Source organism: Emys orbicularis, chromosome 11, assembly GCF_028017835.1.
Source record: "Emys orbicularis isolate rEmyOrb1 chromosome 11, rEmyOrb1.hap1, whole genome shotgun sequence".
Lineage (NCBI taxonomy): Eukaryota > Metazoa > Chordata > Testudines > Emydidae > Emys > Emys orbicularis.
This window is the reverse complement of record NC_088693.1, coordinates 11,556,403-11,628,491: the sequence shown is the minus strand read 5'-3', so window position 1 is coordinate 11,628,491 and position 72,089 is coordinate 11,556,403. Positions and strand designations below refer to the sequence as shown.

Here is a 72,089-nt window from a genome sequence, read left to right as displayed (position 1 = left end):
GACTTCAGGTGAGCAACAAACAGTTGGAGTCAATGAAGTCCTAGACAATAAAGCTCCTGTTTTTATGCAAATGGCCCTACTAGTGAGAAACATTCACATCAGCAGAATTGTCTCCAAGTAAAAAGTTTCCCATGAGGTGCCAGTGATACTTCCATGAATCCGGTTAACAAAATACATGTGCATTAGTTTATTTCAAAGAAATAATGAGGGACCCTTTGTCAGTCTTAGAATAAGCATAGGGCTGGTCATTATACAATCAGTTGGCTCCATCTTGTGGGATTCAAGAGTATTGCAACCTTCTGTGCAATGTATAATATTAATCCACTACCTTGGGGGGGTGGGGGAAACTATATTGCTAAAACTGTCAGCAGTGCATAAAGTTCAAAACATTGTGGCCCTTAATGATGCTGTCCTACAAATTAGATAATTCTATAAGATTAATGATCCCTAAACTGCTCATATAGTCCTAGTGAACACTCCTGTTAGCATCAGTGGGAACTAAAGGTGGCATTTTATTGACTTTAATGAGATCAGAATTAGGCCACACTTTTAGAAAAAAAACTCTAGTTGCATATTAGAATATCAGGATCAACCATTTGTATGCTTCCATATTCAACAAAAGGCTTTAACTGATAATCCTTCTTTATAGGATAATGATTGCACCCATTTACTGCCTCCTGAGCACCCCCTCATGACTAGGGTTGCCTCTTTGGCCAGTCCACCTCTATTTTCCCCTTCATCTGGACCCTGTAAGAACTCAGTCTCCAGTAACCGTCTAAGCTCAAACTCTAATTCACTCTCCTGCAGTTCTCCTCAGGTTGGCACTAGAGTTTGTCAAATACAGAACTCAAAAGTCCAAAACCAAACAACATGTGTCAGTTCAACTTCCCTTCTTAAATGCCCACTCACAGGCTTTATCTGGCTAGTGCTCTACAGGAACTAAACTTGTTCTTCATAGCTGCTCTTTCCACCTTCTCCACATAAACTCCTCTTTTCGGAATGCTGCCAGACCTCCTAGCCAGGGCCAGCTCCAGGCACCAGACGAGGAAGCACGTGCTTGGGGTGGCACATTCTAAGGGGCGGCATTCCGGCCATTCTTTGGGCAGCACAATCTGGCTGCCCCCCCCTTTTTTGGGGGGGGGGCGCACTTAGGGCAGCAAAAAAGCTAGAGCCAGCCCTGCTCCTGGCTCTAGCAATCTCAGCTACTCTCTCTCTTAGCCACACCCCTCCCTACAGCTTCCTGTTGCCCTTTATATTTGAATCACCAGATTCCTCACAGGTGGGGCTCATCTTGTAACCAGGCTAGCTTAGCCCCAAGCACTCCAGACCATGGGCAAGCCATCCTGTTACAATAATATATCAGGGCCCTAAACATTTAAGGTTCACAACCATCCCAGCGTCACCAGAGCTCTCTTGATCTCAAGGAGGTTTCACATCCCTTCATGATTACAGTTAATATTTTTACAGCATTCAAAAAGTGAGTTAGGTGCTTTTCAGAAATACTTATTAAAAGTCAAGATTCCTGGCCAGGAGAGCTTGAAATATAGTTTTATATATATCAGACCTTTACATTCAAGGTGAGTTTTTACAAATGATGAATTCTAGAAGGTTATGGTTAGTGTCTGGCACACAATGGAAAACACTGGTGCATCAAATTAAGTCCATCATCCATTATACAACTGAACCTCTCTTCATCAGAAGTTTAGGTGCACACAGAATGCAGGGTGGGGCTCCCCAATGTGCAAGGCAGTCACTGTAAAAACAGTACCAACCAACCAGGCATGCTTTACACTGTATGAATGGCGTGATCTAATATCTATTGTGAGAGAGAATCCACTACAATCCTCAGTAAGTTATTCTAATGGTTAGTTTCCATCACTGTAAAATCTGCACTTTATTTCTAGTCTGAATTTGTCTAGCTTCAACTTCCAGCCATTGGATCCGGATATACCTTTGTCTCCTAAATCGAAGAGTCCTCTATTATCAGATTTCTGTTCTCCATGTAGGTACTCATAGGCTGTGATCAAGTCAACCCTCAACCGTCCCTTTGTTAAGCTAAATAGATGGATCTCCTTGAATCTTTTTCTATAAGACATGTTTTCCAATCCTTTAATCATTCTCATGGGTCTTCTCTGAAACCTTTCCAATTTTTCCATCATCCTTCCTGAAGTGTGGGCACCAGGGCCAAACACAGAAGTAAGGCAATCTCCTTATCCCTGTTAATACACCCAAGAATCATTTGCCCTTTTAGGCACAATATCACTCTTGGAACTCATGTTCAGCTAAATGTCCACCCTGACCCCCAAAACTTTGTCAGAGTCACTGCTTCCCAGGATACAGTTCCCCCCCCCCCCTCCTGTAAACATTTGGTCACATTGAAACACATTGTTTGCTGGCACCCAGCTTACCAAGTGATCCAGATAACCCTGTGTCAATGAACTATCCTCTTCATTATTTACCACTCCCCAATCTTTGTCATCTGCAAACTTTATCAGTAATTATTTTGTTTTCTTCCAAGTTATTGATAAAACTGCTAAATAGCATAGCGTCAAGAACCAATCTCTGCAGGACTCCTGTAGAAACACACCAGCTTAATGATGATCCCCTGTTTACAATTACATTTTGAAACCTATCACTTTGCTAGTTTTTAATCCATTTAATGCATATCATTGTTGATTTTGTATTCTTCTAGTTTCTTAATTAAAATGTCATGCAGTACCAAGTCAAGCACCTTACAGAAGTCTAAGTATATCACATCAATACTCTTACCTTTATCAACCAAGCTTGTACTCTCAAAAAAAAAAATAGATTAGTCTGACAGGTCTATTTTCCATAACACCATCATATTCTTTAACCCCTTGTAAATTGAGTCCTATATCAGCCATTCCATTATTTTGCCAGAGATCAATATCAGGCTGACAGGCCTATAATTAACTGGATCATCCCATTTGTTTGTTTAAATATTGGCACAACATTAGCTTTCTTCCAGTGCTCTGGAACTTTCCCACTGTTCCAAGACTTATTGAAAATCAACAGTAATGGTCCAATTTGCTCCTTGGACAACTTTTTAAATCAGCAGGCCCAGCTAACTTGCATCCAGGAGTTTTAAAAAATATTTCACTTTAATAGTTGCTATTTAACATCCTCCTTAGTTACTGTTGGAATGGAAAGTATTTAATTGTCATATGATATGAATACATCATTTTTTTCTCCCCAAACACAGAACAGAAATATTTATTAAACACTTCTGCCTTTTCTGCATTATTATTGGCAATTCTACTATTCCCATGTAATAATGCACCAGTACTGTTTTTAGGATTCCTTTTCTTCCTAATATACTTAAACTCCTTCTTGTCCATAACTTTGCTGGCCATAGATTTTGCCTTGTGTCCTTTTGCTTCCCTTATCAATTTATTTCAACTCCTAGCTTCCAATTTATATTCACTGCTATTAGTCTCCTCTTTATCTCATTTGTTATATATTTTTATAGCTGCTGTCACTTCCTCTCTAAACCAGGCAGGTTTTTTAACCACCATAATCTTCCTCCTCACCTGTGGCTTTTTGTACATCTAGTAAAATCTTCTTGAACAGTTTCAAGTTATCATACACAATTTTAGTTTAAACTCTTTCTCCCAGCTGATTTGTCTCTTAATTGTTTTCAGTTTTGTGAAACTGGTTCTTGTAAAAATAATAAGTACATATATTACTGGTTTGGAAGTTATTGTGCTTATACATAACAAATATAGCCAAGTCATGATCGCTTACACCTAAGCATCCTCTGATTTTTATGTCTGTGATCAATTCCTCTTCATCTGTCAAGAGGTGGTCTAATATAAATTGCCCCATGTTGGATGCAACAATTTTTGAGTTAGGAAATGGCCATCTATAATTTTTATAAATTCCAAGGATATTTTAGTACTGGTGGCATGAGACCTCCAGCATGTGTCACTCAGATTGAAGTCTTTCATGATTATGCAGCTTTTGTCCTGTCTTATAGATAATTGCCTAAAGAGCTGGTCATCCTGTTTTCTAGTGTGATTTGGTGGCTTGCAGCTCTGCTTCTATTGTTCCTAGTTCCTTCCTTTTGTTAGTTTGTTTCCTGTACTTTCCTAAGCAAAAGAATTTTGTTTCACCTTAGCTGATGACAGCACTCATAAAAAGGTTAGGTCTCAGCTCCCCAGAGTATACCATCCTAAGCAACTCTTAGGCTAGGTCTACACTACCCGCCTGAATCGGCGGGTAGAAATCGACCTCTCGGGGATCGATTTATCGCGTCCCGTCGGGACGCGACAATCGATCCCCGAATCGACGCTCTTACTCCACCAGCGAAGGTGGGAGTAAGCGCCGTCGACAGGAAGCCGCAGAGGTCGATTTTGCCACCGTCCATACAGCGGGGTAAGTCGGCTGCGATACGTCGAATTCAGCTACGCTATTTGCGTAGCTGAATTTGCGTATCTTAAATCGACCCCCCCCCGTAGTGAAGACGTAGCCTTAGTTCTTCTTGTTATTTACACATTTCAGATCTTGTAGACAGTTTTTATTTGTTGTACCAGTCTGCCATCTGATATTGTAAACTTTTTGCCACAGAAACCATCCTTTTGTTATGTTTATATACTACCCACCTGTAATGGGGTCACACTCACCTCTCGCAAGTGCCCTCTGGCCCAGTGCATATGCTTACATTCTCTCTCTCTTTGTGGTGGGTCTTCGGTGACTCAGCCCTCTGGCCAAGTTACACACAGTCTGTGTGATAAAAGACAAGCATAACCCCTTCTGGGGTACAAGCCCAACAGGGATCTCTCTCAGTGCCCTCTGTAATGTCTCCCACCAGTTGTCCATGCTCCAGGATAGAGTAGTGCCCCAGGGCTCCCTCCCTGGCGACATTTTCACCCTCTTAGGGCCTTTCCATCCACAACTCTCCAGCTGGGCTGTTGCAGTTCATTTCCCCCCTCTGGGGTGCCTCAGTGTCCAGGCCACTTTCCCTGGTGGTTAATGGGGATGGGAAGGACCCAGGCCCATCCACTACTCCAGATCTCAACCCAGGGACCCTGTAGATAGCAACTGTCCACTGTGTCCCTTTATCTAAGTCCCGCTGCTGTTCTAATTCCCGAGGCCACTTCCTCGCAGTCCTGTGCCATCTTCACTCTTACCTCAGGCCCTTGTCCTGATGGAGTCCCCACAACCCACTCAGGGCTCCTTCTCACTCTCCCCAGCTTCTGGCAGCACTACCTCATCCAAGGTACTGCAGATCCCTCAGCCAGCCACACACCATCCACTCTCCTTCAGCTCTAGCAAGGAACTGCCCCTACTCTGGCCCTGCAGCTCTTTTTATACTAGTCTGCTGGGCCCTGATTGACTGCTTCCCACACAGCCGCTCTAGGCAGCTTGGAGGACCGCTCTACTGCCCTTTTCTGGGGTGGGTGTGGCAGGGCCAAAAGGCCGCCAGCAGGGGGCCTCAGGGCCTAGTCCACCCAATCACATCGTTCAATGGTGTTGAGATCTCAAATGACACCACAACAAATAATTATAATAATATATTTCATTACTCATAACGTACCCAGCTTTTACATAATTTCTTCTTTGAGTCTTTTCTTATAAATTAATTCCTCCAACCCTTAAATAATTTTTGTTGCTATTCTCTGAATTCCCTCCAATTTTTCAACCTCTTTCTGGTATTGAGAAGTATACAGTGTTGCAGGCGCAATCCCACCTGAATCATAAACTGCACAGTAGAATTGTTATTCCTGTAGTCTGCGACATGATTTCTCTACATATGAAAACCACATTCACAGTGGAGTATTTTGTGACACCATATCCATTGCTGTTCACCATCACCACTTTGTCCTTCCCATTGAATAGCTGAGTTCCCACCTCACAAAATATATTAGTTTGCATTTTTCCGGGATGAATTTTATTTTATTATTTCCCTACTGATAACTTTTCAGGTCCCTTTATATTAGTTGACTTTAATGGGAATTTTGCTTGAGTCCGGATTGTAGAATTAGATCTTGTTTGCAATACCTCCCACGTTCGCACTAGACTTTGACATGCATAATAAATGCTCCCACACAGGGGAGTAAGAGGGCGTTTGAAAACTTCTTACACCCCCTTAACTGGTTAACCAGATCTTAAATTGAAGTGCACGGGTGCATAATCTATGCCCATTTACTCTTCCATAGGGCAGGGTTTGGATGGAGGGGCTGGTAATTGGCAAAGCCTTAACTCCATTCCCTAATGCACCAGCCAGCACAGAGAGTGTCAAAATTTGCTGCTGGTATAGGCCAAAAGAAAAGTGCTGCCCAGTGAGAGTAATGAGAAAAAAGAGAGGGAAAGGCTCAATGCCTCTTAGAGCTATTCCTGAAATGCAACTGCTCAATAATCAGCCCTCACACAAGCCTGGGCCTAAAGACAGAATCTAGCCCTCAGTATCACCTACAAAATAAATGTACTATTTATAATATGAATAATGTCACATTTATAATAGTACTATTAATCAAACAACCTCCAAGTACTTATCTCATCTTCCAGACCATTAATAAAGGTGTTAAATAAAATAAAGCCTTAATCCAGCTCCTGGAGATCCCAGCAGACCTCTCCTTTTATTCATTACATTGTCATTTATCATTCAATCCTTTATTTATGGCTTTTGAGACAGATTTTTTGTCTATATGACAGTGTTTCTCTCCATACCAAGAAAAGTAGGCCTCTAGTCTCTTCATTGATAGTGCCAAAAGTGAGGCTCACTTATTTTATTCTCTTTTCCCAATAGACTATTGCAAAAACACTGAAGATTATATGTGAGGTTTTATCCAGCGATTATGACAGTGGACCCCCACGTATTCCTTTTAGCACTTTCCAGTTTCTCTACACATACATTGCTGAAGTGGACGGGGAGATTTCAGCATCTCATGTCAGCCGAATGCTGAATTACATTGAACAGGAGGTGTAAGTACATCTCTGTCAAATGTCAACCATAGTTAAAGGTTCCTTCATTAGAGGCATGTATTTATGCTGTAGCTATTAAACTGCAGGAAGGATGGAGGAACAAACGAGGAAGGGAGACAGTAGAAAAGAGAGGCAGAAGGTAGAGAGAGCAAAACAGACTAGGAAGAAGTGAAAATAGTAGCAGTCATAGGGAAAGAATTGTTAAAATAAGGGAGTGAAAGGTAATTATGGGGGAGCAATAAAGGCCAATAATAATGGGGGAGGAAGAGACAAGAAAAAGGAGGAATCATTATTATTCATTGTATAGCACCAAAAGGTGTGCTAAATGCTTCAAAGGAGACAAAGAAAGATGTTGTCCTGGCACCAAATTCTTTCAGTCCAAAGAAAAGCACAGAGTTCAAGTGGCAGAGTCCTAAGGATTATTACCATTTATTTATATAGCACTAGACAAGTAACAAGCTCCTGCCCCAGATAGCTTACACTCTAAGGGGCAGATCCTCAGCTAGAAAAAACGGCATAGCTCCACTGAGTTCAAATAAGTTTTGACAATTTATACCAGGTGAGACTCTGCCCCTAAAGTTACAACAGTGCAATATAGCTCAATAGAATAAAACAAATATGCCCAGAATGCTGAATGGTCATTATAGTAAATGGTATAACAATATGACAATATAGAGTAAATGCTTCATGTTTTGTTATGTGTATTTTGAAAAAGGGAGGCATCTTGATGTAAATAAATTAAAAACTTGTTCCAAGTGTACAGGATGCCATGGGAAAGTTATGATCTGGGATGGATGAAAGAGACAAAGGGTTCAATCCAACTCCCACTAAAGTCAATGCAAATGTTTCCATTGACTTCAACTGCAGAAGGAGGAGGGCCAAAGAGCACAGTTTGGAGAGAAGAGAAGTTTGACTACAGCACAGGGAGCAGAGATTGGGTGGAAGAGGGGAAGTTTATAATTAGTATTATGTTTTCTGTTACCTCTATAATGAAAATGCAGGTCTCAATGAATTTAATATATATTTCATTCTTTATGCAGCATTGGACCTGATGGCTTAATCAAGGTGAATGATTTTACCCAGAATCCACGGGTCAGACTGGAATAGTGGCACAGCTTATCAAGTACTTTGATAGGAAGAGGAAGAAACGTGCTTCAAAATAATGGTTACTATTAGGCCTTTCATTGTCTTTTTTCTTGTGTCTATCAATAAACAATTTGGCCAAGAAGTCAATCAGAAATGTGTGAGTGTGGATTAAGAGAATGTCAGTGCAATAGAACATTGTCACAGGTTAATTATTAGAGCTGGTCAATTTTGCATTTTATTTATTTATTTATGGTGCTGAAAGTTTTCCCTTTGAAAAATACAGTTTTGTTGAAACAAATTTTTCATCGGAATATGTCAATTACAACAAAAACATTTTGCAGAAAATTTCTAAACAAAAATTCTCATTTTGAATTGATGTTTTCATATGAAAAAATGTTCATTTTGTTTCCATTTAAAATGCCATTTGGTTTCAGTTTTCGGTTTTAAAAAAAACATACATAACATCTTAATCAAATTAATTCAAAACTTCCCATTGGAAAACCGAAATGTTTTTGACCAAAAATTGAAAGATTTTCATTCAAAATTTCTTGCAGGAAAAAATTCCAGTTTTCCAACCAATGATTGGAAACTAATGATTTTCTGCTGCCAAGTAAAACCACTAAGAACCTTATGGAAAATTATCTTGTATGGTGTTATACCATATCTTATCTAATGTCAGTGCTCCTGACAGAGAGCTAGCTCACGCCTGAAAGAGGTGAAGCAGTACCACCACAGTGCAAGCACCAGGCAACATTCTGTCTTTCCTGCACTCCCCAGAAACACACCCACTATTACACCCTTTGTGGATACAGCTTACTCCATCCAGTGAGATTGGCCCCGCTCCATGGAGTGGGGCCAAAGTGGAGGACAGTGACAAACTCTACCTCTTTGCCATAACTACTCATCATCTTTAGGGTATTGTGTGCTCCTGACGGACTAAAGAGACCAATCCTTGAGCTCCCCATATAGGAGGGACAGTAATTTTGTGAGGCATGAGGAAGGCTTCTTCTGTCCTAGCCCTTTTATGCAAAATGACCACAGAATCGGTCTCTATGTGTCTGATTCTGCTCCTTAAGTTAATTGAAGTTTTGCCATTGGAGCAGGAGCAGGGCCTAAACTATTATTGACCTTCTGTATCCAAATTGACTTACGGAATAAAACTATTGTATGTTCAGAAAGCAGCTTAGATACTGAAGTGCAGCTTATTTAAAGGTCTTTTAAAAGTTGGTTTGACTGCTTGAGTGTTTTATTTGTGTTAATTTTATCACTAAAGAACGGTCAGCTACCCACATACTATCTTGGCTAGGATATTCAATATAAAGTATTTTAATTTAAACTGGAAATACACATATATTTTTATTTTAGTACCACCCGCCTTTAAGGTCTCATGCTCCAGCCTAAATCCTTCTGGCCAAAGAGGATTGGACTGGGCCTTCTTATGTCTTTCAATATTATCCCTTATTTGGTCATAGAGGACACTGTTGAGTAAGAGAGGGGCACTTTTTCCCCCCCAGGAGTGATTATACTGGCTTTATAGTACTCAGTTTCTGCCAACTTTGGGGAACAAGAAATTACAGTTGAGGCTCATAGTTTGACTTGATCTTCTTTCTGGAGATGAGTTAGAACATCCAGCAAAGACTGGACCAAATATAAGCAAACATTTGTTATCAGTTATGAACATGGGAGGTAACGATATATTACTTTATTATTTATAAAATCTCATGATTTTAGAGGTCTGTTTCATGATTTTTGATCACTTGTGGTTGGCAATACTGTAACCTCTAGTCACATCACCTCTTTCTATTCTCCTCACTCACTTTCAATTTTAAAAAGAAATCTATTTGCATGTGTCTCTTCTGCTAATATGCATTGTAGAATACATCTCTGAAAATCATTCCAAATGAAGGGTGGGAGGAGGAGGCTGTTTGTTTTTAAATCATTTAGATTAGTTCTTTCTTAATTATTCAAGCCTCTGCATTCATGGCCATCAATTATCAGTTTGGTGGAAGCTCACCCTCACCTTGAGTAGTAGTTTGGTGACTTAAAGCATCTCAGAGAAAATAGTTGCCCCATAAGGTACTTGACATTAGTTTGATAATTGCCCATCATCTTCTGTGAACCTTCTCATCTTGTTCTTTGACCCAGCTTTTTTTCCCTTTACCACCTATGATTGGCAAGGTGTTAACGGGCCCTTGAATGGTCCCTTGAAATATATGTTAAGTACTTAAGGTAAACAATCTGCTCCACCCTGTATTTTTCTGTGACACTCTGAGTACATTTCCCAGACCTGAAGAAGAGCTCTGTGTAAGCTTGACAGCTTGTCTTTCTCACCAATAGAAGTTGGTCCAATACAAGATATTACCTCACCCACCTTGTCTCTCTCTCATATTCTATTTGTGATCCGCTATAATCCCCAAATCCTTTTCAGATTATTCCCCATTTTGTAATTGTGCATTTGATTTTTCCTTCCTATGTGAAGTACTTTGTACTTATCTTTAATGAATTGCATCTTGTTGATTTCAAAGCAATTCTCCAATTTGTCAAGGTCATTTTGAATTCAAATTCTGTCCTCCAGTGCTTGCAACCGCTCCCAGCTTGGTGTCATCTGCAAATTTTATAAGCATACTCTCCACTCCATTATACAAGTTATTAATTAAAATACTGAATAGTATTGGAGCTAGGACTGACCCCTGGGGGATCTTACTAAATACACCCTCCCAGTTTGACAGTAAACCATTGATAACTATTCTTTGAGTAAGATCTTTCAGTCAGTTGTGCACCCAACATACAGTAATTTCATGTAGACCACATTTCCCCAGTTTGCCTATGAGACTGTTGCATGGGACTGTGTCAAAAGCCTTACTAAAATCAAGGCATATCACATCTCCTGCATCCCCCACATCCACTAGGCCAGTAACTCTGTCCAGGAAGGAAATTTGGTTGGTTTGGCATGATTTGTTCTCGACAAATCCATGCTGACTATTCCTTATAACTCCATTATCCTCTGTGTGCTTACAAATTGATTGTTTAATAACTTGTTCTACTGTCTTTTCAGATATTGAAGTTAGACTGACTGGTCTATAATTTCCCAGATCCCCTTTGTTCCCCCTTTTTAAGAGAGGTATTATGTTTCCCCTTCTCCACTCCTCTGAGACCTCACCCATCCTCCAGGAGTTCTCAGAGATAATTGCTAATGGTTCTGAGATTGCTTCAGCTGGTTCCTTAATTACCCTGAAGTCCTGATGCTACTGTGAAGCTCACTTTCTATTTTTTTCTATATACCACGTTCATCACCATAGTAGCCGAGTGCCTTCCAGTAGTGAATTAAGCAATGTGACTGCACATCTTTCACGTGTTGTTTGTTCTCTCATCTCCTCCCCGTGGTAAGAAGCGTATGCAGTGAAGTGTCTTGTTTTGATAGAGTTTTAGAATATTTTTTAAAATATACATGTTTCTATGCATTTATATTAGAAAAGTCAAGGTCAAATAAATGCATCTTTCACTTGGAGAAGAAGGTGGTGAGGTTTGTGACGGTCCTTAGTTCCTGAGATAATTTGTTTCACAGTCCCAGACCTGCACAGCTGAAGCAACTGTTACACTGTCCCATTAACAGCTTTGAATGGACCACAGAAATGGCACGAATATGTATTTGTCTTACTATAATTTCATTTTCCTGAGCAGGGCAGCATATCAATTATAAAACCATCAGTGCCAGGCCTACCTTACAAGGCCATCAATGCCATTCCCTAAAAGGATCCTCCCTTACCTGCATATAGGATCTCCTACTAGGGCAATGCCCCTCTCTTCTCTTTTCCATTCCCCGCTACTGTTTTAAATGTATCTACTGATCTTTCAGTTTTGGTAAAAATATTTGGTTGCAATTTCACTGTAACCTCTATTCCACTAGGTGGCATTTGTTGTCTACATAAGGAGCCTGTGTCTTTCAGTTTATGGTATTGCCCAAGTAAATCATCTATTCAGTGGCAATAAAATCTGATGTCATCAGTTATTGATATTTATTGCACAGTCCTTCCATCTCTCATGAAAATGCATACACATTGGGTAACATCCTGACTAACCTAATAGTCATGCCTGACTAAACTAATTGCCTTCTATGAGGAGATAACTAGGTCTGTGGATGAGGGGAAAGCAGTGAATGTGTTATTCCTTGACTTTAGCAAAGCTTTTGATACGGTCTCCCACAGTATTCTTGCCGGCAAGTTAAAGAAATATGGGCTGGATGAATGGACTATAAGGTGGATAGAAAGCTGGCTAGATTGTCGGGCTCAACAGGTAGTGATCAACGGCTCCATGTCTAGTTGGCAGCCGGTTTCAAGCGGAGTGCCCCAAGGGTCGGTCCTGGGGCCAGTTTTGTTCAATATCTTCATTAATGATCTGGAGGATGGCGTGGACTGCACTCTCAGCAAGTTTGCAGATGACACTAAACTGGGAGGAGTGGTAGATACGCTGGAGGGTATGGATAGGATACAGAGAGACCTAGACAAATTAGAGGATTGGGCCAAAAGAAACCAGATGAGGTTCAATAAGGACAAGTGCAGAGTCCTGCACTTAGGACGAAAGAATCCCATTCACTGTTACAGACTAGGGACCGAGTGGCTAGGCAGCAGTTCTGCAGAAAAGGACCTAGGGGTTACAGTGGACAAGAAGCTGGATATGAGTCAACAGTGTGCCCTTGTTGCCAAGAAGGCTAACGGCATTTTGGGCTGTATAAGTAGAGGCATTGCCAGCAGATCGAGGGCCGTGATCATTCCCCTCTATTCGACATTGGTGAGGCCTCACCTGGAGTACTGTGTCCAGTTTTGGGCCCCACACTAAAAGAAGGATGTGGAAAAATTGGAAAGAGTCCAGCGGAGGGCAACAAAAATGATTAGGGGGCTGGAGCACATGAGTTATGAGGAGCGGCTGAGGGAACTGGGATTGTTTAGTCTGCAGAAGAGAAGAATGAGGGGGGATTTGATAGCTGCTTTCAACTACCTGAAAGGGGGTTCCAAAGAGGATGGATCTAGACTGTTCTCAGTGGTACCTGATGACAGAACAAGTAGTAATGGTCTCAAGTTGCAGGGGGGGAGGTTTAGGTTGGATATTAGGAAAAACTTTTTCACTAGGAGGGTGGTCAAGCACGGGAATGGGTGGAATCTCCTTCTTTAGAGGTTTTTAAGGTCAGGCTTGACGAAGCCCTGGCTGGGATGATTTAGTTGGGATTAGGTCCTGCTTTGAGTAGGGGGTTGGACTAGATGACCTCCTGAGGTCCCTTCCAATCCTGATATTCTATGATTCTATGAATAGATATTAATTATATAGTTCTGTGTTTCTCAGCCTTTTCAGGTTGGCAACCCTTTATTCAAAGTAAATAAAATTTCACAGCTCTCTACCTTACATTTACTATAAAAGTAAGAATAAAAAAAGTATCAAGGATAACAATGGTAATCCTACATAATTTATTTGTGTGTGTAGGTTGACAGAGCACACTTGACTTTGAAGTGTAAGGTGTGTGACCAATGGGGAAGTGAGATTTTTCTTTGCGTTGTAATAAAATTTGTAAGGCTGTCAATTAACTGCAGTTAACTCAAGCGATTAACTCAAAACAAATTAACTCAATTAAAGAAATTAAGTGTGATTAATCACAGTTTTAATCGCACTGTTAAACAATACTAGAATACCCATTTAAATTTATTATAAATATTTTGGATGTTTTTCTACATTTTCAAATATATTGATTTCAATTACAATGCAGAATGCAAAGTGTACAGTGATCACTTTTTATTATTATTGTATTACAAATATTTGTACTGTAAAGAAGATAAACAAAAGAAATAGTATTTTTCAATTCACCCCATACAAGTACTGCAGTGCAATCTCTATCGTGAAAGTGCAACTTACAAATGTAGAATTATTTTTTTACATATCTGCACTCAAAACCAAAACATTGTAAAACTTGAGAGCCTACAAGTCCACTCAAGCTTACTTCTTGTTCATCCAATCGCTAAGACAAACAAGTTTGTTTACATTTGCAGGAGACAATGCTGCCTGCTTCTTATTTACATCACCTGAAAATGAGAAAAGGTGTGTGCATGGCATTGTTATAGCCAGCGTTGCAAGGTATTTATGTGCCAGATATGCTAAACGTTCGTAGGCCCCTTCATACTTTGAATAGTAGATTGCATTTTTTTACAGTGCAAATATTTGTAATGAAAAATAATAATATAAAGTGAGCACTCTACACTTTGTATTCTGTGTTGTAATTGAAATCAATATATTTGAAAATGTAGAAAAACATCCAAAATATTTATAATAAATTTAAAATGATATTTTATTGTTTAACAGTGCAATTAAAACTGCGATTAATTTTTTAATCTCACGATTTATTTTTTAATCGTTTGATAGCCCTAAAAATTTGCAATAGCTCACATCTGTTTGATTGTCTTTTGTGACTCCCCCCAATAGGTTGCAATCCACCAGTTGAGAAACACTGTTAGGGCATCATGCTCTGATGTGTCCCCTGCACCGCAAAGTAAAACAACTGCTGTTTGCCAGAAGCTGGGAATGCATGACAGGGGATGGATCACTTGATTACCTATTCTGTTCATTCCCTTGGGGGCACCTGACATTGGCCACTGTCGGAACACAGGATGCAGGGCTAGATGGACGCATTATGGCCGTTCTTATGTTCTAACAGTTGGACACAAATCTTGAATGACTTTCCCCCCCAACATTGGTTGCACTTTGTTATGAATGCAAAAAAATATCAGTTCAGCAGTGGAGCCTGTTCAAGAGAAAGTAACAACGAAAGCTTATGCCCAAATAAATTTGTTAGTCTCTAAGGTGCCACAAGTACTCCCAGAGGTGAAAGTAAGACTGGACCGGCTTCTCTGGCGGTGATTTAAAGGGCCCGGGCAGCTGGGCTCGGGTGGGGATTTAAAGGTCCTGGAGCTCCGGCCCCTGCGGGGAGCTCCAGCAGCGCTTTAAAGGGCCCGGGGCTCCCCGCAGCAGCTGGAGCCTCTGGCCCTTTAAATTGCTGCCGACCCTGCTGCCTGTATCCCAGCCACAGCCAGAGCCCCAGGGCCTTTAAATCTTGAAAGGCCCCGCGTCTTCCTGTTGAGGCCACGCCCACTCAGGACTCCGGCGTAAGGGTAAGTCCTTTAAGTTACTTTCACACCTGAGTACTCCTTGTTCTTTTTGCTATTACAGACTAACACGGCTACCACTCTGAAACCTGTCACCATGCAAGGCACTGAATTTAGCCGTATGAAGTGGAAATCCATCAACTTCATGAAAAAACTCGTACAGATACAGACAGACATCATCTTCTTTTCCAAATGCAAATGGATAGACATCATACCAAAAGGACTGAAGGTAAAAAATCCATTACAATCTACATACCACACAGACTTTGCTGAGAGATTGTGCCACACACTCTCAAAGAAACTGCGGAATCACCTGATCAACATCCTATACCGCAAACAGGGAAAGATTAGGAATCTGCTCATTACACAAAGTAAAAACTATTTCCCCATGCTAATTTTTCCCGTACTGTTACTCACACCTTCTTGTCAACTGTTTGAAATGAGCCATCCTGATTATCACTACAAAAGTTTTTTTTTTCTTCTGCTGATAATAGCCCACCTTAATTGATTAGTCTCATTAGAGTTGGTATGGCAACACCAATTTTTGCATGTTCGCTGTGTATATATATATCTTCCCACTGTATTTTCCACTGCATGCATCTGATGAAGTGGGTTTTAGCCCACAAAGGCTTATGCCCAAATAAATTTGTTAGTCTCTGAGGTGCCACAAGTACTGCTCATTCTTTTTGCTAATACAGACTAACACAGCTACCACTCTGAAACGTCCTTGTTGTTACTTGGCTGTGAAAGGAACAACCTGTTGCTTACCCTGCCGTTTACTAGGTGTGAAAGCTGCAAGGGGCGGGAGATTCCCGGAGGGCAATTGGAGTGTTATGGGGTAAGCTCTGAACGGGGAGCCAGGAGATGGGGGGCTGAGGGGACCCGGAGCGCTTCAGCATTAGGTGCTGAGACAGCTCTGTCTCAGGAGCCGTGTAGACCGGGCCGAGTCCCTGCCCTGCACAACAGGCTCTGAGAGATGGGGAGACGGTCCCAATGACTGAGTGAGAGAACGAGCTACTGACTGATTTGGTCGGTTAGCCCCGCTTCTCTTCTACTATTGGTTCGCTGGGCCGTGACCTCCACCAATCCCGGCCCTGGTTTCCTGACTCCGCGGCCCGCTCTGGCTGCCGCCGGCGCCTTGCATGGAGGGAGGGAGCCGGAAGAGGCGGGGCTGAGAGGATGATGGCTCCTCCCCTGCCCTGGCAGCCGTTGGGCCTGTCAGCCAAGTCGGGCTCGGATTGGCCGCGCGTTTCCGCGCTGAGGGATGGCCGGGTAGCTCCTCCCCCGGCCGGGGACAGACGGAGCGATGGCGAGGCCGGGCACTCTCCGGCATCACAAGGTACCAGCCGTGGGGGCTGTTGGGGGGCCGAGCGCTGGGGGACGGGGTTGGGTCTCCCCTGGAGATGCGGGGCCGGGCGCGGTGTATTCTCGCTCTGGGGTCCCGAGGTGGGGGGGACTGTTATGGGGAGACTGGGCGCCTTGAGCGGCGGTTTAGGGCTCTCTCTCTCTCTCTCTGCGGGTTGGGAGCACTGGGCGTCTGGGGCAGGGAGTGGAGGGCGTCTCGTTTTCGGGGCTTGGAGGGGACTGGGTGGGCTCCCGGGTCAGGGGGGTGGCGACTTTCCTCTGGGGGCTACTAGGGGTGGGGGGGTTGGAAGGTGACTGGACTCCCGGGTCAGGGGGCGGGGGCTCTCCTGGGAGTCACTAGGGGTGGGGGGTTGGGAGGTGAATGGGCTCCCGGGTCGGGGGGGGGGCTCTCCTGGGAGTCACTAGGGGTGGGGGGTTGGGAGGTGAATGGGCTCACAGGTCGGGGGACTCTCCTCTGGGGGGTCATTACGGCTGTGGGGGGTTTGGGAAGTGACTAGGCTCGTGGGTTGAGAGGGCTCTCTGGGGGACAGTCACGGAGGTGACTGAGCTTGTGGGGGCTCTTCGCTGGGGTCACTGTGGTGGTTAGGAGGTAACTGGCCTCACAGGTCAGCGGGGGACTCTCCTTTGGAGGTCACTAGAGATGTGGGGGAGGGGTCAAGAGGTGACTGGGCTCACCAGTCGAGGGCTGTCCTCTGGGGGACACTAGGGATGTGTGGGGAGGGTTGGCAGGTGCCTGGCCCCACAGGGGTCACGGCAGGCACTCTGGGGGACACTAGGGATGTGGCAGGGGATGGGTTGGGAGGTGACTGGGCTAACAGGTCAGGAAGGCTCTCCTCTGGGGGACACTCAGGGTGGCAGGGTTTGGGAGGAGACTAGGATCACGGGTTGGGGGAGCTTTCCTCTGGGGGACACTGAGGGAGTTGTCAGGTGACTGGGGACACTACTGGGGGTTGGGGGGATTGGGAGGTGATGTTTCACAGTTCAGGGGCTCTCTTCTGGAGGGGTTGCAGGTGACTGGATTCATAAGTCAGGGGAAATCTTCTCTAGGGTCTACTAAAGGGGGCTATTACTGGGACCCTAGATGAGGGATGCAGGACTCCCCCCTCTGGAGTGCATGGGTAACTGAGCCTCTCCAGGAATAGGGTTTAGGTGACTCTTTGAGGCTCCCCTGATTGGTGAGGCTGGTGTCACTTCCCCCTCCCCCTACCCTGTTACCTGTTGGATTCAGTTCCTGCACAGGCGACTGCCAACAGCTGCTTAGCTTCACCTCTTGTTGGGGGTTGATTCCCAAAGTACATTTCCCTGCCTTGTGATGTGGGGTTTTGCAAAGTGTTACAACAGGATACCTGAAGTCTCCTTCCAACTTACTTGGGCTCTCAATCATTTAGATTCTACCAAGTTTGAGAGCCCAGTGATGTTGGATTTTTGTATCCTGACATGAAGACATGTTGTCATGACATCACATTGCTATATGAAACTTGAGATATATTTGGGAGGTAAGGCAGATCTATGACGATGAAGGGTAGTGTTGTGAATTTTGGGATGGGCTTCAGCCCTTGTGTGCATAATCCATATTTGTTGTGGGCCTGATCCTGCAATCTTTATGCGAGTACTCTCATTGAGGTCAGTGAGATTATTTACATGAGTAACACACACACACCATTAGGCCCTGTGCTTGAAGTATTCTTCTACAAGTAAATATTTCAGCGGCAAATATTTGAGCTATGGCAGCAGCTTATTAGTAAAAACTAGTGCTGTGCATTCAGTGGAAAGCAGGGAATATTTTATTCTTTGCAATATGTTATAAAGCTCTTCACAATCATGTTATATCACACCTCAAGCCTGTTACTGGTCTGGGTCTGAACTCTTATGAAAAGTGTATGGGATATTTAATAAATACAAGTAGTCAGGCCCTCAATTTTACAACATCCACTAGCACCAATCCAAGCTATTGGTTGCAGTACTGACTTGCAGAGAAATGTTTTGGGAAATTACCAGCACTGCTTTCTGTACCACTCTGGGTTTTTCATTGACGTCTCCCATTAAGGAATGGACTTGGCCTGATTTAGCTAAACTTGTGAAATTTGACATGATATCAAAAGAAGATAAGGCTGTAGGCTATAGATAGTGACAGTGGTGCTAGAGGAAAGTGGAAGGGCTGTACTGAAATAACTTCTGTCCGCAAAACAAACTGATATGTGTCTACATGTAAACACCAACCCCGTAGTTTATATGTGGGTGGACTGCTGCATCTGCACAGTGTCATGAAGTCAGTGGAGCTCCATGTATTCAGAAGTCTACGTGTGCATTGTAAATTGCAGGATTGAGGCTCAGTGCTCCTTGCTGCGTTCCCCCTCATTCCGTTAAAAAATGTAAATTAGCCTTCCTAGACTTTATTGTCTGAGATTTAGCAATCCAATGGTATTTGGTATACTTCTATTATATTGTTAAAATAATTAATTGAAATTAAAACAATATTTATTGGTGTATATTTGTGTAATAATTCAACAGGTACTGTCTTCTGGAAGGCTAACAGGAGCAGCTAAGTTATCAAGTGGAAAAAAACAGTAAGAATTTAATCATTAATACTGTCTAGTGGTGTACCTGTAAGCAGTCAAAACAGCCATACAAATCAAAAGCCAGCAGCTTGTCAACAGCTCTTTTCATTTATTAAATATTAAGTCCCAACCGAAAGATGCTGCAAGTGGCAGATCCTGCTGTCTTTGAACAGGCAAAACTTTCATTGAAGTTAGTGGGAGTTTGGCTTGTACAATGACTAGAGGGAAGATTAACCCCTTTAGCAAACAACATGCCTTAGACTTCCATTTTGAATTTATGAAATATTAATTAAATTTCCCCCCTAGATTACTGAATGAATATGGGGACTAGTTACATGTAAGCTTTCTGAGTAAGGGCCAGTCCTACCCTAACATATGCTGGTGATGTCTGCAGCAGTTACTTGCTTATCTCATTACAGCATTTGGCTCTATTGTAAAGTGCGGCACATTGTGTATGTTGTTTTTTGTTGTTTTAGATATCAAACAAGTATATTTATAAGAGGAAGTAAGCAGGGAATGTCTTTTTCAGGATTGGCTTAAGAAAAGCATGCCATTCTGATGTGGACTCTGGCTACTCTCTCTATTCCACCGACTCTGAGGATCAGGTAATTTGAGATGAATTGGCTGTCTTATACATGCAAATCAGAAATTAACTAAAATTACTGAAACATAAAATTCATTAGATAGAAACACAATACAATCTCTCAGTTATAAATATAACAAATCAGTAAATGGGAAATGTGTAAAAGTTTTCATTGATGGCATGTAAATAAATATGTAACTCAAACCCAGTCCAGAAATAACTGTGACTCAAACCTGTAACAACGCTTTCTAAATAGGAACTTCTTGACTTTATTTCATTGTCCTTACTGGTTTTGTTTTACAATAAATCAATGTCTGTATTTTGACTGCAACATTCTTTCTGCAGGTTGTAACTATACATAACGGGCTTGATCGCTGTGCAGCTTTACTGCAGGATATTTTGCAAAATGAGGCCACAGGTTGTACCTTATTGAAATTTAAAATTACATTCTAGTTTCTGTAGGTCTCTTATTTATTTATTTATTTATTTATTTATTTATAATTCTTATTGAATGGCTTTTGTTTCAAATAACATTAGGAACGGAGACAGTAAATCGAAAACCAGGAAAAGTAACTTCTGTTAAGGCTGCTACCAGGCCTATACTAACCAAAGGAAATAGTTCAAAAAAGAAAGGACTGAAGAGAAATGTTCTTGCTGCCCATATTCATAAAGAAATTGGTAAGCACTTGTCCTTGGTTTGGCCTTTACTTATACAATGTTTTCATCCATAACTGTTTTATTTCCTCAATAAATACGTGTTCATTGTCACCTCATCTGCAGAATTAATTAATGTGGTTATAATATTGTGCAACTTATTTTGGTTTTAAACTCTGGTTTAATAAAATAAACTTACTATGGCTTGATTGTTTCTGTCAATTTTAATCAAATTAATCAATCGAAATGGGTTCATAGCACTTGATTCTTGATGTCAAGAATCTTCATGTAAACATTTGTGTTTGTGTAGTGCAAAAAGAAAACTAACTTCAACTTTATTTTCCATAGTGCCGGTGTCAAATAGGAAACCAGCGTCTTGTAATACACTTGCTGTTGGCAAAGAGGGAGAACTTTCCAGTGCAGTACAAAATCAGCCGGTTCAACCAATTCATGTGCCTTTTAATCAACACTCTCCTGTGATGCATCAGAAACTGTGCGAGCATGTGCAAACCCAAATGTCTCTGATAACTGGCCAGGTTCCACCGAGCTGTAATGGAATTCCCACTGTACCTGCTTACCCTGTTTCAGAGCCTGGTTAGTGTGAATGTCATTGTATAGTTAGACACTATTTTGGGGTTTGTTTTTAGTTTTTTGGCAAGAAAAAAATCTTAAATTTAACAATGTTAGTTTTTTGTCTATTTGTTTCAGAATATCAAAATGTTACAGCATTTAATTATCGTTTACCTACCTCCACACCAACTCTGTCCCCGCAGCATTCAGCTAATCCTTTACTCATTCAGTCTGTAAGTACACTTGATTTAAACTATAAATAAACATTTAAGTTAGTGTTGTCATCCTTGTCTTATTCTGTGGCTTTCATTTCTACTGAAATCTATACACTTTCTTGGACTTAATAGGAAATTTTCCCAAAGAAAAAGAAACTCAATGCATTTTATGTCTCATAAAATCTGTGATGAAACAATAGATATGGTGGTGCTTTTAATAAAATACTATGTGATTTAAAGGCGGTTCACAAATATATTGTTAGCAAGCATTGCTACTTATATTGTGCCTGCAGTAGACTCCAAAAATGAGGTAAGCGGCATGCCAATGGGGACTGGTCACTTCTGTTTGTTATGCGCATTGTTTTTCTATGTCGAATTCTGTGAAGTATCCATTTCCCACCCCTTTCTGAGGAGGATTGATAGTTACTGATCAGTGTAACATCCCAATCTCACTGTGCTGATGATTGTGTCATTAACCTAACCTTGAATATTTTAATGTATTAAAAACCTCAGTGACTAGAAGTGCTAACTTGATCAGTGGAAAGTAGTGTAAAACCCATTGTTCTCAAATATGGTTTTTGTGTTAAAGCTTTGCATTTTAATATCCTTATCTATTTCAGGGTACAACATTAAAAAACAACAACAAAGCAAACCCCCTCCTGCAGTTTTGGGAAGTGTGGGAGGAGGGTTTACATTGACCCTGTAGTCAGATTGCAGGTGCCACCTCTGTTCTATAGCTAGCATGATCTTCAATCAGCGCTCTATGGGATATCATCTCATTTGCTAGAAGTTTTGGACTGGAGGAAGTCTGTGCTTCGCAGATCTAAAAAACCATTACGTAAAATTAAGTATGTTAGAAATGTGCTGACTGCCTTTTTATGTTGTTTGTAGCATTCAGCACATACATTTATAGTATATATATTTATAGATTACATTGCTGAGATTAGTCAAAATGCCAAAATACAGAAAAATATTAACTTGTACACAATGTGTTTATTTTCCTGTGTCTGTGGGTACCAGCAATGAATTCTAGTTCTAAAGATAGGGAAAATAAGGAAATTTATCAGGAAGATTCTTACAAGCACACTGAAAATGAATTCCCACCCCCAGAAAACAGAATCCTTTTGTCCCTCCCCAATATAAAAAGATGAAAATATCAATTTCGCTCTATTGCTGAATTACAGATAACATTTAAGATAAGACCAACTAGTCTTATTGGTAATCCTAACTATATTTGCCTTTTAACTACTCCTGAACACAGTGAAAGGTCATATACTGCAGCCTGAATGAATTTATGAGTACTATTTTAACTGGTTTTTAAATGACAAACAGTGAGCAACACGACATTAAATAAGATTGGCTTCTAAATGTTGAAAGAAACCTCACTGCTACATTTAGGTGCCATGAAAATACAAATAATAATAATTTGTTTAATATGTATATTCTCTGTTTAGGGTGTTCCTGCTGACAGTTACAACCAGTGTGCACCACAAGCAGGAGGAGCTGTGTTTTTCCCAGGAGTTTCTGTTGCTGGTTGTATTTCTTCACAAGCAAAGTCTGTCACCACTGATCCTCCGATGACACCCTGTGTACCACTAGCTGTGCCAAATAATTCCACAGTATCTACATTTCTTCCAGCATCTTATGGCAGAGAGATGATTTCAAACCAAGGAAATCATGAGCAACGGGTAAAGGAGGCAGACTTGATAAGATGTATACAAGCTCATCTGGCTCTCTTAGAACCACATGAAGCAGAGAGTGACCGGTCTGGTCAGAAGTACCAGAAATTTGATCCAGCACAGTCCAAGATCTCAGATACCAAAGAAGAGGAAACCGCTGAGGAACATAGTGAGGGTACTACCAGTGAAGAAGAGGACTTGAATGCAGTTGACATAGCACCAGTGAGGGAGACAAGCTGTCAGACAAGTTTTGACAAAGTTTTAACGCCTAAAAAAGCAAGCCCAGAAAAAACAGCCCAAAAAGTTAAAACAGTAAAATATCTTTTGGGAGAGCTCAAGGCACTGGCAGACCAAGGTAAAAATGTTTTATCAGCACAGTAGAATATATATCACACAGATGCTATGTTATGCTACATAGATGGACATTCTTAGAAATCCATAATATACCACTGTGTGATGAATTATTGTAATTCAGATGTTACAAAATTACAATTTGGAATAGTTTTTCTTTTTAATAAAGCTGTATGTTTTGATCTGAAGGAAGATAAAGTGAGTGTTTCAATGTGTGTCTGAGATCTTAAAATTGTTATAGCAATTAGTAAAAGTAGTGTTTTCATTCTGCGTAGTGTCTGTGGAAAAGCTCTGCTCTTACACTTCCCATAAGAGGTAATCAGGGAGTGGTGTGGAAAGGTTCTAAAAGATTTCCCTTCAGAGATCAGTTGGAAGGATGGTGGCTGTGATTTGATGGGGATCTAGACCAATGGCTCTCAATCTTTCCATCTTACTATACCCCTTTCAGAAGTCTGATTTGTCTTGCATACCCCCAATTTACACCTCACTTAAAAACTACTTGCTTACAAAATCAGACCTAAAAATACAAAAAAGTGTCACTGCACTATTATGGAAAAATTGCTTACTTTCTCATTTTTACCATATAATTATAAAATAAATCAATTGGGATATAAATATTGTACTTACATTTCAGCGTGTAGTATGAAGAGCAATATAAACAAGTCATTGTCTATAGGAAATTTTAGTTTGTACTGACTTCACTAGTGCTTTTTATGTAGCCTGTTGTAAAATGAGGCAAATATATAGATGAGTTGATATACCCCCTGAAAGACCTCTGTGTATCCCCAAGGGTACATGTACACCTGGCTAACCATACTTCACAGTCAAACAGTAATTTAAGAAGTGCAGATAAAGAGGGGTAATTTAAACATTAAAAGCTTCACATATATCTTAAGAGGTAATAGAATTTATGTTCAGCCATCTCATAAATTGCTTAATTGTGTGTGTATGTGTATATATATATATATATATATATATATATATATATATATATATATATATATATATATGAAGCTGTTATGTATTTAATTTTTTTTCTTATAGATGATTCTGAAATATTGAGGATAATACATGAGGTAGAAGACTGTGTTTCATTACTGCCAGCAGTAGTTGGAAGTACTAATGTACAAGCTGAAATAGCACTTGCTATACAACCTCTCAGAAGTGAAAATGCCCAATTGCGTAGGTCAGTAAACATTCACCAAGTGAGCAACCTATTTCAAAAATATGTATCATACTAACTAACTTCATTGTTATAAATTGCATATTGTAGTATAGTTACAATGTATAATCCTTAGATCACATTCTTGTTTTCTGTTGTCTATATTGTGTTCACGTGCAGGGGTTTTTTTATACTATGCTTTGTATACTATATTGCTTCTGAAAAAAACTCTTTAAGGCATTCATATTTAGTGCATGGATATTTGAACAAGCTTCTTGCTACCGATGAATAGGAATGTTTTACTTCTTCCATCAGTTTTCCCAAATGAATGAATGTTGTTCCTTGACATTAGTGTATGACTTGCCTTATAAAGTAGTTTATCTTATTAACTGATCTCTAGCCTTAACAGCATAACAAGGGTCTAGATAATACTTTCCCAAAGTATGCAGAAAAGCATGTTGAGAACTAGGAGGGAGTATTATTTTCTGTGTGTATTTTTCCATTTGAAACATATTGCCATCTTTTCCCAAGACTGGGCTTTTTCCTAGAAGTACCAGTGGGTACTCTAACTTTTAAACTGCAGATCCCAAGTAGTTAGCATGCATATGTCTTTAGACAGCCTGTTACCAAATACAGAAAGAATCTCTTTTCAGGATACATGCTTAATGTAAAAGTAGACACCCCTTTCCTCTGAGCTAAAATGGAGTGAAGTTACCATGATTTTTGAAAAGAGCTCATTCAGCTAAAGAAAGGTGGAAATGTAGACTTTGACAAAATAGAAAATCCAGCAATATTGCCAAATATTTCATCACCTTTAAAAAACTGTGCACCCTTCATGCCATCCCTAAAAATCAAAAGATAACCACATTGATAGCAAAATTGACTGGCAGAGCTCTGGACATATTCAATAAGATGCCTATTGTTAATGCTTAATAGTCTTGGCACATCAGGTGGCAGCTCCCAAGGGGGGTTCTGTAATCTAACCCGTCACAAGATTATTAAAACTTTTTTTAACTTCCAAAACTAAAAACATTTTTTATGGGGGTTCTATTCTAATTAAATTAGTAAACTTTCATAAACAAACCAATTTTAATATTCAGCCTTTTGAATTTACTTTGTATTTGGACTTTCTCATTTATGCTTTATCATTCACATTTAGGAGATTAAGAATATTGAACCAGCAACTCCGGGAGCGAGAGAGAGCTGAAAAGGAATCCAGCCTGGATTGCAACTTTGAATGCAAGTACTGGTATATTGCAAGTGATGGTGTGGGAAATGGGGATAAAGATTGTAGCTCCATTGAAGTCAATAGAGCACCATGCAGACAGTGGGATCCTCCTGTGCAGCTCCAGTGTAGGATTTGGGACTGTATCCTTCATAAAGTAAGGATGAGATACCAGACAACTGACGGGTATAAAGGAAACCTCCTTGTATCTTGCAAAGGTTCCTACTTTTATCTGCAAACAAAGGTCACATTATAACAGAGTTTTTGAACTACATAACTCCATGCATAAGGCATCTGATATTAGAGTCTGACCTTAAAGTAGAAAGGTAGTTTTCCTCTATCTTCCTTTCGGAGAACTGGGCAAAAAACCCACAGCACATCATTACATGACAATTGCAGCTTATCTGCTGTGAATTAATGTGGCAGTGGGTAACGCTACCATGACACCCATCTAAAAATATTTTACTAAGCTGGGGGGAAGAAAGGAAGGCAATACCACTTTGCAAAATTATATGTGCAAGTTCAGTACTGTACTCAAAGTACAAGTACAGAATTAAATAACTAATTTAATTGCATGTTTTAAATATATAAAACGGCACTCCACATTCTATCACTGTGATAATGGGGACTATTATCCCCACAGGCTTGAAGTTTTAGGCCCTAGTCTTGTAGTGAGCTGTGTGCAAATGTATTGAAGTCTCTCAGGCTCCGTATGGATGTCCTCATGCTTATGTCACTGCAGGATCAGGGCCTTAGATATCACTGTAAGCAATACCAAGTCTTGTGGTCACTTTTTAAAGAGAAAATTAACCCTTAAATATTTTATTGTAGGTAGCTTGTCATAGGATATGAGACAACATTTTTCATTTTAATGAAAATAGGATTGTGTTATCTTGGTGATAGGTGCAAATACAGCAGTTACAATGTTCTTTACAGGGCCGGCTCTGGCTTTTTTGCCGCCCCAGGCAAAAAAGCCTCCCGCCGCTCCCCCCCCGGACCCCCCAGCGCGGCAGGGGAGGGCGCTGAGCCCGGCCGCGGGCCGCTCTCCCCAACCGTCCGGAGCGCCGGGGGGAGGGCGGAGAGCCCAGCCGGGGCTCCACTCTCCCCAGCGGCCAGAGCGCCGGGGGGAGGGCGGAGATCCCGGCCGGGGCTCCGCTCTCCCCGGCGGCCAGAGCCGGAGCGCCGGGGGGAGGGCGGAGAGCCCGGCCGGGGCTCCGCTCTCCCCGGCGGCCAGAGCCGGAACACCGCGCCGCCCCCCTCCCAGGTGCCGCCCCAAGCACAAGCTTGGTGGGCTGGTGCCTGGAGCCGGCCCTGGTTCTTTATATCTTGTTATTCCAGTACAGGATAATAGGACTTAAAGATTTAGCGCTAATAGAAATCTTTCTAAATACACCCACTTAAAAACATGTAAAATATCTACTGGTAGTGGAAGAGAATTCTTTCTCTACAGTTTTGATTTATGCTTATATTCACACAGGACTTCTGACTTCAGCTTAATAGTTATTGCAATCTGTTAGTCTTAATTTCTAAGAATTTGAATGATGATTTAGGCTTTAATAGTTGCAAATTATATTTCTTTTGGGCATAGAAATGAAACCTTTAAAAAACTTGCTATGTTTCTCTTCCTATAGTAGTTTCTCTACAATCCCTGAATATGACACTCCAGAGTCAACTCAAGGAATCTTTAAAGGGCCTTGAATCACTGCACAATAAAAATGAAGAACTCCTTAAAATAATAGAAAACCAGAAAGAAGAAGAAAAACAATTTGCAAAAGTTATTCAGGAGAAAGATAAAGAACTGCTTGAAAACAAACAGCAGTATGACATTGAAGCTACAAAGCTAAAAATTGGTGCGTGTTTTGAACTGACTTGATTTTTTCACTTGGTGCTTTTACATTTATAAAAAGACTAAATAAAATTGTACTTGGCATTTTAGAAGTGGATGAGGCACTGGCAAATGTGAAGAGCTTCCAGTTTAAGTTGGAAGCCTCGGAAAAAGAAAATCAGATCTTGGGCATAACATTACGTCAACGTGATGCAGAAGTGAACAGACTGCGTGAATTGACTCGGTAATATTGGCCACAGAGTTTTTCTTCTTGACATTTCTTCCTTATTTTGAATTATTGAAACAATGTTAAAATAATACTGCAACCTCTCCCTACGTTGTCTTTGTGTTTGTTAGGTTATAAGACCTTTAGGTCTAGACCCTATCTGTGAGTCTTGCAATTGATTTATTTACTCTTTCTAGAGCCTAAAAACCCCAATCAGGGAGCAGGGCTATACTGATGTTATACAATCAGATAACAAAGAGACAGTCCCTCCTCCAGACAGCTTACACTACAGGGGTAAGAAAGTAAAAAGCTAGACAAGATAAACATGTGGGATGGATTGTGTCAGGATGATGGAACAATAAAACTAATAATTAAGCTTAAAAGCAGAAGTTTTGGCTTCCCCCTTTTTAACTTCTGCAATAGTTAGAAATAGAAATAACTATCATGTCAGGTAGGTCAAATGCCACATGCTGGATGCAAGGCTGCTTGCTGGGAGAAGGCAATGACCTTGTTTGTGTCTCTAGCCCTGACTACCCAGGTGATCCTTCCCTAGGACCTGCAGGGTTTGGTAACTAGTTCTGCAGCCTGTCTGAAGGGGAGGCAGTCTCCCTTTTCTTTGTGAAAAGACCAGGAATAAATCATCCTGAGAAGAACCTTGCAGAGACTCTCTCTTTTGGGCCCACAGTTTTAGTGGTTTTCCTGTGGGAAGAAGCAATCTCTCTATCAGTTAAGGACACGCTTAAAATGAAATTTATGACTAGATTTCCTTCTTTTTTGAGAGTCTTAGCTCCTGAGTGAAGCTGCCTTAATCACATATATTTGTGAACTTATTCTTTTTTTTTTTTTTTTTTTTTATGAATTCATGATGGCGGTTTGGGGCTTCACAATCTTTTGTACACCTAGATGGTGTGATTCTGATAATAGATCTCTCTAGTTACATGACTTGTTTGGATTATTTATATTTTACTTATGTGCACTAGAAGTTTTACTATTCAGTTGTTATCCAAAATTCAGAATTTACCAGCCCCCATAATAGTGTACAGTATTTTCCTTACAGTGTATATACACCTTTCATATTTTCCTGTAACTATATTAACTGCTGACCACCAGATGGTGATAGCCATATGTACATGTAATGAGCTGAGTCTTCATTTGTCTTGGGATAGAAAGCCGAAAATGAGTAACTGTGATTGCCCTTGTCTATTTCTGTATTTAAATATTTACTTAAACATTGTATACAATTTAAAGGAAGCAATTTTTCCAAATTGCTTTCAAAAGCAGACCTCCATATCTTAAAACAAACTCTGAAAATCATAGACTCGTAGGACTGGAAGGGACCTCAAGAGGTCATTTAGTCCAATCCCCTGCACTTATGGCAGGAATAAGTATTATCTAGATCAAAATCAATTATACTGTATCTTCTATTTACTTTCTAAATGTTAAAGTTCTCTTGTCTTAAAGTCATTTAATCTTCTCTTCATAAGGGCACATAGGTGAGAAAGAAACCTCACTGCTTGCTGTTCTTTTCATTATTAATTTCAAAGGTACATTTCATTGAATTGAAGAATGACACTCAATAGAGCTTGAGTAGTTTAAAATTTGTATTGATTTTTTTGTGCTGTCTTGTGGAATATGAATTAGGTTTTTAAAATGATCATTGCAATCTTAAATTGATAAGTATATCTAAATATTAAATTATAAATATGGTTTATGAAAAGTCATTATACATAATGGATGACCTAATGAATTGCTCTTAACAGAACCTTGCAGAGCAGCATGGCCAAGCTTCTCTCTGACCTCACTGTAGACCATGTTAGACATAGACCTGAAAAAGGTCTTACAAAATCTCTTCTGGAAGACTATGAGAAACAGCTGAAACCCAACCCATTCCCTGTGAGTACTTCCATAATGAGTTACCTCAAAAAATTAGAAAGTGATCAAATTTTGACAAATACAGAACTTCAGTTTTCAAATAAAACTGGAGAATTGGAAATGCCAGGTCTAGCCTGTCAAAAGTTTGTTTCTGAAGGATCTCATAAAAAATGTACACTCTTAGCAGAGGAAATAACAGCTCAAAGAATTCTTCCTCCCCTGTCAAAGCAAGATACAGAAACAATTAGTGATTCTGGGACTTTAATAGAGGAAGAACACAAACTGGACGAGACCATTTATATTCCATTGTCTAGCAGCGCCTCTAAAAAACAGCCATCAATATCTGAAAGAAAAATGTGTGCACAACACCAGGTCAGTGTGGCTTCCAAGAAGTTGGACTATAACTGTGGGCTCTCTGACTCTCAGAAGCAGAATGGATTTGGGATGTTGGATGATAAAAAGATTTTTGATAAACTCAGTGGTGGCTACGACTTGAGAAAGACAATAGAAAATACATCTGAAACCACAGGGAAGACAACTGAGCTGGAAGGAGACAGGCTCCTAGTGAGGCCAAAAGAAATAATTGGAACTGCTAAAGATTTTATAGACAAATCAGATAGACCTCAGTCTGATAAATACCTTTACACTTGCATGCCACATCAGAAAGAGAATTTTCAGAAAAAAGGCACTGAAATGACTGACTCTAGTTTCTCTACTTTTGACTGCATGTCAGGAAAATCTGAATGGAGCATGTCTTCCTTCTCAACATTTACTTCACGAGATGAAGAGGACTTTAAAAATGGGCTAGCAGCCTTGGATGCCAACATAGCTAGATTACAAAGGACTCTACAGACTGGCATTATGAAACAGTGAATGAGGAAACTAAAGACTGTATTTTGTTCAGATAATTGTTAGGGTTTTTTTAGTAATTTAATATGATGTACAGTTTTTGGAATGTCAATATTTGTATTGTGTTTTTGTATAAAATGGCTGGTTCCTAACAGTTAAATTATGACTGGAATTTATTTTCTTGGTTAATGAATTAAGGTACTATTTCCCTTGTGAAAACTATCATAATTAGTGCAAGGGAAGAATTTTATTTAAAATTCCTAAATGCAGAGATTAAAATTGTTTTATACTGTAGGCAATAAAACCTTTTTCTATTAAATGGTAGATGAAACATTTTGTTTGGTTTCAATATACTCTTCAAAGTAGTAAGTAGAAAGATTTTATCTGAATATAAACTAATATCTCATCAAGTCATTAAGATGACATGAGTCAGTAGATTTTTGTGGCTAAACATAGACCAAATTCTGCTCTGTTGTAGCAGCATAAGTGCTAGAGTAACTCAGAGCAGAATTGGTTCCAGAATCTTCATTAGATAACTGCAAATGTTTGCTGAATACCTACCTGTTGGTTTTGCAGAAATCATCACATCATTTTAACAGCATGACTACAATGAGCATTTTAAAAGTAATCCATGTCACTTAAAACAAGTTTTTAGACTAGCAGTAAACTTTCAGCCTTCGTGGTGTCTAGAACACATTGTTTCTGTACTACTTAGTTCGGTTGGTCACATTTGTGGTTTACAGAAGTACAAGCCATGTTTTGGGTATGTATGGAAACAAATGAGTTAATACAAGGATTTCTAAAAAAACACCTACATGTTTTATATTAGTATAAACAAAGTTATCCCTTAACTAGTGATATGATACATTGCAACTTAATTATTGTGGCTAACAAGCATGAAGTTGCTCCTTGGCTGTTGAAGATCTTCTCTGATGTGGAATATTGGCTAATCATTAATAGTAGGCAAAATTTACCACAGGGAAGCTGGGGTATTCTTTGATTGGATTATAGTATCAAGTTTCACCAGCAATTAACATCAACACTAACATAGCAAAGGAAAAACAATAACTTCTCAAGCTATGTGGGCAGTTCAGATAAGGGGACAATCAGTTCCTTGCTTAAGATAAAGTAAGTGATCAAGCATTGAAATTTACAGCCGGATGGTACTGCTTGGCTTCTCCTACAGTAGTTTGTTGCTAAAAGCAGGGACCTAGAGTTTAGAGGTAGGGTAGGAGAAAGTTGAGCTGAAAATTGATGTGCTCCTGGCATCAAATAATGATGCCTCAATCTACAGTTAGTGCAAATAGCCTACCCCAGAACTCTCTTAAAAGGAGTACTAAAACAATATCCTTGTTCAGTAGTAATAAGCTACAATGGTGCAAATACTGCCTCCCTCCTGTTCCCTACCCATTAAGAAATGGACTCATCCATATCACAACCTGCTGAAAGTTGCAAATGGTGCAACTGTATATTTTGCTGAAAGAATATTTTCCACCAGATACCAGAAACCAAATGCAGATAAGACTTGCTTAGTTCCACAAATAATTAATGCAGTGACTTAATCAGCATGTTTATTACTGATACTATATTACTGGTTAATGTACAGTAATGGCCAGGATCACTTTCTTTTTTGAGGACTGGAGAAAACCAAATGCAATAACTATTTTCCTACTGCCTCCCTAGAGCTCTGTCTTCTCAAAAATAAGTCAGCGGTGCAGTAAGTTTGTTGGCTAAAAGCCTCTTAGTAGGCTACATCAAACACCAGTGTTTGGTTGGATCAGTTTGAGTTTTCCAAGTGTCTCCTTGACTATTTCTAGTAGGACTTTCTGAAGACATTTTAGTCATCCTTATGGAGAGGGAGATCCTGAGGTGGCATGTGAGGTATAAGCCACATCAATATTGAAGTTTAGAACAATGAATCGTGTTGACTAACAGGTTTGACAGCAGCTTCACACATTGAGTGGAAGATAGCAATCTGCATTCACCCCTGACAACTGTCATAGTGGTTGTGTGTCCGTCCACATGGTGGGAAGATAGTGGAAAAATCAAGCTCTTTCTGTCTGAACGCTTATACTGTTCAAGTAGGTGTAAAAAACTCAATACTCAGTCACTATTTTACATACATTCTGCAAAGCATAAGTGATTGGACACAGATTGCTAGTCTCTTTACAGCAGTTTGGACAGTGGCACTGACTAAGGTGTAAAGAAGGTAGTGAAGAATCAGGCCATGTAAATTCATAGGTGGTGTAGAGCATCTTTTACATCTGAACATAAATCTAGGACTTGTGCCTCGCTCAGAGATGGGGGATGGTGTGCTCTCTGTCTACATAAAACAGAAGGATAGTTCTAACCCTCATCTTTAGATTGCACATGGTGAAAAACAGATAATTTTGATAGGATTAGGGTGAGGGCTCACTAATCTCTGACTGTCCCTTTGACATGACATAATGTGAAAATTAGGGCTGTTGATTAATTGCAGTTAATTTGCAATTAACTCAAAATTAATTGTGCTTAATCAGTTTTAATCACACTGTTACTAGAATACCAATTGCAATTTATTATTTTTCTACATTTTCAAATATATTGATTTAAATTACAACACTGAATACAGTGTACAATGCTCACTTTATATAATTTTTATTACAAATATTTGCACAGTAAAAATGATATTTAATTAATCTCATACAAGTACCATAGTACAGTCTCTTTATCATAGAAGATTAGGGTTAGAAGAGACCTCAGGAGGTCATCTAGTCCAAGCCCCTGCTCAAAGCAGGACCAACCCCAACTAAATCATCCCAGCCAGGGCTTTGTCAAGCCAGGCCTTAAAAACCTCTAAGGATAGAGATTCCACCACCTCCCTAGGTAACCCATTCCAGTGTTTCACCACCCTCCTAGTGAAATAGTTTTTTCTAGTATCCAACCTAGCCCTCCTCCACTGCATGTTGAGACCATTGCTCCTTGTTCTATCATCTGCCACCACTGAGAACAGCCTAGCTCCATCCTCTTTGGAACCCCCCTTCAGGTAGTTGAATGCTGCTATCAAATCCCCCCTCACTCTTCTCTTCTGCAGACTAAACAAGCCCAGTTCCCTCAGCCTCTCCTCATAAATCATGTGCCCCAGCCCCCTAATCATTTTCGTTATGCTCCGCTGGACTCTCTCCACTTTGTCTACATCCTTTCTGTAGGGAGGGGCTCAAAACTGGACACAATACTCCAGATGAGGCCTCACTGGTGCCGAATAGAGGGGAATAATTCCCTCTATCTGCTGGCACTGCTCCTACTAATGCAGCCCAATATGCCATTAGCCTTCCTGGCAACAAGGGCACACTGTTGCCTCATATCCAGCTTCTTGTCCACTGTAATCCCCAGGTCCTTTTCTGCAGAACTGCTGCTTAGGCAGTTGGTCCCCAGCTTGTAGCAGTGCATGGGATTCTTCTGTCCTGAGTAACTTGTCCTTGTTGAACCTCATCAAATTTCTTTTGCCCAATCCTCCAATTTGTCTAGGTCATTCTGGACCCTATCCCTATCCTCCAGTGTATCTACCTCCCCCCACCTCACCCCCAGCTTAGTGTCATCCACAAACTTGTTGAGGGTGCAGTCCATCCCATCATCCAGATCATTAATAAAGTTGTTGAACAAAACCAGCCCCAGGACAGACCCCTGGGGCACTCTGCTTGATACTGGCTGCCAACTCGACATCAAGCTATTGATCACGACCTGTTCAGCCCAATGATCTAGCTAGCTTTCTATCCACCTTATAGTCCATTCATCCAATCCATACTTTTTTAACTTGCTGGCAAGAATACGGTGGGAGACCATATCCAAAGCTTTGCTAAAGTCAAGGTATATCAGGTCCACTGCTTTCCCCATATCCATAGAGCCAGTTATCTCATCATAGAAGGCAATCAGGTTGGTCAGGCATTACTTGCCCTTGGTGAATCCATGTTGACCGTTCCTGATCACCTTCCTCTCCAAGTGCTTCAAAATGGTTTCCTTGAGGATCTGCTCCATGATTTTTCCAGGGACTGAGGTGAGGCTGACTAGTTGGTAGTTCCCTGCATTCTCCTTCTTCCCTTTTTTAAAGATGGACACAATATTTGCCTTTTTCCAATCATCTGGGACCTCCCCCACTCACCACCAGTTTTCAAAGATAATGGCCAATGGCTCTGCAATCACATCAGCCAACTCCCTCATCACCCTCGGCTGCATTAGATCTGGCCCCATGGACTTGTGCATGTCCAGCTTTTCTAAATAGTCCTTAACCTGTTCTTTCACCACTGAGGGCTGCTCATCTCCTCTCCATACTGTGCTGCCCAGTGCAGCAGTCTGGGAGCTGACCTTGTTTGTGAAGACCAAGGCAAAAAAAACATTGAGTACTTCATCTTTTTCCACATCTGTCACGAGGTTGCCTCCCCCATTCAGTAAGGGTCCCACACTTTCCCTGACCTCTTATCAGAGGGGTAGCCGTGTTAGTCTGAATCTGTAAAAAGCAACAGAGGGTCCTGTGGCACCTTTAAGACTAACAGAAGTGTTGGAGCATAAGCTTTCGTGGGTAAAAACCTCACTTCTTCAGATGCAAGAAGTGAGGTTTTTACCCACGAAAGCTTATGCTCCAATACTTCTGTTAGTCTTAAAGGTGCCACAGGACCCCCTGAGCTCTTAGTTGCTAACATTCCCATAAAAGCCCTTCATGTTACCCTTCACATCCCTTGCTAGCCACAACTCCCAATTGTGCTTTGGCCTTCCTGATTACACCCCTGCATGCTCGAGCAATATTTTTATACTCCTCCCTACGCATCTGTCCAAGTTTCTACTTTTTGTAAGCTTCCTTTTTTTTTTTTTTTAAGCTCTCTGTTAAGCCAAGGTGATCACCTGCGATATTTGCTATTCTTTCTACACATCGGGATGGTTTGTTCCTGTGCCCTCAATAAGGCTTCTTTAAAATACAGCCAGCTCTCCTGGACTCCTTTCCCCCTCATATTAGCCTCCCAGGGGATCCTGCCCCTCAGTTCTCTGAGGGAGTCAACATCTGCTTTTCTAAAGTCCAGGATCCATATTCTGCTGCTCTCCTTTCTCCCAGGTGGTTGAAACATGAAGGGACATATGAATCTTTAGCACATCTGGCACATAAATATCTTGCGATGCAGGCTACAACAATGCCATGCGAACACCTGTTCTCATTTTCAGGTGACATTGTAAACAAGAAGTGAGCAGCATTATCTCCTGCAAATGTAAATAAACTTGTTTCTCTGAGTGACTGGCTGAACAAGAAGTAGGACTGAGTGGACTTGTAGGCTCTGAAGTTTTACAGTGTTTTATTTTTGAGTGCAATTTTTTTTTTGTACATAATTCTACCTTTGAAAGTTCAACTTTCATGATAAAGAGATTGCATTACAGTACTTGTATGACAAACTGAAAAATACTGTTTCTTACAGTACAAATATTTGTAATAAAAAACAGTGCATAGTGCTTACTTTATATTTGTGTTTTAATTAGTCTATATTCTAAATGGTAGAAATCAAAATATTTAAATAAATCATATTCTATTGTTTTTACAGTGCAATTAATCACAATTTTTTAATCGCTTGCCAGCCTTACTGAAAATTAAAGTTTACATAAAGGATGAGCACAGAATTGATCAGTTTGGTTCTTGTGCTCAAAGATGCTGCACTGTGGTGCATTAAAAAATCCATTGCAAACAGATGGACCATGTAAGTACATTGTGGGCTGCTGCAGAGGCTGAATGGAAAAGTCTTCTGTATAGGTTAGCTGCCTGCATAGGTAATGGAATAGGGTTCTGGGGCTTTCTAATCATGATTGCAGAAGGTTGTGTCCCTTTTCAATAAGCTTGCACAGCCACATGATTTCCATGCAGAAGTGATATCAACAAAGTTTATTTATAGGTATTTGCTTTCTTCCCTCCTCAGGAGCATGGAATAACGGGTGAAGCACTAGAGGGCCTCGTGCAAGGCAGATTAAGATCCTTTTAAGAAATAGTTCCTAGCTTCCTACCACCTGCATTCTGCATTGTGCAATGAGGCTATGCTCGATTCCTTACTACTAGCTATTGCTTATGTTAAGAAATGTCATAGGAATTATTTATTTGAGCTCCTTGCTTTAATAAGGCTGATATTCTACATTTGGTCTACAGAATGCAGCCATATTAGAATGTTTGCAAATGTTGCATCAATGCCACAATTAAAAACATGACTCTGCTTGTGTTATCACCCTTCCCTGCCTTGACTGCTTAAGTAAGCTCTTCACAACGCAAAGTGTCAGTATGATTAGGTCCTGATCTCTAGTAGGGGCTCAAGGCATTACTCTGTCTTTTCAAAAGGTGTGTCTAGTTTTCTAGGAGCTGGTATGTGTGCTGTCTGTTGCTGCTCTCTCACCTGACTACAGAGTAGTAGTTTTGGAAGGCATTCTTTTCTAGGTACGATTTAGTCAAGGGAGTGATAGTTTGACATGGTCCCTACATTGGGGGGAAAAAAAATAGTCAAAAGTGAGATTAACAGTCAAAATTCACACCAGTTTCAACTTTGAAGAGTTATTCTGTAAGATTATGAAAAGGCACATTCCACAACTGAGACATTTTCTAGGTTATGCTACAGAGCAGTTTTATAGAAATTTGATTATTTAAGTTATTACAACAGATTGGTAATTAAGGCATGAGATGGCAGAAAGTGACTAGGAGATGCCAATTGGCATTCCCACTTAAGAAAAAATAAGTTAGACTAAATAGTGACTTCAGTGAATCAGAATGCTTTTAAGACTTGGCCTGGCCTTCTTATTCCTCCAAGACATTGTTCATACTCAGATTTCAAAGTAAGGCGGATGGCAGAAGAGCAAGCACAAGAAATTCTATTTACAAGCAATTTAACTGTGCACTTCATAAGCAAAGTGGTATGGGAAGTTTGGGAACTGTTGAGAATATAAAACGAAATGTAGCATTTTCCTTCTACTGACGTGTGTGTGTGTGTATTATATATTACACACACACACACACACACACACACACACGTCAGGAACCTCCAATAGGCCAGGTTTTATAAAGGTTGAATGGGTCAATACGTTTTTGCGAAATGTGTGGTTGGAAAGTGAATTTCCCCAAAAAATGGCTTGTTAACACTTTGCAAACAGGTGATAAAAGATGCTGCGATTCACTGGCTGGGGGTTTCTAGATTGTCATTATTAACATTGTTTTAGATAGGATACTGTAAGTAAATACTTTTATTTTGTCCATAGAAGGTAGACTAATCAATTTGATATTCCAATTCAAGAGTTTTCCCCCCAAGGTAGATGTAGCATTTTTGAAGGGAGACAATGGTACCTGTGGATTGCAGAGAGAAGCTCTGACAGCTGAGCTGTCAAAGTGTCTCCCCCTCACTTTGAGGGCACCGCTGTTCATTGTTATATACAGAGGAGGAGAGTTGACTATGGGATATAGTAGTATTAGACAAATCACATGCAGTTAAATTTAATTCCCTCCTTCACATGCATTAGTACATGGCAAGACTATCACTGCAGCAATCCTCAGGGAAAGGTTTTGGTTTGGTTTTTGTGTGTGCGCGCGCGCACAAAAGTATGCACAGGCCTCCTAAAACCAAATGAACAACAAAAAAAATTCTTTCCTCACAGTCTGTTTTGGTCTTCTACTGTTTTATAAGAAGTTGTGGACAGCTAGTATAACTTGAGTAACAGAAATTGAAATAGCCCTCAGTTAGGCGTGTCTTTTACCTGTATGTGCTAGAATACCAATAAGTTTTTCCTGAACAAGACAGTTAATTTTCCATCCTTTCATTCTAATTTTGTAAAGGCAATTGAACTTTGAGCTTCTACAGTTGATACCAACCACCTCCTACCATGAAAGCCAGCACTGGAACAGATATCCCTGGCATCTCATGAGACAGGTAATTCTTTTAATTGTTCAATTTTAATTTATGCAGCATAGCTTTTTAAGCATAGTAGGATCAAAAGCCGCAAGTAAGGAAACTCATAAAATTCATATATTAAGTTGCACAATCATTCTGAAGACTCACAAGTTCACATAATCTTCAGTAAGTAGTCTCAGTAGCATGTAGCTAAATAAGATCCCAAGTAACTGAGGGGGAGAAGGAAAAAAAAAAAAAAAAAAAAAAGAAGAAGAAATTAAGCTTAACCTTGCTAGTGTTTAAAAGTAGTTTTTAAACAGTTTACCCATACATTTTAATGGATCCTTTGTTAGGAAAATACCATCTTACTGCAGACAGGATCCACTAATACTACTTGAGCTAAAAATCCTTTTTTGCCATAGCACTGATGCTTAGAACATTTGTGCAGATTTAACATAGAATCATAGAAGATTAGGGTTGGAAGAGACCTCAGGAGGTCATCTAGTCCAACCCCGTGCTCAAAACAGGGACAACACCAACTAAATCAAAGTTGTCTAGTGCATGCTGTCTAGTGCACTGCTGCCCTTCACACGTTAGTCAAAATATGACCAGTGCTTTCTCAGTCCATAATCACAAAGCAAGGGTGTAGTGGACCAAGTTTAAGAGAGTTGCTTCTTTCACAGTGTTAAATCATTTACTATCCAGTAATTTACATGCTAATTTAAATCCATTTAGTTTATTCCGCCTCAGTATTTCAGATATTGAACCTTGTACTTCTTCCCATGTTTCATTTGCATGAGGACCACCACCTGCAGTTTGAACACAAGACAGGCACTACACAATGTTTACCTGTGCAAATCCAACACTTATGCAAACCCCTCCAATAAGAGCAATATGTTCTTCAGCCCACTTCTTCAGCTTTTGAATGCATCCCTAGCGGGGGGGGGGGGCAGGGGGAGGGAGAAAATGTTTGCCAATTACTGCATCTGGCATGTACATTGGAATCCAGTACCTATAAGAGTAGAAAGTGAACTGCATATAAATATGGTACCACTTTTTGAAAGATCTATTACAATGGGTACAGCAGCCAAATTGTACCATCCATAAGAGATAACCCAAACTTTGTTGCAATTGTAGTTGATCAAGTTTTGTTAAAGATATTTATCAAAGAAAAGCTGGCTCGCAAGAGACAAAAATTAACACAGTAATTAATAAGGCTGCAATTTCAAATATACAAATTCTTATGGCTGAGAATGTACTACTGTTCAAGGAACAACATAATGGTTAAGGTGAGAATTATTGCATAGTTAGGAAAGAAAGACTCAAAGCTAGGGGGTGGAGTGGGGAAGAAAGAGTCAGAGGGTGATCTCTGTGGTGCTTAAGGTCCTACAGCCAAAAGCCCATGTTTGGATTAGCAAAACAGAAACAGTAGCATGAACAGACATGCAAGATGGGTGGACTCTAAGCACAGGGCAAATGCCAAAGTACAAACAATGGGTAGCAAAAGAACTTCAGGCATAGGAGGAGGAATAGGGATTTTGAGAGACTGGTGGCCCCTACTGAAAATAGTTTTTCCATAACTATGCGTTTCCTTCCACCATGCAGTTTTTATAACTACCTAGTCAAAGAGATAGTGGAGAAGACCAGGTGATGCCAAATTAGAAAAGGTCCACCTGACTCAGTTAAGGGTAGCTTTAAATTATAGGTAGTTCACCAGTATATTCAAGCATTACAGTAGGCAGAACCAAATGCCATTGCAATCCAGCAAAGCTTTCCAAGCCCACTCGGCACACAAGTGATTTTGCTGATTGTTCTCTGTTAGCTGCTTCAAATCGCATCATGCTGGCTTCCTCCATGCATATTTCAGCCTTCTAAGATAGGCTAGTGCTGAAAAGTGAGGGATATATTTGGAGTGAAGAATTTCTTTGGCTAGATTTAGAAATTCTGATGGTCAGTTTAGTTGTGAAGCAAGATACTATACCTCCCCTATAGAAGGCTGGATGAGGGGGGCTAATGAGCATCAGTCATTTCACTGATAACATGGATCCCACAACCTCTAATAAGGTTACTTGAGCAATTCTGTCTGAACTTAACAGGGACAGAAAGCCTAAATGTTATTTTTATTCTACTTTTATCATTATATTGGTACTAAGAGAACAAATGTTACCTAGTCGCCTTTTTAGACAAGTTCACCTCCTGCATTTTCAGCCACGGATATATACTTCTGGACCTTTCTCTTTAAAGAAGGGGGAAGACTGTTTCTGTGCTTAGGGTGCTAGACTGGGACTTGGGAGGTCTGGATTTAATTCCCTGGCCCCTGCCACAGATTTCCTGTGTGGTCTTGAGCTCAGTGGTTTGAGCATTGGCCTGCTAAACCCAGGGTTGTGAGTTGAATCCTTGAGGGGGCCACTTAGGGATCTGGGGCAAAATCAGTACTTGGTCCTACTAGTGAAGGCAGGGGGCTGGACTCAATGACCTTTCGGGGTCCCTTCTAATTCTATGAGACAGGTATATCTCCATATATTTTTTTTAAGTTACTTCCTCTGTGCTGCAGTCTCTCCCCCCTCCAAATCTGTTAAATGGAGATAGTGGTAATTCCCTACCAGAGAACAGAAGATAACTATATTAAGATTGAGAGGCACTACAGTAATGAGGGTATACAGATGCCTTAGACAGGTTTGTTCTAAAGGAATGCTTACCGGTTCTTCTGAAACAGCCAGCTGCATTATAGACAGAGGCTGTAGGCCATAGTTTTAGTAATTTAAAGTCTCCCCAATGAAGGCTACAGGAGCACTCTGACAGGTTGGCATCACGTGCTACCTAGAGAGAGAATTGGTTGCTAGAGCTTAGGAGTTGTTAAGATACCTGTTGGTTAATGTTAGCAGCATCGTTGCTTAGATTCATTCCACAACTTTTCGTTATCATCTTGCAGCAGCTATTTGGAACAGCTGAATTGAGAGATCCAAATGTCGTATTGAACCAGTCAGTGTAATTCTGAGCACCACAGCATTGGAACTGAAATGAACAACAGTTTAAATAAGTGAAATAGTGGAATTTTAAGCAAAAATATTTCTTCTACAGTGATTTTTGTAGCACCCGGAGCCCAAAGCAGAGCTCTCTTAGGAAGACTCCCAAATCTGTTCAGATTATTACAATAGCAGCAGACAGTCCTAGGATGCCAAGTTACCTTCCAGCTGATCCATGTAAGTGGCCTACTTCCCAGTTCTAGCACACATAGACCTGGTCACGTTGTTAAGTGAGACTTATTCGAAGAGTTTGTTAGAAGCCATTGCTTGCCTCCCCTTTGAGTATTTAGCTTTGTGGATTGCCCTTTTTATGCCTGGTTGAATTATTCATTGCAAAATAACCTAACAAATTTTAGCATGTTTCTTTTGACTAGATCTTCATTTAGAGAGCTCTATAGGTTATTGCAGTTATAATTGATCATCATTCATGAGAGAGTTCAGATTCTTGCCAACATGAGGCAAAGATGTTAGATTTCATATGCTATTGGTTTGAACACACATTAGTTCAGTTTGTTAAACCTCAAGCCTAGACTCGTTTTCTTCTGGAAGAAGCAAGTTAAGAGTGCCTCTAGCCTGCAAGTCTAATTTTGGTTAAATAAGACTAGACATGTTCTAGATATGAAGAGCATTCTTTTTAAATAGGATTTCAGTTAGTCAAGTCATTTTGCTTTGTGATCTTCTGTGGGAAAAGAACTCTCCTACCTCATTCTTTTATTACAGCTTGATTACACATTTCTAATGCAGTTGTACCAGCCCCAAGAAGCTGAAGAAAACAAAGTAGGATCACTTCATAGTTTGAGCAGAAGCAGATTCTATACTTAAATTTTATTAACAGACTAACCAAAGCAAGATATAGGTCTCTTATGAAGGGGGTAAGCAGAGCAAATTTTTGGAGTTTAGGTTCAGAGAAAGATGGAGACCCCCCAGAAGTGACAGACTCCATTTTTATGTGCCCTCAAAGGAATACAATACAAACAGAGTTATAGTGAATTCCTCTATTCATTGTAGCATAGGAGAGATCACTTACATTCTCCTGTAGGTGGTCTACTCCTTTGGTTACTTGGGATTCTCTGTTATATTTGTCAAGAGTCTTCAGGAAGCTTCTCAATAGGTTGTCATGCAGCTGTAAGTAAAGTAGAATTGGTTATGTATGCATACAGAGGATATGTAATGGTGGACTAGTTCCTGCACACTGCATTCTCCTCCAGAGAATCATGGAAGTACTGGACCCACATAGGGTGCTATTTCTGGCAATGTGTTTTCACCACAAAAATAGCAACATTAACTAGAAGGGGTATGAAAGAATAAGTGATCTTTGAAAACTCACTAGGAGACCTTGTATCAAAACACAATATTTGCATTTGGAACCTTTCACATTCAAATTTCAAGAACAGACATTAAATTGAACTATTAATGCAGAGACAGGGATGTCTGGCTGTTAGCCATATTTAAGTGCAAGTCCCAAGCCAAAAAAAGAACTTATTTAATAAATTGCTCCATTGTGTGTGTGTGTGTGCGCGCACACACCTACCCCTAAATGCTTGTTATTGCTCTACACAAGACATTAGTTATGGCAGAGACCATTATATGCATTTTGGACCATTATGTAGCATGGATTCAATTTCTGCTAGTAGTGAGGCCTTCTGTGGACTAGTCTCTTTGTACCCCATTCTCAGCAGTTGGTTCATTGAGCACCTCCAAGCTCTGGTTCAGAGATGCTATTGAGCATTGTCGTTTCCCTAACTAGGACAATTCTTAAGCTACTGGAAGAATAGTAGCCATCAGTGTTACAGTTAACATTATGTGGTTTATGCAGTTTGAAAACATTTCCAGCCAGATTTAGATTATGGGAGCATTGTTCCTTTTAAGGCTTCTGGTTTTGCTCAAACCCGTAATGAGTTCTGGCAACTTGACTGCTGCACTAATACAGCCAAAATATATATTTTTTCATACTGCCTTCTCCCAGATTCTATTTTACATTTAGAAATAGCAGTGGTGATTTTGGACTTACAATTATGATGTTAAACTAAGTGTAAAATATTTTTTTGGCAGAAGATGCGACCTAAACATCTTTACCATTAGTTTCAGATCATCAATATAACTCTAGGGAATACCAATTCTAGTTAATACTGGAGATCAGATGTTAAGATCACCCTCGCTTCCACCCATAAGGAAAACCTAGTTGAGTTTTTAGGAAAGAATTAGAATTCTGCCAATATAGACATATACAAAGCAATAATTCTATTTCTACACCTTTGCATTTGCTCATTTCCCTCCTGCCCCACCTCGGTAAAGAGCCAACTGCATGCTATAGTCATAGTATTTGGTTACCTTGAGTACCAGTGCTCTCTTTGACCTCCCCTTTAGAGAGAGGTTTTTCTTCACGCTGTTTTATAGCTTCCAATGGGCCAAGGCTTGAAGTTCTAGGTCTACCCATCTCCACTCTCCCACCTGCAACCTATGCGAACACCAATTACTGGCAGTCTAGCATGCTGCCACCCAACCCAACTAGGTTTTCAGACCAATTTTAACTATGAAGCTTTGTCAGATAAATCTGTGGAGCTGTCCTGCAAGTTATTATGCTAATACTTTGAGTCCCTACTTCCCTGGTAGCAATGGTGGCTACTGGTTCAGAAGCATCAACCTCATATGCAAAGCTTTCAGGTAGATACTTCAGCATGTGGTTATATTTTAAAAGAGAGACTTGTGGTTCCATAGGTTGCTGCTCCATCGCCAACTGAGCAAATCTGCTCAGTTGACAGTCCATCTGCCCCAATAAAATGCAACCTAGAATCCATAGATATTCTACATTTGGAATTAAACTATAGTAATGTTGCTGTATGGAGTAAAATTCAGTGCTAACAAGTAGAGTCACTCAACTGAGCAAGTTACTTAGAGTTTTGTTGAGCAATTAGTGTGGCTTTTTATAGAGGAACTTCTTAACCATAAATACACTTTAAGCAAAGAAATGTGTGATGCCAGCTAGGGTTCCTGGAAAGGACCCTGTACTTGAAACCTCTCACATTAAGAAAGCATGGCATTTATTAGCACTACACATACTTTAAGTTTCCACACACCTACCTTCCCTCTGTAAGCATAGGCAGAGATGCCAACTATGATTTCAATCAAGAAGATAATCAGCAGCATGCCTGTGAACTAACAACAGTAATTTCAGGTAACATTCATCTTCCCACAATGCACAGTTAGTGCACTCTTGTTTTAGATTAATCCAACCAAACACATCACTAGTCATTGTTACATATACTGTATCAAGAGGCACTGGCACCTTTACTTTGGTTTTATTTTTCCTCATATCGTCCCATAGTTCAATTTTAAATGTATATAAAAATTGGAAGATCTGCCATGGGAAATGTAAGCTTAAGGGGCCAGCACACTGTGCATCCATTATGGCCAAGTCACTTCTGGCAGTAATAGATGACAAAAAAAATAAGATGTAAGTCAGTCAGTCACAGTCACGAGTAGCCAGGTTGAGGGTGCTTGAACACATCCAGAAAGATTGTGTCAGCCCATAATTGTTAAGAGCTGCTATAGTTAGTGCAACTCAGCAAATATTCTGGGGAGTGTGTAATTGTCTACAGTCAGATTTCTGTCTCAACTGCAATTAAGTTTTGTGGGATATTACAGGCAATATTTTAAGTTACTAGATGGCCTTAGAGGACTGCACTGTATGTGTTCAGTCTTCACTAAAAAGGAGAAGGACCAAGCCCAATATGAAGAAAATAGGGTAAAGAATATTTAGGTAGGATAGATGTATTCAACTTGGCAGGGCTTCACCCAAGGATACTTAAGGAACTAGCTAAAGCAATCTCAGAACCATTAGCGATTATCTTTGACAATGTATTGAGGATGGGTGAGGTCTCAGAGGACTGGAGAAGGGGAAAACATAGTACCGATCTTTAAAAAGGGGAACAGAGAGGACTTGGGGAATTAGACTAGTCAGACTAACTTCCATACCTGGAAAGATACTGGAACAAGTTATTAAACACAAAAATTTGTGGGCACCTAGAGGATAGTAGAATTGTAGAGGAAAAGCCAACAGGGATTTTTCAAAAACAAATCATGCCAAACTGGCCTAATTTCCTTCTTTGACAGGGTTACTGGCCTAATGGATAGGGGAAAGCTGTAGATTGGATTTATCTGGATTTTAATAAAGCTTTTGACAGAGTCCCGCATGACACTCCTAAGAAAACTAGAGAAATATGGTCCAAATGAAATGACTATAAGGTGAGCGAACAACTAGTTGAAAAGCCATACTCAGTAGTTATCAATGGTTGTCTGTCAGACTAGAAGGACGGATCAAGTGGAGTCCCATCCTGGGTCCAGTACTGTTTAATATTTTCATTAATGACTGATAATGGAGTGGAGAGTATGCTGAAGATTTGCAGAGGACACCAAGTTTGAGGAGGCAGGGGTAAGCACTTTGGAGGACAGGATTAAAATTCAAAGTGACCTTGACAATTTGGAGAATCAATATATAGTCAAGTGCAAAGTACAACACTTAGGAAGGAGAAAACAAACAGCACAACCACAAAATGGGGAATAATTAGCTAGGCAAGAGTACTGCAGAAAAAGGATCTGGGCGTTACGGAATACAAGTGAACAAGTGATATGCAATTGCAAAAAAGGCTAATATTCTGGGCTGTATTAACAGGAGTATCATAAGTAAGACATTGGAGGTTACTGGTGCCAAGTAGAGCAGAACAATAAGGCCTCAACTGGAGTACTGTGTCCAGTTTTGGGCACCATGCTTTAAGATAGATGTGAACAAATTGAAGAGTCCAGAGGAGAGCAACAAAAATGATAAAAGGTTTTGAAAACCTGACCTATGAGGAAAGGTGAAATAAAACTGGGCATGTTTTGTCTTGAGAAAAGGAGACCAAGCATGGACCTTATAACAGCTCTTAACATATTTGAAGACTTATCCAAAGGACTGTGTTCAATTGTTCTCCATGTCCACTGAAATAGTAGGACAAGTAGTAATGGGCATAATCTGTGGCAAGAGAGATTTACCTTAGATATTAGGGAAAACCTTTCTAACTGTACAGGTAGTTAAGTTATGGAATAGGCTGCCAAGGGAGGTTGTGGAATCCCCATCAGAGGAGGTTTTTCAAAACAGGTTAGGCAAACATCTATCAGGGATGGTCTAGGTATGCTTGGTCCTTCCTGGGGGAAGAGCACAGAGGAGGGAAAGGTAGGTGGACCAGATGACCTCCCAAGATCCCGTCCAGTCTTATATTTCTATGGTTTCATGGCAACTTGCACCCTCAAAGGATCCTAAACACATCAGAAGTTGAGCTATTCTGAAGGTGATGGGAGTTTGCTTGAATCAAGGCCTCAAGATTTGGCCCTATATCACTTAATCTACTGTACTGACATGCAGCCATCCCTAAGACAAGGACAGCTGTGTGCTATTAAAACACTACAGATGACATTTTCAGCAACTGTCGGTGCTGTCCTAATTCTGCTCCCATTGAAGTTAATTCTGGGCACCTTTGAAAGTGCTATTCTACATGGTTCTTTGTGAAGGCTGTTGCATCCAAGTGCAAGTGCAGTGGAAATTTAGACAGAATACAGTTGCTGTTGGGATTTGGCCATATCTTCCAAGAGACACTAATAGTGTTCACTTAAATGCAGATACACAAGACAGCAGGAGAAGCCACATTAAGCTAACTAGGAAAGACATTATTTTGCCATCAGGCACGTCTCCTGGGCTGCTTCGTGAATCCAATTAGTCTCACTTAACCATCTCTCATACTTAGGTTCCTGTTGTGGCACTGAGACAGAAAAGCAACAAGTTTACCCATCTGTGAAGTGGGGACCGAACTAGATTAATTCAGAGAGGTGCTGCAAGACTCAAGCTTTTGCAGAGACTAGAAGATGGTCTGGTCAAATCAGTCACTGCTCTAGAGATTGGCAGAGGAAGCCTATCTTTGGAAGTAGTTGCATTAATAAAGTGTAAGGAGGTAAGTTTCTTGGGTCAGGAGGATTAAGGTTGATCACATTCAGGTTAAGACATACTAGCATGAGTAGTAAATGTATGAGTTACATATTTGGATGGTTATGGTTTTGCAGATTTTTAGTTTTTAGAATAGTTACTCTAACAGGTCACTGAAGATTTTGGTTGTTCCCACTCACTTCTGTCAGAGAATGGTAATTAAATGAAATCATAATTAATGCATTCCTATACTCTCTCATGGCTGATCAAATCTGGTGATGCTTGCACTACAGTATAGTCTGCCATAATAGCAGATAACATCTAAAATACCAGGTATTTTTTGGAGGAATTATATGAGTCTAGGTTTGATTCTTGTGGCTTTATGCACGTAAATGTTACAACCTCTCCCTTTCCTTCCTGCCTTACAAATATCCCCAGTAGGAGGGGTTCTGTTTCCTGCTTAATTCCAAAGTCTCCTTTGCAGTCAGCCAATTTATAATTCTTATTGGAGTAAGATGCTACTTTGGTTACCCATTGGCATGGTCAGATATTTAGAACATAGTAGTTTGCTAACAAACTAGCAACAGGCATCTAGATGCCATTATCTGCTATAGAGTCCAGGGACACACATTTCCAAGCCACATTTCCCAGAGAATGCTAATTAAAATAATAATAATAATTAATAATAAAATAAAATAAAATAAATAAAAAAAAAAACCACCACACAAACAAACACTGATTTCCTTCAGATTAAGTGAAGTTTGAGTATTTAGGGCCCAAACCCACAAAGACTCTGCATCTCTCCTAGCGTCAGGACCTATATATGCTGGCCAGGTCATCCAGTTGTTACAGTGCTTAGTACTTAAGACACACTGTTCAAGAAAAATTTAAGATACATGTAATACTAGTTACATGAAAACTTTGTAACAGCTATAAGTTACATAGCTGATATTTGGCTTGTTCTTTCCAAAACAAGAAGGTTTATTTCAGAAGCTGATTTGGCTACAGCTATAGGTCTGCTGCTTCTATTGATTTGGGGGACTTAGAAGGTCCTGTCTTCTAAGAAATGTGCTCAACTCCTAGTGGCATTAGTGGCAGGGCCATGCAACCCATTAGGCAACCTAGGCGGTCGCCTAGGGCACTACAATTTGGGGGGCGGCGACCGCGGCGGTATTTCGGCCTAGGGCGGCAGAAAAGCTGGCAGCGCTCCTGATTAGTGGAAAGAGAGACCCTATAACAGGCAGGAAAGGAACTGTAGGATGGTAAACCCAGTATGCGGAGAGTGAGCAAGGAGGAAAGAGGTAACCTAGTACTTTTCATATTTGTAATGGACAACAGGATTTTTTAACTACAAAAGTAGCCCTTGAAATAAATGGGCAACATCAACATCTGTACAGACCACTGTGTGTGTTGTTCAGTTGTTTGTGAACGTCAGATTGTTTTGCACATTGGTTTCAATGGAAAGTTGTGCTACAAGAACAATGGCAAAAAGATGTCTGCAGCATCTGAATCAACACAGTGCATGGAAAAAAAGCTTCCCCACATAAGAGGATTTAACTCAAGTATGCTGAAGCTTTGCCTAAATATGGATTTGGGATTTAAGTGCCTGGTAGACACAGATCCCACTGAAGTTAACAGGAGATGCACATGTTCAGCAATTTTGAAAAAAATCAAGTTTTTCATTTAGTGCCGGAAAATGACTTGAGCAGTCTAATTTAAGTGCTCACATTTGAAAGGTTTGGCTACAGCCTTTTAGAAGCTAACTTTTTGCCATTATCCCATCCCACTAAAGTAATTGCACTCAGATCAGAGACTGGAGTATTAGTTTTATATATAAAACTCAGAATCTGGGTAGCCCTGCAATTGGAAGGAGGGATATGCATGTTTGTTCTCCAATAATTAGCCCTTTCACACTCATAAACACTGGCAATTCAGTTCCCAAACATGTTACATTTGAGATGAAAGCTTGTTTCACTTTACCCCATAGTACAACCTTACTCTACAGAGATTTGTAAACCAACATCAGATGCATCAGTGTTAGAAGGCAGGTGTGGACAGTGCAGAAGTTAGTATGTGGGGTTCAGCAAGGCACCCTCAACATATAGCCATTGCTGCCACCACCCTATTGCTTAAGGAAGATTTCTTTAACCTCTGAAATTTACACTCTAGAGCTCACATAGACAAGACATCAAGCTAGAGATTGTTTACCACTTTGATCATCGTATGATTGGATTTCAGTATGGCAATTGCACCAAAGGCTGAGACGGAGACGATCACACCACCAACAATGGTGATAATCACAGGGACACCAGACGAGGCTTCATTCACCACCGTGAAAGTGTCATGGAGTTTCATCTGGACAGAGACTCCTATGCACAGGAGCATAACCCCAGAAACCTGGAAGGGGCAGGGGGAGAGAGCAGGTATCATTAAAGTCTGTCAGATTGATCATTCAGATTGTTCCTAAGATCCTTTATCAAGATGTAGCTCCCAATAGCCATCAGCCCACTGAAGAGACTAGAATATAAGAATCCTCTTTGAAGAGATTTTACTTGTTGGTATCTCATATTTAGCACAATGGAACATCATGCTATTTGTTCAAGGCAATAGTCACAGTAGTTTCCAGCTGTACAATGACACCCATCTCCAAGCGTACCATAATAGCAAGTTGCGTCTTTCATGGACTTTGGAGGGTGGGGGAGGAAAAGACAGGGCATCCAAGTCTACTTCTGACTAGGTCTGTCTACACCTTCAACGTTGAGTCAACTCCTCTTGACTACCCTAGCTTGAGTGAGAGCAGCCAAACTGCGAAAACACCTGAGCTGCACTGCTGTTGTGTTAGCAGCTGATGAGTTGGGTTAACTCCAGCTGTAGCCTGTACTGCTTCTGGGGCTAGCTAATTCAATTTAAGCCACCATCATCACACTCAAGGGATTCTTGTGGGGGGATGGGCTTGTATTGGGGCAACACAAGTTAACTCTACAGTGAAGACATTCCATTGCCTCTCTCAAGTATATGGGAATGGACAGAACAAGACTTGTTGTGAGATGACTTTAAGTAGTGTGACCAGATAACAACTGTGAAATAATGGGACAGGGGGTGAGGGGGTAATAGGCACCTATATATAAGAAAAAGTCCCAAAAACTGGGACTTTCTATTTAAAAAGAGGACATCTGGTCACCCTATCTCTAAGCAAAATTGGTAGAGTCAGCAGTGGTCACTGACAAAAGTGAGCTGCCACAAGAGTTGGACTTTTGACATCAGTTGTTCTAAAGCAGTGAGCAACTCCCATCTCCCCTATTTTAGTTAAAGGAGGGAAGGAGTGTAGGTTAGGAAAGGGATAGGGAAATGCCTCCTATTATATAACAAGGATCCCTCCAACCAAGAAAGAAACACTTGTAAACAGATCTGGGAGGGAGTCCCTTACAGTCTAAGAGGGGAAAAGAGAGACTTAAGAATATCTACACTTGACACACACACAAGCTGATTAGGTTCTCCTTTCTCAGCATAAACCCAGACTTGTATCGAACAAAGATTCCTATTAAAAAAAAAAATTAGGTTTATATGTAAGGCTATGGTAACATAGTATCTTTCTTTATACTTGTCGGAAAACCTCCTCCAGAATGTTGCTGTTTAAAGTTTGTGTGTGATTAACTGCTTTCTCTGTAGAGAGATTAGTTTTTCACATTAATAACTAGTTAGTTACACAAACCAAAACAAGACTTTCAAATACTGTTTGCCAGTCAAACTCAACTCTTGGGAAATAAGCAGGTCAAGCTTTAATACGCAGTTTAAAATAGATCCGCTTCATTTTCCACCAGGCCTCGTAAAAGAAAAAAGTGCCTTCCTAGTAGTCTTGAATCCTCTTTAAATCAGGTTAAGAGTTGATACAACTTGTGGAAGCCAGTCATTTACCAACAAACTGCTGGAGGATAAAAACTAGAAGAATTATCCTAGACAAGCATTAACCAAAAACTTAAAAACAAACAAACAACACAGCATATCACATCACCTACAACATATCTTACAGCAGACACTAGTTTAAAAAAAATAAAATAAAATCCTTGCTAGAGTGAATCACCCTAATGCTATAGCATCACTATTATAAAATATAGTACTTTGTATCATTACTATATATACACACACTAAGAGAAATTGAAACATACATACATACATCCACAAATCCATAGTTACATAGCACTATACTTACCCAATACAATAATAAAAACAACAGGAAAAAAACAACAAAAACCCAACAAATGACCACATAGGATTAGAAGAGCCATTAAGACTTGATTAGCATTTCCTATTACACATTTCAAAATTAATCTCTAGTCATATGATACATGTTAACATTCATCTAGGAGTTATAGATTATTATCAAACTAAAAGACATACATAGACAGTTATATTTTTCATTGAATTCATTAGTGTGATAAATATAATTTTTCAGATGACAAGAAGTTTTTAAAAAAAGTTAATTAAGATCCAAACAGGATTAAACAAGAGATAAGTCAAAAGATAGTAAAAATCTTACCCAATAAAACAAATCAATAAAATATAAGCAAACTTTAATTAATATTAGCTTATTGCTAGAATCTATCTTCCTCATCTTGCCAGCTAACCACTAGACTATTCCTACTAGAGAAAGAAATAATGTTTCTGATATGGGTTTGTAATTGCCACCCTTGTCAGCAATTTAAATCTAGTCCCGCTCTTATTGGCAAACTTCAATTAGATTAAAGATCCACAGGTGTAATTGTTAAGGACCACATTCTGATGTGCTTATTCACCTATTGAGTAGTACCTTACTCTGTCAGTACCCCCATTGATTCCAATGGGAATACTCAAGGAATAAGATACCCTTTCTCCCCATATGTAGGTATCAGAATTTGCCCTTATGTACTAGCTACATACAAAAGGCAAAATGGGTTCCCAACAATCAGAAGTGCAATGGGAAGTATTGACATTTGTTTCTGTCTTTCTACAATGTGTGATGCCTTCTAGAAACCTGAAAATAATATGTTTTTAACCAGCTGGTCTATTTCCTTTAGGAAAATATGGATTTGGACCTGCAGTTGTGATAAAGCAGAAGCCAGCAAGTTTCATTTTCATTTCACTGTCTTGCTGGTACAACAGTGTCATCAGTGATTCAAGCAGAGTTCTGGGAAGAGTTTGTGATGTGGCTGTTGCTGCAGTGTCAGTAGAGGGAGCAAAGAAAAATGAAACAGGGTGAGTCTAATCTAAAAATGAAATCCATCAATGCCTGAAAGGAAATTATTTTGCACTTCTGCAAATCAATTCCCAGGATTTCAAGTTCAGCACCCACAAAATGAGGAACACACAGTAGCTATTTTTGAAAACTTTGGTTTATGGACAAGATCTATGAAGGGACTTAGGCATTGCAATGCTCAGTGTCACAGCACCTACCTTTTAGGTGCCGAGAAAATCACAGGAACAACACTGGGATCCTCAAAGCTAAGTTAGGTGCCTAGGCTTCCTATATAATCAATGGGGATTGATAGACACCTTAGACTGTGATCCATCAAAACAGGGGTGGCGCCAGGCACCAGCGCAGCAAGCGCGTGCCTGGTGCGGCAAGCCGGGGTGGGGCGGCCTGCTGGTCGCTGTGAGGGCGGCAGTCAAGTGGCCTTCGGCGGCATGCCTGCGGGAGGTCCGCCTGTCCCGCGGTTTCGGCGGCAATTCGGCGGCGGGTACGCCGAAGCCGTGGGACCGGCAGATCACCTGCAGAAACCCCACTGAATCCGCGGACTTCCTGCAGGTATGCCGCCGAAGCCCGCCTGACTGCCGTGCTTAGGGCGGCAAAAAACATAGAGCCGCCCCTGCATCGAAAGCCAGCCTGCAAGGCAGGAAGCCACCTCAAGTAGCCAATAGAATGCCAACCAGAGGGGTGTGTCCTAAGGTCCACCCCTCTCATGGAGATAGGTGGTTAAGTCCAGACTGCAGGAAGGCACCTGTCTCTGCTTGCAAATCCACTAATAGGAACAGGCTGCCTAAACAGCTTCTTGCAGAAATGAGTTAGTTACTGGCCTCACTCCACACAAAATGGCTCATGGAGGAGGAGCCCACCTACTACTAATTTTTATCCCAGTAGTTAGAGCATTCACCTGGGATGTGGGAGACCCAGGTTTAATTCCCCCCTTCACTATCAGAGGAGGAAGGGATTTGAACAAGGAGTCTCCTACCTCTCAGGGATGTGAGCTAAGCACTGAGCTATAGGATATTCTGATATGGGCTGCTCTCAGTCTCTCCTGTTGAAGTTGTTCCACTGTAGAGTAGATAAGGAAAGGGGAATCGGCATAGGGGGACTGGGTCTCCTACCTCCTAGATGGGTGCCCCAATCACTGGACTGCAGAAGCATTCTCACTCCACTCTTCTCTCTCTGGCCCCATGACTGTTCCTCTGTGGATAAGTACTTAAATAGTCAGGGAGAACAGAGACTGCTAGGAGTAAGCAGGCTCCAGCAGAGTCCTGGGACTTCGGACAAAGGGTAAGTCTACACAGCAACTAGACGCTCAGGCTCGCGGGGCTCAGGCTGTGGGGCTGATTCATTGTTGTGTAGGCTTCCAGGCTCAGGCTGGAGCCTGCGCTCAAGATCCCTGTGACGTGGGAGGATCCCAGAACTCAGGCTCCAGCCTGAGCTCAGAAGCCTACACATCAATGAAACAGCCATGCAGCCTGGGCCCCAGGAGCCCGAATCAACAGACATGGGTTTCTCTTTGCTGTGTAGACATCCCCTTAGACTTCAGCAAGGAATGGCAGGGAGTTGCCTGCTAAAGCAGGAGAGCCCCTGAACCGACAGGGGAAACAGTGCAAAAGTTCTCCAGGCAGGGAGCCTTGGAAGAGACCCTGAATAAGCAGGGGGACAAACAGAAGGGCCTGCAAAGAGACCCTCAGCAAGCAGCGGAAAGACTTCAGAGCTCTCCAGGCAAAACGGCCAGGGAGTAGGAAGAGAAATGTCTGTTTGGTGGACTTTAATTTGGGACTTTTGTTTATTTTCTATGAATAAACACAGTACCCGAAAGGGGTCTTTTGACCACAGAAAAAGTGTGTGGAGTCTGCTAAAGGGCCCTGAAATTGGGGAAACAGAGGCAGGGTACTACAGGAGGGGGCACTCAGGAGATGGCTGACCGCTCTTTCTGCATCCAGATGCCTGGAAGGAGGCAGCAGTGTGCATGCTCAGAGGCAGAAACATAGATGTATAGGGAACTTTTACTCTGGAAACTAAGGTGCCAAGTAAATTTAGGCACCTACAAGGTTCGTCAGAAGTTTTGTGGATCACAGTGGAGCCTAAACCTGGGACTTAGGCACCAAACCTGAGACTTAAGTGCCTAAGTACCTTTCTGGAGCAGGGCCTAGAAATCCAAAGATATAGATAGAAACCTAGTGGGATTTTCAAATTGCCTAGCTGCCTCCATTGAAATCAAATATGTGCCTGTCTGCATCTTTATGCACCTAAATACCTTCAAAAATCTGACTCTAAATCACTTTTGAAAATGGAACTTAGGCACTTTTGAAACGTTTACCCTGAATTACCACCATTCTAATGATGGTAATGAATACAGGTGCTATAATTAGAAGGAAATGGGAACAAATTGAGAGATGGAAAAAACTGGGCTGAATATTAGGAAAATCTTCCTGACAGTGAGATGCATTAGAACTATGGATAGTCTCCCAAGGAGAGTCCCACTGATAGCACTACTCACATGCATAAAGGTAAGCACCCGCATATGTCTTTACAGGATCATGGTTCAATCATATAGTTTCTTTCATTGTCTCAGATGCCTTCTCTGTAAAACGGGGATAATGATGCTTTTACACTCTTCTATAAAATTCTTTGAGGTCTATGCACGAAGGGCAGGATTTTCAAAACCACTACTCATTGGCTTAACCACTCCCATTAAAATCAATAGTAAAATTTCCATCAGTTTCAATGGGAGCAGCTAGGCCAATGTGAGCACTACTGAAAATTCCTCTTCCTCCCTCCTGCCCCTAGTAAGTATTATTTAAGTGTTAAATAATACTTATTAATGATGGTTAGACTGTGCCATTAGTCACAGTTTAGCAGAGCTATTGCACAAATAGCTCTTTTAATCGTTCCTCATATGTCAGTTCTGTTACCCCCTCGGAGCATTTTTGTTGAGCATTTTCTCTGATCTGTCTCCAAAATGTCAGTATCTTTATGGTTAATGAGGTGCCCAGAACTGAACACAGTATTCCAGATGTAGCCACCCTCTAGCCATAGACAGACTATTACTTCTCTGTTCTGTGATGTCATGCTTCTATGTAGACAGCCCAAAAATTACAGTGTCTTTTTTTTGCTACTATATCACATTGCAAAGTCATAGTCCATTATGCTGTCCACTACCACTGGTCTGCTTTACCCTCATTACTTCTCAAGTTTCTTATTCCTACTGAATATTTATATTTCAAGTTATTTTTCTCTAGACGTATTTATCAGGCTATCTGGAGTGGCTCATGAACCTTCTGGTCAGGGATTTTATTCCCTTCGCTCAGAGTCCAAACTGTGATGGGACAAGGATACTTGTCCCCTCTTTATGGGTGTGGGTGGACCAATCAATAAACTCTTTGGTCCACTGATGTTCCATAATGGTTCCTCTGGTGTCTATGGACCTTCTTTTGTTGGGCAGGAAATGACTCCTGTTGTGGTAAACTAATATTTTACACTTGATAATGCTTCTCTCCTGACAGTGGGGGTTTCCAGTTTCAGAGCAAACACTTTTATAGTTACAAAGCAAACACTTAAATATTACCTTAGAACATGGGATACAGATATTACAAGTGAGATTAATGTGTTTAGCAACTCACAAGCATTTCATAAAGTCCAAATACTAAACACATTCTTATAAACTTAATATCTATTTTAACAATGCTAACACAGGTGAGCCCGACTGGTTTCCAGCTATGCATTTGTCAGTGTTCAGTGAGGCCTGGGGGCCTTGGCATGAACTGGCACCTGGTCTGCCAGTTTCACAGTATTAGCTAGCATTTTTCTAGCTGAATCTTATTTTGTTACTTTCTACCCATCACTTTGCATTACATCTCAGTCATCCCTATTTTTGCAACTCTTTCCAATTTAGTATCATTTTAGAATTTAATTAACTACCTGTTTATTTCCCTTCCAAGTCATTAATGGAAATATTAAATAACACTGGACTGAATTATGAATTCTGCAGTATTCCACTACAGGCCTTGCCGCAATCTTGTTATTCTTTGCTTGTTGTCCATTAGCCAGTTTTCAGTCCTCATGACCATGTTCCATTCCAGTTAGGGGCGGGGCCTGAACAATGAGAGTTTATATCATATATACATTTTTATGCTCCCTAATGTAGCTGAGGATGTTCTTATTATCCATATAAATAGGTAATCCTTGTTTGAGTCTCACTAAGATTTTGGCCTCCATAATATATTGTGGCAGTGAGTTCCACAGGTTAATTATGAACTGTGTATTTCTTACTTCCATTCTAAATATGTTGCCTTGCAGTCCCCCTATTTAATCTGAAGTCCCCTTATTCCTACATTATAGGGTAACCAGACAGCAAGTGTGAAAAATCGGGATGGGGGTGGGGGATAATAGGAGCCTATATAAGAAAAAGCCCCAAAAATCGGGACTGTCCCTATAAAATTGGGACATCTGGTCATCCTACTACATTAGGAGACAGGATAAATAAAACAGAGTGATTTGCCATTTCTATACCATTCATCTCTTTATCATGTCCCGTCTTATTTGTCTCCTCTCTAAACTAGGGACTCACAGACATGTTAATATTAAAAGCAAACCATGTTAATTGCATGGAATATAGTATTTTTTGTCATTTAGCTTTACTGAAGCCAAATGAGCTGCTTGACAAAGCTGGTTCCTGGAATGACAGATTATGTGTGTTGAAGAGAAGGGCTTCCCAACAGCTGTGGAAAAGCTTAAAGCCTCAAGGTATGTTAATAACAGTAAAGCCATTAATACTTCACCAGTTTTCAAAATTTAACGAGAATAGGCAAACTTTATGTCTAGCATGTGTTTTTAAACTCTGATGATTAATTACTGTTTTCAGCCCACTGTTAAATTTGCCTTAACAATGTTAATTTATTAAACATCATAATTCCATGAATGAAATAACTCATTTGGACATTCTCTAGTCATTGGGCAACATGCATTGAAATGTTTTCAGCAGAAAGCCCGGGCCCTGGAATAACATTTGGGGAGTTGGTTTCAGGAGTTTGTTGCAATTCATTGAGGGACTGAACTGACTCCCATTTACTTCATTGGGAATTTGATCAGGCTCTTTGTTGGTGAATCATTTTATTCTACTAATTGATCACTTCATAAAAACACGGTCTTTGATTATAATTACTCATATTGCTGTAATGCCCTTAGACCCACTCTACTAAATGCTGTACAAACATATAGGAAAGGATAGTCCCTACCCTGAAGAGCTTACAATCTAAATAAACAAGACAAAAAGTATATGTATGGAAGTATTATTATCATCCCCATTTTACAGACAGGGAAATGAAGCATAGAGAGTTTAAGTGACTTGCCCAAAGTCACATGGGTAGTCTATGGACGAGCTGAGATTTTAATCAGTATTTCCTGAGTGCCAGTCTGGTGCCATAACCACAGGATCATCCTTATTTCTTGGTTTCAAGCATGCTGATTTGACGAGGTTACTTCTAATGTCCACGTCTCCACGATGGTCATATTTTTTACTGTTAATTAAGTTGTCATATAGGATACAAATAATATTTCCAACTAGTAAGCATTAGCTCCAATTTGAAATGAAACTCTGACAGCAAAATGTATAGACTGATTTTATGGGCAATACCAGTTTTTCAGGAGTTTCTGGGGCAGGATAGCTGCAATGCTTGGATTGATATATGCATTCAAAGACAGGCAGCTGATGCAAGGCATACCAATCTCCCTTCCAAGAAGCAGGAAACGGGAGCCAAGTCTCACTGAGCAAAAGTGGGTGTTTGAGTATGAGAGGGCCATGAGATCTCATTGGTTCTTCCATAAATTCAGATAAACGATCACATAGTAGGATGTTTATTTGAATTCCAAACCTTTGGATGTCTTCTGACTTGGGTCCTGTATGTATTTTTGCTATCTTGGTGGAGTGTTTTGTGAAACATCCCATACTGATGCAGTGTCATCACACAATCTGTGGAGCAGAGAAGATAGGATTTAGTACCTATTCTCATCTCTTTGAGAAGAGCTTAAATATGGTATTAATTTTCTGGAACCTGCTAAGAAGATTTTTATATTTAGCTAGGGTGACCAGACAGCAAGTGTGAAAAATTGGGACAGGGAGTGGGGGGTAATAGGAGCCTATATAAGAAAAAGACCCAAAAATCGGGACTGTCCCTATAAAATCAGGACATCTGGTCACCCTAGCTCCCTTACTCCTAAATGTGAATGCAACCCTCAGAGAACTGGTGACCATGATAGCCCAGATACTCCAGGCTTATTCAGGAAATTGCCCTTGGTAACAATTTGCAGATGTTGACAGCTGTGTTGCTATGGTACATCAGTCCCTTTTGGTGGAAATAGAGTCAACCTGAATGCCTTTGCCAGATTAAATCAGAGAGATCTAGCTATCCTCTATTTGGTGGGCACAGGTACCTAACTTGCGTTAAGGTTAACTATAGTCACATATATGCATCAAAAGACAAATAAACCCCAGAGCCTCACTTTTATTCTTAATACAACTTTCTAGTATTTCTTGTTAATCTTCAAGGTGAATGATGAAGTATTAGCAGCAGTTTTCAGTATCAGGAGCATTTCCAGGGAACAAATTTACAAAGTGAACACTTTTACCAGAGTCGAATTCCAGCTTCTCCAGAGGGGATCTATACCAAATGTCCTGATGAATGCCAGGTCCAAAATATCTACCCATAGCTACCTTCCTTCCTCTGCTAACAGCTTGCGTTGGAGCTGCATCAAAGCTGGCTGCAAGCATATCAATGTATGCACCCACATAGAGTAATGACTGTGGCTAGTGCCAGTTTGTGTTAGCTTTAGTGCTCTTGTGAAAAAGCATGGATTAACTCATCTCATTCAGTTTATTACAGCTGTCTCAGGGCACATCCAGACTTTTACATACACGTATAAAGCAATAACCATCCCCTCTAACTGATCCTTTTTTAATTTCTGGTGGAGGAGACTTTTTTCCCCCTCATCCCTTCCACTGTGGAATGCTGCAAGGCTACATCCTTAGCCGGCTTCTCCTTTGGGTTCTTTCATTGTTACCTTCAGTACTGGGCTACAGTTCTCTGCTGATGACCCACCTTTCTACATCACCCTGTCCGTGTTTTCTGATCCCTTGGCATCCAATCTGTCTGCTTGTCAGCTCTTGGCTATGCTCTAATGTTCTACTGCTGAATGTCTCAGTGCAGGTTATTTCCTTACCATCTGATAAATGAGCCTCAAACCTGACCAGGAAGGATCACTGAGAAGATGGCTCAATGAAATCAATGGGAGTTAGGCACCTAAAATACCTTTGAGGGCCTCAGCCCTCCTGGAGCATTCAGAATTTGGCCTCTCTGCTACAACTTACAACAGGTTTGTCAAGAAGGTGCTGATTGTAGTGGATGCTTGTCCCCACTAACTCACTTCTCATAATCCAACAAACTTTTAGGTGATACTGATTTATGGTCACTACAGTCCTGGGCTGGATTAAGTCCAATGAAATAAAAGTGTAAAACTCCAGGCCCTGTTACCCGTCCTCTGAGAGGGCCAGACCCCCATTTCAATTTTTTTTTATAATAGTTTATTCCTTTCTTGTAGAATTAAAAGTTTAAAATAAGCAAGTAAAGTTGGACGATAGTATCCTATCTGCTCTGAATCGGTCTTGCCTAGATTGTAGTCTCTGCCTCAGAGTTTACAGTGTATATTGTTTCTCTTGTACAGCGCTGAGCACATTGACAATATTTAAATAAGAAATTATAATTAATAATAATACTTTGCAATGAACATTTTTGTATGTTTAACCTAAACACTGAGATCCAGATTCTGTGGTCCAGCCAAGCTGAACTCAATGCAGGACTAAGGATAGCAGGACAGGCTTTATACCAGCTCTGTGTTCACCCTGTGCTGGGGTTGGCTGGATAAGTGTCATAAGGTGGTCCCCTGTCAGTTCTTTCAGCCCTTGATCGCAGACCACACCACTTCACGTCTCCTTCACCACCATCGTGTGTTATTCTGTTTTTCCAACTGGTACACTTGCATATATTTACAGTCCCCAGGCTAGCTACTCTACTTGCTTCTGGGGGAAAGCAGTCAGTCCAGCCAGCTAGCTCTCCCCCTCAGGATTGCCTTCCTCTTAATTTATATGCTGCCGTCTGCTGGGGTTGCTTCCCCCCTCCCCCCCCCCCCCCATTAGCTGCCCAGCTGTAGCTTTACTCAGTTAATTGATCTTCCAGTTAGGTCCCAATTAAGCTATATTGGTTGGGATTTGAGTGACACGTTGCTGAGTTAGCTCCTGTTACAAAAATGCTTCAGCTGGTGGCACAACTCAGAGCAGTCTTAAAGGTGCATAAAAGTTGTTTGGAAGCACAGCACTTTACATCACTGTGTAAGTTACAGTCACTACCAGTAGCTTCTAGGAACCATGTCATTCTGGTAACCAGGAATTGCAGGAGCATAAAGTTGCCAGGATGCCCCCTGGCTTTCAAGGATGTCCCTTATACCATGACATGCCTCCCCATGACACCCAGAGATTCCCCGACGCAAGGATGGTTAAGGTGTAGCAGAGCTGAGAATCTGGTCCTGAGACTTTAATTCAAAGTAACATTAGATTACAGCAGCAATCAGTACATAAAGTGAGAGGACACAGGTAGATGCAGTATATTACCTGGGAAGGATCAAGGATCGGAAGGCCCCAGGCAGTGCAGGGTAGGTTTAAATTAGCTGCCTTTCTTTATTGGTGCCATGTGCTTCTCTGGGGTATTAAGTGTCAGAGGGGTAGCCGTGTTAGTCTGGATCTGTAAAAAGCGACAAAGAGTCCTGTGGCACCTTATAGACTAACAGACGTATTGGAGCATAAGCATGCATTTGACAAAGTGGGTATTCACCCACGAAAGCTTATGCTCCAATACGTCTGTTAGTCTATAAGGTGCCACAGGACTCTTTGTCGCTTTCTGGGGTATTAGTTGTTTTCACACATAGTCTCCTCCCTCAATGTCAGCTTGCAAGGTCAGGATCACTCTGAAGTCATTTTGTACGTAGCTCAGAGTTGATCATTTGGCAAAATCAGCCACTTCTTATCCTCTCCTTTCCTTCATCCTTGCAGTCAGAGCATTGGTGGGATGAGGGAGCGAGCCCTGCTGGTCAGGATAGGGAAGCAGATCTCTGGTTTGTGAGCTAGAATTCAGCTGTGCATTTACTGATGGCTGCTGTACCAGGCTGGCAGTCACACAGAATAGCTCATTATCTCAGAGAAAGACATTTCCCATGTGTAACATTAAATATGGCAGCTGTCTCCCCTGCAACCACTAAAACTATAATAATAATTGATAAAGACATATCATGATTTTCAGCACTACAGTTTCTATTGGAGGGAAATGATTACTCCTTTCCCTCAGCCAGCTGGTGCTGCAGCTTTATAGGAAACCATCTATGCAGTGACCTGTTTTATTCACAGTATAATTAATTTTCTACCTATAATAAAAATTCATACTCACATATATAGATAGCACTTTTCATCTTCCAAGTGCTTTGCAGATGTAAAGTATTGAACCTTAACAGGTCACATGGGAGGCAGACAAGTATTGTTATGGCGGGAGTCAGCAGTGGCACTGTTTTCACACAGTTTTAATAGTTTTTTTTCCTTAGCATCAAGTAGTATACAGTCTTTGAAGAAATGCTATATTGCTTTAGGTATGTAAATTTTCTTTTTGGGAGAGCTCTCGCAAACAGCAAGAGAGTTTGCTCTTTGCTTTAATCTTTCCAGCTAGACTATTCTTGGGGCAGAGTTGCTTCCTGGGAACAAAACATTTCTGTTTGGGCTGAGGTTTCTGAAAGAGTTGATTGTCTGCATGCTGTTTATGACCACCTCTGTTCAAGGACTGGTGCATGTATAGTATAAATAAAACAAGTTCACTAAGAAAAATATGGATTCCACGTCACTGATTTCTCCTCCAATGGGAGACCAATCTGCAAAGCCCTCCCATCTGCTACCTCTCTGCAAAGGGGTGACAGTATTATTTTCATTTTTACAAAGCTAGAAACTGACAAGTGAAGTGATTTGACCAAGGGCACACATTGGCAGAGGCAGTATCAGAACTCAGGTTTTCATGGCTCCCAGTCCTGTGTTCAGACCACTTAGGGGCTGCCTATCCTTAAATCATCCTCAATGAGTTAGACAAATCAAATTGTTTTGTCAGAAACAAAACTTCTTCCAGACACAGGCATTTATTTTTATATTTACTCTTTTTATTCCCACCAACTGACAGGAGGCCAAATGATGTCCTGCAGACTGTGTAAATGATGTAAACTGTGGAACTCATTGCCGGTGGAAGTTGTTGAGGCAAAGTATTTAGGAAGATTAAAAAAGGGATTGGATATTTACATGGATGTCAAGAATATCCAGAGTTATCCTAATTAACAGTAATAATATTTTTGGAAGGGATATTAAACCTTGTGTTGAGGGCTTATGCCAATCTCTTACACAGAGCTGAAGAAGAGCTCTGTGTAAACTTGAAAGCTTGTCTCTTTCACCAACAGAAGTTGGTCCAATAAAAAATATTACCTCACACACCTTGTCTGTGTTATAGGGTGTCCTGCAGTAAGACTTATGAGGAATAGAAACTGGAGCATGCAGCAGAAGATATGTCTTCGTATTAAATATCAGGGCAACAGACTTCTCAATTTCTTGCAAATAACATGTGGTCCTTGGGCTCCTAATATGTTGCTGATGTGACTGCCCATTGGACTAAATAAAATGCATGTTCAACAGAGCAGAATACCACCACTTTCACTTCTGTGTTGTCCTGAAAACCAAATAATTCAGGCAAATGTGCTTGGTTAGCAGTTTCATTTGTGTTTCTTGTTTTTTATTCCTCATTGTGAGCAACTGAACCATCACTTACATAATCGTCCAACCACCTTAGTTCTTAAGAATTATTTGAAGCCTTTCCCATGAGCAAACTGGATGTCAAAAGCTTTGTCATAAGAGACTTTGCAGTTCTTCAATTCCAATAGGTTATGACTTGACTGAATCAAAAAATACTAGAGTATGAAATTTTAAAAAAAAGTTTTGCAAAGATGTGTTTTGCCAAGTAAGTGACTGGACTTTGGGTTACTGGTTATTATTTGCATTGTGCTAGCACTTGAGGCACTGTTGTGCTAGGCACAACCTATAACTAAAAGGTGAAAATCTATAACTAAATGGTGTTCTCTATCATCTAATGAGTTAGGGGAAATGTGTGATACACATTGCAAGTACAGTTTAATCGTTTTTCTTTTTTCTTAATCGTGGCTAGTGAACTAGGACAAGTATTTGACAGGAACTTGCATTATTTAGCTTCCAAATCCTTCCTAGTTATCCCCCGAATGAATTGCTCAACAGATTAGACACTGTGTAGGACCTGTATGAACCTCTTACTCACATTGGTGATCAGACGTTCACACAAACCGATGCACTGACTTCAATGGGACTCTTTCTGAGCCAGATCCTAACATCTTTATTCAGAATGATCAGCTCCTTACCCCATGTGCGATCCTGTTGACTTCAATGGGACTGATAGTGGTGTATGGTACTATTTACAATGTGAGTCTGGGTATCCGTGACTGGTCCTGTGTGAGCAGGGGATCACAAGCTGGTCCTTAAGCAGTTAAATAAGTTGCATTAAAACAAATGTAGCTTCCTCCATTGGGCATAGGAGAACTAGGATAAGCTTAAGCAATTTGTTGAAGGAAAAGAAGCCAAGAGCCTGATCCTGCAACTAACTTCTTTTCATGCAAAGGTCCCATGGAGATCAGATCCATAATATGAAGCCAATGGGAGTTTTGCAGGTGGAGGACTTTTAGGATATGGTATAAAATTCCCAGCTGCTACACAGGTTTGAACTCTTGTTTTGTGTATTATAAATAATTGCTGATGTGCTGCCTGCTCTGTTAAACAATGTGTTGGGGCTAATTAGATTTGAAGCAAACATATAAGACTTTCATGGTCTTGTGTAATTCCCAGTATGTTGATAGAACAGTAATGAAAGGCTGTTTCAGCTGACCTAACAGGATATGGAGTGTGAGTGGTCTTGTGAGTAAGGCACTGCAGTGGGATTCAGGAGATGTGGGGTCAGTTACCACCTCTGCCACCTGACTGTAGGCAAATCATTTATTCTCTGTGCCTCAGTTTCCCAGTTCTAAAACAATGTTCTTGTCTATTTAGATGATATACTCATTAGAGCAGGGACTGTGTCTTACTGTGTGTTTTTATAGCATCTGCTACAATGGAGCTCTGATTTTAGTGCTACTGGAACACTAGCACTAACCAAAATAATTAGTTATTTTGGTTATTCACTATATCTAGTTATTTTTTTCTTAATTAAACTTAAGAATAGCATTTTATTCTTGGAAAATAATAAAATATAGTGGTTCTCCTGGAACCCAGTCTAACATATAGTCTATTTTTATTTCAACCCATTACATGCAAATTCAGGAATGTCCACAGTTCATTGTCCAAATTCCCACATCAGGCTACTTAGATAAAATACTTTCTTTGAGATTAAAGAGTTCCATAATAAACAAATACATTTGAGTACCACTGCAGAGTCATTCCACTGCCAATTCTACTAACCTATCTATAAAGAAAGTACTGCTTTCTAATGCCAAAAGAGTGAAATGCCTTTATTTTAGAATTTGAGATGCCCATTTGTCATCATTATTGTTTATTATTTGTATTACCGTGGTACTTAGTCCTAGACCAGGATCCCATTGTGCTAGGCACTCTACAACTAAGGTATGTTTTAATATAGTATCTTTTTAGCATCACAAAAGATCTTTTTGGGTCAGAAGCCCTGTGAGCTGACTTTAAAATGTATGCCCAGATAACGGGGAAAATAATAGTCACTGGAAGTGTTTTCAATACGGTACTTGGGATATTTAACTAGACCTCATGACTGAAAGTTCTTCTGATCATCAAAAGATCAACATTCCAACACATTCCTAGTTGTGATCTGTTTATTAAATGTTCCCTTTTTTGGTGCTAAGTGTGAATGTTTGGAACAATGCTACAGCTCATACAACCCACTTGACCTCCCTAGTGCATTTTAAAAAAGAAGGAAAAAATGTGGATGCCACTGAAAATTATAGGGGTCTGGCTTTGGAGAAAAACAGAACTCAGGCCAGCAGTACGTCTATGCTGGAACCTATCCACAACTATAAAAGAACAAGACTCTAACTGAAGAATCTTTTATTCAGAGGAAGAAAAGGAATTCCTTGAAAAGAGGAACAGAGCATGGTTTTAAAAGTGTGTAAAACACGTTTCTTTCACAGAAGCCCAGCTATGTCTTGAACACAGTCCTGGCTAGTTAGTCTGTTCAATTTCATTTTTACTTTAAACACAGAAAAATGTGAGTAACACATCACAGGGGCTTAGAGTTCATAGAACTTCTTAGCTGAGGTGGAATTTGCTGACAATATTCTCTGCTAAGATTAGCAGAACAGGATTGGTTTATTGTCTGGAGTTGGATTTTTGACCTACTGTTTTCCACTGATAATATTATATGGTGTTATAAGCCCCACCTATTTTTTTTCCTACAAAGATGATACATTGATTATTCCTCCTTCTCTTCAGTAATTTGGCAGCATAAAGAACGTGTTAGCATCAAAGCAAGCAATAAGCAATCTCCTAATTGTTATTAACAATTATATGTACACTTATGTAGTACCTTAAGCTCCAGTGGTGCCAGAACATGTATATAGATATATATGGTCAAAGGCTGATGTGAAGCATGGAGGCAACGGACAAGGTACACAGAGAGCACCTGGTTGAAATCCCAATACTGCTCACTTTATGTGTGCGCATATGTTTGAGCGCAAGTGCTTCTATATTAGCAACCAAATATTACATTTAATGACAGATAAGATTACATCAGGACACACCTCATCCACCCAACCCTGAACAGCATGGAAATACGAAGTTCAGGGGAAAGACTTGTGCATTCCTTTCCCTCTTTATATTGTCTACCATACTGTAAATAACACACTTCACCATGCCGCAAGGCTTCTACTTCCATATCCAGGGCCGGCTCCAGGCACCAGCCCACCAAGCTTGTGCTTGGGGCAGCACCTGGAGGGGGGCGGCGTGGCGCTTCGGCCGCCGGGGAGAGCGGGGCCACGGCCGGGCTCGCCGCCCTCCCCCCCAGGGCCTTCCCCCCGGCCACCAGGGGGAGAGCGGCGAGCCCCAGCTGGGGCTCGCCGCCCTGTCGCCGCCCTGCCCCCTGCGCTCTGGCCGCCGGGGGGAGAGCCGAGCCCCCGCCGGGGCTCGCCGCCCTCCTCCCAGGGCTCCGGCCGCCCTCCCCCCCGGCGCCCTCCCCCCGGCCGCCGGGGGGAGAGCGGAGCCCCCGCCGGGGCTCGCCGCCCTCCCCACGGGGCTCCGGCCGCCCTCCCCCCCCCCCCGCAGGGGGGGGGCGGCCAGAGGCTTTTTTGCCTGGGGCGGCAAAAAAGCCAGAGCCGGCCCTGTCCATATCCAAGGGATACCCCCCAAAAATACATACCTGTTGTGGCTTTTGCTCTTTACACAACAATAATGAGAAGAAAACAAATGGGCACAGCTGGGTCCAGGTTATCAAGTTTACTAAATCTACAGAAACATGAGACTAGCTACAGCAGAACCTCAGAGTTTTGAACAATAGAGTTACAAAGTGATCAGTCAACCACACGCCTCATTTGGAACCAGAAGTACGCAATCAGGCAGAATCAGAGACCAACCAAAAAGCAAATACAGTACAGTACTGTGTTAAATGTAAACTAAAGGGAAAGCAACATTTTTCTTTTGTATTAAGTCAATGTTCAGTTGTAAACTTTTGAAAGAACCATAACATTTTGTTCAGAGTTACGAATAACTTCCATTCCCAAGGTGTTCATAACTCTGAGGTTCTACTGTATATACATATTGCTGTTGTGGTTGGTTTCCAGAACACAGTGAGCATCCTTGGAGGGCTCACAAACTATTTAAAGGGATACAGCCCAATTCCTATACACTATAGTACCCCTGTTTCATAAAACTTGCACTCTAATGTAAAAACCCCAACTGTACCCTCATAGGCTTCTGTCTGTCCCACATTCTGTGCATTTGGGAAGTTATTCTGCCTTAACACTGCTGAGGTCACTGTTGCATTAGAGTGTAAGTTTGATGAAGCTTCCTGTCTCTTCTACCCATTCCCAAACCTCCTGGCTGCTGTAAGCAGGGGAGTCTCTACTACACTACCCTCTCCCAGAGCCTCTGACTATTGCAAGGAGGGGAAAGAAACCTCTGCTATACTATCGCTACTCCTGCCTCTATTTCTTGAGTCCTCTTTCCCCAGTATAAATCTCCAGTGTGCCACAACAGCAGCAGCAGTGAGAAACTGACATGATTCTTGACAGTTTTGCAGCTTTCTCTGTTACTGCTTGAAAAAGCTAAGAGCAGCACAGGAGGCAATAGAACAGACTCAGGAAGACGATGCTACATTGGCTCATATTTGGAAAATTATCTCCACAATCACAAACGCTAGAAACTGCTTTGTATTTTTAAACAAGAGTTTACATTCTGCAGAAAGAGATGACCTAGGCCCTCACACTCACCAGGGAGAGAGACTCAATGCATTTTTTTTCAAGGCCTGAACATTCAGGGGAGCTCAAGTCTCTGTTGTTGGGCTTTATAGACATGTTTGTTTACCTGGTGGGTTTTTCTGTAGTTCACAACTCTAGTTATGTGTCAGACCAAATACTGATCATATTCTCAGTTACTTTCTGGAGAAGAAGTTTGAGTGAAAAGAAGAGAGTATTAAATGCTGCCAGCCCTGAATAGATGGGTCATGGCACCCCCTGAAGCTTCTCCCAACAAAGGAGCCTAAAAGTTTCTACAGAAGCATCCCCAACTTGTAATCGAAGAATATCCTCCCTCCCCTTGCCCAGTGCTATACTGACTGTGATTCCTTTGATGCAGCTCTGCTCTTAATTACCTGATAATCATCTGAACTGCAGCCTTTACAGTTCAACCTCAATCACTTACCCACTGGAAGTGTTTAGGAAAGTAACTTCATCCTTCATTTGTTTCCTGAGCACTGCCCTACAGAAGCTGTGTAAGCTCTCTGAGGGCTTTGTTGGTTACAGTCCATGGCTTGCACATTGCAGAAATATAAATGTTAGGTCAAGATGCTCTGACAAGTTTTAAATCCATCCAGCTGCTGTTTCCTAAATGTGTCCCTGGAGTAGCTGCATGAAAGATGTTTACAATTAAAAAACTGAAGCAGCCAGTTAACAGCAGTAGAGAATTACTCTACCCAGCACCATCCATTAAATCTATTTGAAAACTCATTGTCAAAAGCATGATCTCATTTAATATCAATGCCAAAGGAGCAGAAATATTTACTTTCAGTTCATCCTGTGGCTCCTGGGGTGTCTTTAAAGCACAGGCCCACCCTGGGAGATGCATAGCTCCTGCAGGGGCTCTGAGAGCCAATGTGACTGGAACATGGGAGCACACGGTGCCTGTGCCAAGTTTAGCAAGGTGCTGCATTCACTCCCTTCTGCCATTAGTCGGTTCTAAAGGCCAATGGAAAGAAGAGCAGGGTGATACCTTTAGTTTTTCCCCTCACGATTTGACCTGTGGAGCCAAAAGCCCAAAGGGAAAGAATGGAGCATCTAAGCTCCACTAAGGGGGAGCCAGTGCTCTAGATCCCAGCAGGGGCCTGACCTGCTGTAGTGCTGGTTGTGGGGCTAAGTGGTTTTAATGGCCAGAGCTCTTCCCTTTCCTGAAGGCAAACGTCACTTCCTTGGTGACACTCAGGTCATGCCTTCTTTATGATTGTGAAGGCTAGAATCATCTTTTAAATCAAAAGTGAGATTATGATATCATTGAAGAACTGTGAGAGCTGAGGTGCAAGACATGTCTTTTGTGTCTATGCCCTAATCCATCCCTGCCCCTGGCTGTATCCAAAACCCGGTGAAGCTAAGCCAAGCCCAATGGGTTTAGTAGAGCCTTTATGATCATTTTTTTGAATATCTGCACAATCTGTTGTGAGGGTGGCCTCGTTCTGGCATCTCATTTTGGCGTCCCAAGTGGGTGGAGCTTTGGAGAGTACCATCTGTTTGTCTCCCCCAAATTTGAGCAATGGTAGGGAAAATGTTTCATTTCCTCCCTGTGCCTTTGGAGAAAATAGCACCAGTAGCTGTGCTCCCTGAGCAAAGGAAAGTGAAACTCAAGGTTCAGAGAAGCATGAGTGGAGATAGAGTGGCACTGGCTTCGAACACTTGGTCAAAACTGCTGGACAGATGAGAGCTCCATCCCCAAAGGTGCTGCCATTACATAGATGCTGGTTAGCTGGGGCATGGAAAAAAACTAAGACCAGCTCTGTATGGGTGAGTGGGTGCATGAAAGCTCCCCCTCTTATGCCAAGCACTTGTATGTGTGCATAATGGGAGGGGTGCCATTTCCTCTCACTGCCGCCATGTGAATACCTTTCCAGTTAAACAGCCATTGTCTACCAGTGGCCAGGCAGATTATGGAAGTTGGACTCCATATATGTTTGCTTTTGTTTCTATATGATGAGGATTCAAACTAGCTGAAGAAGGGGTCTTCTTAGCCTTGCACTTTAGACACAGCACCACAAGAGAGAACCAAAAGAGAGGTTTCTTAGACTAGTAGTGTAACTTGCTCTTCTTATCTACCAGCAGCTAATGCTCAGTGAGACAGATGACGTACCAGCAAAAGTGGTATCCAATGCTGCCCCCTTTTAAAGGATGCTCATTGTTACTGTTTTTGTGCACAAAATTCATCCCAGGATTAGAATGAAGAATATTTAAGTCTCTACAAATGTAATGCTGTTGACATCACTTGAAAGTAATGCACAGAATTGGTGCTTGTTTTTATCCTAGACCTTTTTTCTGTGCAACCATGTTTAAATGTGGAGGCATTTAAGGAACACCAGGGAGAAAAGGAGATTCATAGCCTGAATTGTGTTCTGTACACTTCAGAGGAAGCAATCCTTCCACCCCACCACCCTTTAAACAAACAAAGAAACAAACTACAACTAAGAGTCACATTTCAAGGGGCTTGCATTTGATGGGAGCCATGCCTGCGCACAAGAAGAGGATTAAAAGCTGACACTTCTGTGCCCCTGTCCACTACATACATATTTGCAGGACGACCCTTATGTCATTAAAATTGCCAATAAGAAACAACGAGCATTCTTGCATTTATTTAAGGGATAAACTTAATATGTTTTAAAGTCTAATTTGGTAATATGCAAGTAATATTAGACACAGGCCCTGATCCTGCAGTGGGCTGTGACCCCATGACACCCATATCCAAAATCTATACATTTAGGTTTTAAAACAAGGATTGCATTTACTTTTCTGAACAGGATTTATATTGTCCCTCCATTAATATCAGTTTAAAACTTAATGTAACTGATTTTGAACTGTAAATGGTTTATTAAACCAAAACACCCAGTGTCTGTGATCTTAAACCCTACACAAAAATTCTTCTCCAATTCTGTTGTTGTTTATGAGAGAAGTTTGAAAACAGCCTTTCAGTTTTTCCCCACTGCTTTGTACCTTGTGTTGTCACACCTGTGCAAAGTGGGTGTAACACTATCACAGGTGTGAGGGAGGGAGCTTGATTTGATAGTGGTTTTACACCCACAATCAGACGTTTCCCATAAATCAATCTAGCAACTTCTCTCTGTAGATGTGTCCTCCTTTGATCTCTGTGTGCTATCTGCTGTTGGGAGTAAGATTCCTTTTCCTAGGGTCGCCTGGGATCTCTCCAATCAGACTCCTTTCTGTACTGCCTGATTCCTGCCTGCGTGCTCCTTTGATCTCTGGGATAGCGCGGCAGGCTGCTTGCTGTAGGGATCTCTGAGCTGCGGAGGAGGTGTGCGCTCTGGGTACTGAGCGGTCTCAGGTCAGGCAGCTGCATTCGTCTCCACTGCACACACACAGCTCTCACCCCTCCCTTGTAGGTCACCAACGTTTGTTGTCAAAAGTGCAGCAGCCCATATGCAGCAGGCTGTCTCTGAAACTTTTCCCCAGCGCGTGCACAAAACCCGCCTTCCCCAGCCCAAACCTATGCACACATTGCCTAATAAGGCTCCTGCTAACGCTAAGGCTTTAACTGGCCCCGCGTTTCTGGCTGTTGTGAGGGGCAGGGAAGTTTTAAAAACCCCACTTGGATGGTGCAATTGAGGGACTCTGCAGGAGGAGGAAGGGAGCTGGCTGAAGTTTCCTCCGGGTCTCTCTCTCCCCCAGGAGGCTTCCCAGAGCAGCCGCGGCAGAGCGCAGTGAGTAACTCCCTCTTTGCTCATTCATTCCCCGGCTCTCGCCGCTGCTCCTTTCTGAGCCACCCGCTCCGACTGCTGGCTGGGGAGAGACCTTGTAAATTGCCCGGCGCGGGCGGCGAGCCAGGGAGCAGGTTGTGTCTGAGCCGCCTTCCGCCGGGGGTAATTCTCCTCTGCCTGCAGACTCGGCCTTATTGGAAATTACTTTTGCAAACAGGGTCCGCTTCAGCAGCAGGGTCGGTGCACGCGAAGGAGCCCAGCTCTCTGGCTAACTCGGTGTGCTTTCAGCCGCTAGCAAGCCGAGCCTGAGATCCGTCCCGAGCTCGCTGTGAGCTCCGAGCTCCTTGGAAAGCTCTCGCATGTGAATGCGTGGTACTGCATGGTTTGATTTCCCTGCCCAT

At 41.1% G+C, this 72,089-nt stretch overlaps 3 protein-coding genes across 4 annotated transcripts in view; 2 read left to right on the top strand and 1 right to left on the bottom strand.

The window, feature by feature from the left end:
- Positions 1-8,052, top strand: part of LOC135885879 (ropporin-1) — a 17,035-nt gene extending 8,983 nt beyond the window's left edge. For both annotated transcript variants that reach the window (XM_065413789.1, XM_065413791.1), the window contains exons 4-5: positions 6,770-6,945; positions 7,986-8,052. In XM_065413789.1, coding sequence (XP_065269861.1) covers positions 6,770-6,945; positions 7,986-8,052 — 243 coding nt within the window. The remainder of the gene's footprint in view (positions 1-6,769; positions 6,946-7,985) is intronic.
- Positions 8,053-16,448: 8,396 nt separating this feature from the next.
- On the top strand, positions 16,449-30,334 carry CCDC14 (coiled-coil domain containing 14). The gene is made up of 13 exons (XM_065413593.1): positions 16,449-16,515; positions 19,053-19,108; positions 19,629-19,704; positions 20,028-20,100; positions 20,220-20,360; positions 20,685-20,930; positions 21,045-21,139; positions 22,576-23,155; positions 24,196-24,337; positions 25,473-25,552; positions 27,170-27,388; positions 27,475-27,607; positions 29,350-30,334. Exons 1-13 carry the CDS (start codon positions 16,483-16,485, stop codon positions 30,332-30,334), a joined length of 2,859 nt encoding a protein of 952 aa, XP_065269665.1. The 5' UTR covers positions 16,449-16,482.
- Positions 30,335-38,930: 8,596 nt separating this feature from the next.
- LOC135885764 (tetraspanin-7-like) lies at positions 38,931-51,778 on the bottom strand. The gene is made up of 6 exons (XM_065413669.1): positions 51,704-51,778; positions 49,375-49,563; positions 44,292-44,366; positions 42,238-42,333; positions 41,050-41,199; positions 38,931-38,993 (listed from the first exon to the last, which is right to left on the bottom strand). Exons 1-6 carry the CDS (start codon positions 51,776-51,778, stop codon positions 38,931-38,933), a joined length of 648 nt encoding a protein of 215 aa, XP_065269741.1.
- Between the last annotated feature and the right edge of the window lie 20,311 nt (positions 51,779-72,089).

Bases quoted from the DNA above. Each gene is read 5' to 3' on its own strand.
- CCDC14 (XM_065413593.1), top strand. From the start codon at position 16,483: ATGGCGAGGCCGGGCACTCTCCGGCATCACAAG. The intron at 20,101-20,219 runs GTTGTACCTTAT...AAATAACATTAG, and splicing joins TTTGCAAAATGAGGCCACAG to GAACGGAGACAGTAAATCGA. The intron at 24,338-25,472 runs GTCAGTAAACAT...ATTCACATTTAG, and splicing joins GAAAATGCCCAATTGCGTAG to GAGATTAAGAATATTGAACC.
- LOC135885764 (XM_065413669.1), bottom strand. From the start codon at position 51,778: ATGAGGAAGATAGATTCTAGCAATAAGCTAATATTAATTAAAGTTTGC. The intron at 44,367-49,374 runs GTAAACAATCTC...TACTGTTGTTAG, and splicing joins ATCATACGATGATCAAAGTG to TTCACAGGCATGCTGCTGAT. The intron at 41,200-42,237 runs GTAAGTGATCTC...TGTTCATTTCAG, and splicing joins TAGACCACCTACAGGAGAAT to TTCCAATGCTGTGGTGCTCA.